Below are 72089 nucleotides of genomic sequence, written 5' to 3' on the forward strand. Positions count from 1 at the left end.
CTAACCAGCCGCCTCTAAACTCTCAAACTCTCTCGAACAATCGCTAACCCTAATCGCATCTTACCACCACCTCCACCTTGAAACCCACCGGAATCCATGGCTTCTCAGGCTATGGGAGTCTTATACTCACCTTCTCTTGCTCCCATGCGCCTGATACCTGAAGATTCGAGGCCTGGCCTCAAAGGTCTTCCCCTAGACCTCTGTCGATTCAAGGTTCCACGACCATCTAAGGCTTTACTCCGACGTACCATGGTGGTTTGAGCCTGATTCCGACCTTCTCCGACTCAGATCGGTGACCTTGTCAAAGCCTTTATCATTCAAGGGTTTTCTTGAAACCCTAACTCTTCTAGGTTTTCTTAGATTTTCTTAGATCTATTGTGTATCCATGCTCAACTTGAGTTTTCAAACGATTTCCCTAACTTTTCTTTCAAAAATTACTTTCAAAATCGCTTCTTTTCGATTTTGGGTTTTCTGAAAATGTTTAAAGTGTTTCTATGACTTTTCTTTTCCTTTTCTTTTGTGTGTTTTTGTCTTTGTTGTGTTCTTATGTTTTCTCTACCACGTATGCTCTTCTACTGTATTTTTTATACCCTGTTCTTGTATATTCTTCTAGTGTGTTTCTATAGTATGTGCTTGTATGCTCTTCTACTATGTTCTGTTATTTTCTTCTACTATGTTCTGATAGGCTTCGCCTATTGTATCCTTCTACCATGTTCTTAAGCTCTTACTATTTTACCTTGTTTAAAAGACCTGCTTAAGCATGTTTCTTCTACTATCAGTTGTTCTCTCATTATGCTACTGTGTTTGCATGTTTTCTCATGGGTTTCTGAAAGAAACCTCTGAGTCTATTTCAACTACTGGCCTCCTCATCTTTGTATTTGATTCAACGTGGAAACCCTAGAATTTGGGGATTCTGCCGAGGTCTGATTATGTGAACTAGGGTTTTAGTTTTTAGAACCCTTAACTCTTTCAGATTGATTCTGAGTCTCTGAACTGAGTATGGACATCTTTGTTTTCATACAATGTTGAACCTTTTGCTAAACTCTTCTACACTGGAGTTTGTACTGATTTTACAATGGCATAACAAGTTTCTTTCATGTTTAACGTGTTTGTATGCTTTTTATATGTGATGAATCTTTCTTCCCAAAGGTTTTCAAACTAGTGATTGATTCAGAATTTCTTTTTAAAAGGTATTGTCTGTTGATTTTCCTTAAGTTAAAACCTTTTCCATCTTTCTGACTTGGTTCATTCATAACAAATCTCTGACCTTTGATTTCTTGGTTGTTAATTAATTTTCTTTCCTTAAATGGTACAACCATATATTTCAAAGACCTTGTCCTTAAATAACCTTTATGTATTTGCCCCTAATTTGCTAATTTGCACAAAGGGTTTGATGAATTTCTTTCCTTAATTGATTTATACCCGTGAATCCGAATCCCATAATTAAGGGAAGCCTTGTGTAATTGAATGACAATCAGTTTTCAAACTATTTTCTTACCTTATTTATGGTTGCTTTCTACACTGTAAAAGGCACGACCCTTTTTCACAAACAGATATACTACAGACTTCACAATTCACAATCTCTTCTGAACTCACACTCATAGTATTCTGTCTTCCTTTTTGCACTTTATCTTTTGCAAGTCTACTGCTTTTTCTACTTATTTCTTCGAAACTAGTATGTCCTGATTTAAGTTTCAGCTTCACCCACATTGTGTTTACTTACAGCTTTCTGCATCTATGTCTACTTTACTACTTCTGCAGAGTTAAACACTTAAACTAGCACGTTGATTTTTTCCCTTTCCCCCTTTCAGAATTCTGCATTTACACTCTCTCTTATTTCCTAAGTTTTGTCCCCCTCTTGTGAGCCTTGCCTTGGGACCTTGAGTTCCCTCGAAACTTGGACACCTGAGTGCTGGCCCTTCCACACTGCACTTTGGCTTAATATGGTGATACATTTGGGTGTGAGCATTGCCCGGAGTTCCTATGCAACTCTTAGGGAACTCTGACACACCCAAGTGGGAGAAAGGCTTTGAAACATGATCTTTGGAGTTGGTTTACTTCACATTTCTGACAGGAAGTCTGAATCAAGCTCTTCTTAGTTGTAATTTTCAACTTCTGATGTATTTGTTTTTACTTTATTTTCTTTCTGGATGGTAATAACTTTGAAAGAAACTCTCGGGGATGGTTAGTGAAAAGGAAGGGTTAATTGTGTATGCAAAAAAGGGGTAGATAACCTGTCTATAGGAGTTTATGAATTCTGCATTCTCATATAGATAACCTGTCTATAGGAATCTTGCATTCTCATATAGATATCATGTTTATAAGAATTTCTGCATTTTCATATAAATACCATGTATATAAGAATTTCCGCATTCTCATATAAATACCATGTCTATAAGAATTTCTGCATGTCACATAAATATCCTGCCTATAGAAATTCTGCACTTTCATGTGTAGATACTATGCCTATAAGGAATTCTGCATTCATATGGATATCCTGCCTATAATAAAATTTCTGCATCTCTCATATAGATACCATGCTCATAGTTAACTAGAAATCTGAATCCTGCATATGCATCTGTCACCGGGCAAACTTGTTATAGGGCTTAAATAACTAATTGAATTTAGATATCATGTTCATAGGATTAAACAAAGTACAGTATTTAGATGCCATGCCTATGGGATTTCTGCACTCTTGCTATGTCTGTAAAAATGTTTAAAATCGACAACGCATAGAAAGCATGCCTATAGGAGCTTTAATCAAATCTGAACCGCTTCACTCACTTATAAGTCTAAAACCAGTAGTAATGTCGCATGATCTTTTATCAAAACTCGTCTTTCCTAAATAACTGACAACCTTTTTTCTAAATACAATATACTTCATCTTTTCTGAAATCAGTTGACATCATGCCTATAGGTCTTCGTCTAACACTTAGGCAAGCCATAGGATAGTTTATAAACTGAATTAGATTTTTATATGCTACAACCATCAGACAGGCCTGGCTCGGGCTTCTTATCTGAAATATGCAATAAATCAGTCTGCCCCAACTGTTAAGTTTAATTGACCCTAATCAGTACGTGTAAGACATGCTAAACTATATGCTTTTCTTTGGTTTAAGGAGGTCTGTTTCATACTTATTTGTTTATGTGCTTCCCCATACTTTTTATATATATGCTTTTGCTTGTCGCTTTAGTATTTTTACCTTTGAAACCATAAATAAGCCCAACATACCTCCCTTTTAGGATTAGTAGTCCTAAATGCCTCCGGGACCGATAGAATTGGGGTGGGTAATAGCATGCAATAAGTAAATGAGACCATTTCGCGCTTTAATACCTCAACGGAGTAGGGAAGGGTATATATGGATATGATGACCACGTGGTAACATCTCGTGTAGCCCCTCATTGAGGAGTGATTACCGGTTGTTATGTGGGGTGATCCATATTATTAATGAAACTAAGACCCTCATTCCTTTTGTTTTCTTTGCTTCTTTAATAAATTTTTTTTTACCATTTCTTTTAATCAACTCCTTTTAGTTCGTTTTTCTTACTTTTGCTTATTTGTAACTATTACGTGAAAATCCCCACTTATTTGAAGTCTTTATTTGCCTATGTGTTATTTGCACTTAAGTAACAACAATAATATCTTGGCCGGGAACCACACTAGTGGATCTTGAGGGGTGCCTAACACCTTCCCCTTGAGATAATTTCAAGCCCTTACCCAATCTCTGGTTGTTCATATCAAACCTTCCTTAGTGTCCTAATGCACTCAAATCATTAGGTGGCGACTCTTCAATTCAAACGCAATTCCCGAAAGGGAACGAGTTGTCCTCCCAAATATCATGAACCCGATTTTGCGATAAAAAGGGGGCACGACAGCGTGGCGACTCTGCTGGGGATATCTTTTAGGCTTATACCATTTCAAGCTATTACTGTGACTTTACATTTCTTATGTGCCTTATTTGTTTCATACCTTTAAGTATTTAATACCCTCTTCTACTGCAAAAACTGACTCGTCTTTTGTTTCTTTGCCCTGTTTCTTTTACTACTTTCCTTTACTGCACTCCTTTATTAATGTTTTAAATTATTGTAATTATTACTTTATGAACATGCAAATACGTGACAACTTGTTTTAATTATTGCGTAAGCATGTTTTCAACATCATATTCCACTCGTGCCAAACAAATACCATAGCAACGCTTATAATGAGCGGTTGCGCTCTTCCGATATTATCACCCTCTAAATTCGGCAAAGGCGTATCTGCGGTAAAACCAGTCAATCAATGGTGTAGTCGACGGTTCCGTGCCTTTCTCTCTCGAGTTGTCCGCTCAAGGGTACCAGTCTTGTCCGCATAATGACTCTTTAAGATAACCTTGTCCAAAGTCCACTGGGTTTTCCAAAAACCCAAATAGACACTACCACGTTCTGTGCATTTATTTGGAGAACTAAATGATTTTATGCCAATTACTGGTATTTAATAGTTGAGTCTGGTGGGGGTAAGGGCCTAACCCTTTTGTCTTGTAGAAACATGAGGCACGAAGTCCCCAGATTCAGCATGGTCACAAGAATCCACCCAAGGTTGCTAAGTTGGTGGGAGGATCTTCATTCCAGTGATCAGACTCTTGTCCGGAAATACCTAGGAAATCTACCTTCCCTCTTGGAGGTCCCACCCAACAACAAAATCATAGAAGTTATTACTCTATTCTAGGACTATGATAGGTCTGTGTTTCGCTTCGGGGAGATTGAGATGACACCCCTACTAGAGGAAATAGGAGGATTGGCTCGTATACCATGGGAGACCCCGGGTTTGTTAATGCCAAAAAATCGCAAGGGTAGGGGTTTCCTCAAAATGATGGGCCTAAAGAAAAATCCATACTTGACATGTTTGAAGGTGTCTTACATTCCCTTTGATTATTTGTACGAGAGGTACGGTCACAGCAAATCCTACCGTACTTATCCGGATGAGTTTTCCCTTACATCATTATAGCATATTCACCGAAGGGTCCTTGTTTTTATGTTCTGCTTCTTGGGGATGATAGTGTTTCCAGTGAAGAAGGCAAGGATACACACCAGGATAGCCATGGTCACCAAAACATTGATAGAGGGAATTGGTGGACAACCATTTAGCATAGTGCCCATGATCATCGCGGAGATATACCGAGCCTTGGAAAAGTGTCAACAAGGAGCCCCACACTTCGAGGGCTGCAACTTGCTACTCCAACTCTAGCTCATAGAGCATCTTCAAAGGGGCGAATATCGGTAAGAGATTCAGCGTAGAGACTGGGATGATCATATAGCCTTCCATCATCCAAGGCGAATGAACTATATGCCCAACATGTTTGCTCAGCCAGAAGATGCCAAGGGATGGGTGGAGCTGTTGAAAATCTGACTGAGGATCAAGTACAATGGATGTTCGAGTGGTTCCCTACTGAAGATTTCATCGCCCGATCCAGGGACGCACCATTTCTGATACTGATCGGTTTGAGAGGAACCTACCCTTATATCCCTCTCCGGGTTATGAGACAGGCTGGTAGGAAGCAGGTTATACCAAGAGTCGACAAGATGAGTCACTTCTGGCCTGAGTTCCAAGCTGATGAAGTCCTTATAAGTGTCAAGCTCAACATATGTGGCATTGCAAGTTCATCATGGGAAGAGATACTATCAAACAGAAAGATACCATGTTGGCTGCACCCCACACTATTCAGGATGGCTGGAGGATAATCACAATGGTCTGGGCTAACCTGGGTTTGTTCGAGGTCACAGAATCATCGATGAAAGGGATGAAGCACAGGTCAAATACAACCAACTGCGTAAGAGGATTCGGGAATGTGAAAGCGAGCACCGTGAGATTTATGAAGCCCACCAAAAACTGATTGAAGAGTGGAAAGACATGGTTGTCAGTGCCAACAAGCTACTAGGATACCTGGAACGAGGTTTAGTGGAGCTAGAAGGGAAGTTTCTCAAGAGGATCGAGGACTGCTAGAATGTTGAAGGAAACGAGGGTGGAAACCTGGCCAGAGCCTACCTGTTGTTGGGACTTCGCGAGCTGGTGAAGCTGTTTGGTGGGGCCAAAGATGTCGAGTCTGGGGAAGGTCCTTTTGGGACCAAATAGATAGGAGTTTTCTTTTGCTTTATAAAATGTAATAAGGCCAATGCCACTAGTGACATTTTATTTCTTGTTATTTAGTGTCGATTTGCGACTCGTCTACTTTTTATCAATAAAATGAGGCATTTAGCATTCTAAGTTCTCCAAATCAACTTATCGCTAGTCCTACCTCGAGCATAAAGAGGTTCCTAAATAGGACGCGATTTAAATTTTTGCGCTATGTGTTTAAATATCTCAACATTTTCTTATAATCCTCACTGACTTGTTACCTTTTTGTTTTTACTTTTTGTTTATTTACTCCCCTTCCCAAAGGTTAGTTTGTGCACTCTTGGCATCGTCATCATATTCCACCTAAGGGCACTTCACCCACTCCTCCTCCTAGTCCTATCAGAAGCAGGAACAAAGGAAAGATGGAAGATTTGAACAACACCAAAAAGGAAAACTCAACTAAACAGGTAGAGGTCACTCAAGGTGCTCAGGTCTCCAAAGAAAGTGAGTTCCAACTCGAGCAGAAACTGTTGAAATTTCAGGAGGAACTTACCAGGTTCGGAATCTGGTAAACTTGTCATTTTCCCTCACCACTCCAGATATCAATTTTCCAAACGCTCAGAACCCCACGCCTCCACAAAACATCCCAAAACCATAAAAGCATCTCTCTCATCACCACCACTGTAATACATGCCATACATCTAGCAATACTCCACTGCTCATCCCAGAACCTCTGAATTCCACAAATGATCATTTCCACGCCTACCATAACACCCCCATCTATGTGGAAACCATGTCACACTCCACCCAACCTTTCTCAAGCACACCCGAATCTGATGATAAAGACTTACTCATCAGAAACCTGGCTGCGGAACTCAAGAAATTGACTAGTCGAATTTAGGGTGTTGAAGAAAGCAAGGGGATTAAAGGGTTGAACTACGAAGATCTTTGCATACAATCGGATGTCGAACTGCCCGAGGGGTACAAACCTCCTAAGTTCGAGATGTTTGATGGTATAGGGGATCCGAGAGTCCACTTAAGAACATACTGCGACAAGCTGGTCAGAGTAGGGAACGACAAAAGGATTCGCATGAAGCTTTTAACGAGGAGTCTGAAGGGAGATGCTCTGTCTTGGTACATTAGCCAAAACCCGAAGAAATGGTCGAACTGGGTGAGTATGGCATCCGACTTTATGGACAGGTTCAAGTTCAACACAGAAAATGCGCCAGATGTGTTCTACATCTAGAATTTAAAGAAGAAGCCCATAGAAACATTCTGCGAGTACGCTACTCGTTGGAGATCAGAAGCTGCTAAGGTCAGACCAGCTTTAGAAGAAGAACAGATAAACAAGTTTTTTGTCCGGGCTTAAGACCCGCAATACTATGAAAGGCTGATGTTGATTGAGAGCCAGAAATTTTCTGACATTATCAAGTTAGGGGAAAGGATTGAAGAAGGCATCAAAAGTGGTATGGTTACGAATTTTGAAGCCTTACAAGCTACCAATAAGGCTTTACAGTCTAGTGGTACGTCCAAGAAAAGAGACGTGGGTACTATAATGGTTGCACAAAGAGCCAAATCTCCTATCAAATACCATGCCTATCCAACACCTCCACTCATATATTAGCATACCCCGAATTACTAAGCACCCTCACCCTCTTACCAAACTCCACCACCTACTTACCAATTACCCCCACCTCCTACATATCAACCTACTTCACCCAGATATTCCCGTCCCACACATGTCTACCAAGCCTACAATGCTCAGCCATCCCACTATCGATCACCTCACACACGTCAAAACATTCCTTGACCTTTACCAAATTTCAACCGTAGACCCCCCAAACAGTATACCGCCATTGCTGAACCGATTGACTAGCTATATGAAAGGCTCAAAGCTACTGGTTATGTCACCCCTATCCCTGCTATGACCCCTGAAAACCCTTCTCAGTGGGTCAATCCAAATAAATTATGTGCATACCATTCCGGCATGAAGGGACATACCATTGATGAATGCCGCTCTCTAAAAGATAAGATCCAGACTCTGATCGATAACAAGATCATTGTAGCCAAAGATCCTACTTTGAATGTTCACAACAACCCCCTGCCAGACCATAAGGGTGGAGGTGTTCACATGATTAAAGTAGAGGATGATTGGGATCCCAAAGGATCGATTGGTTTAAAGAGAAAGTGACAAACCAAAGAAGCCAATAGTCACCCTCAATCCAATTGTAGTCTAGACTCAGCCTCCTGGGGATGCCGAGGTAAACATGTTTGTACCACTTGAGTTTAAAGCACCACTCCCCATAAAGACGCCAACACAAATTGAGGTTGAGTTTGGGTCTCCAGCAAACGCACCCGCACCATTTGAAGTTGCAGTTTTACCCTCCAAAATACATGCTCCGTTCGGAGTAAAGGTGACCATCCCAGTAACATGTCGGCCATAACACCGTTCCATACAAATGCCATACCTTGGGATTACACAACCGAGGTGAGAAGGAAAGGGAAAGCTAAATTCGGGGAAACAGTTGTGGCATAGGGTATGATAAGAACCGACATGGTTTATACTCCAGAGCATTTAGCTAAGTCAAGTGAGCAGGCCTCTGGTCGACCGACCATCACTAAAACCGGGCTCGATGATCTCTGGAAAGATAACACGCCAAGGATTACTCAGTTATTGATCAGCTGAACAAAACACCGGCACAGATTTCTATCCTAGCTTTGCTTCAAAGTTTCGATGCACATAAGAATGCCTTGTTGAAGGTGCTGAGTGAGGCATATGTACCAAGCAACATCACTGGAGGAGAAATGGAAAACATAGTAGGGTAGGTATTGGAAAGCCACAAGATCACTTTTCATGAAGATGAGATGCCATCAGAAGGGTTGAGTCACAACAAAGAATTGCACATCACCATACAATGCGAAGATTATTTTATCACTAGGGTCCTGATTGATGGAGGGTCCAACCTCAATATTTCTCCATTGGTAACACTCAGAACATTGGGAAAGGGGCTGCATGAGATCAAGGATTGGGCCATCAATGTCAAAGCTTTCGACGGTTCCCAAAGATCCACCATTGGGGAAATCAGCCTATGTTTGAAAATGGGACCTACTTGGTTCGACGTTGGTTTTCAAGTTATAGACGTGACGGAATCTTACAATATGCTATTGGGACAACCGTGGATTCATGCCGTTGGGGCCGTAGCGTCAGCACTGCATCCGGCGATGAAAGTTGAATGGAACCACCATGAGGTGATCATTCACGGCGATGGTAGCAATCCCATATACAGTCGCCAAACCATCCCAGCAATCGGAGGAAGGAGAAAGATAGGCGGGGACAACAAAATTGAAAGCATATTGAATTAGAGCGAATATGAGCCTGGTAAGGGACTTGGCAAGAACCTCCAAGGAATCACCAAGCCTATCAAACTAAAGAAATATGGCACCACTTTCGATCTGGGATAAGAGTATACTTGGGAGGAGCTCAACAACTGGTCGCCACCATGGCGCGGTCCATACTATCTGTTGGAGCAGTCAATACCACATCTGGAGCAGACTTTCCGACCGGACGATGTCATCTATGGGTCGGAAGAAAAGAAAGCACTAGCAGCAGTGAGGAATTTGTTCTTAGAAGATGATGACATGGATTGATGTGTCATTTTCGAAGAGGAGGGAGAGGAAGGCCATTCCATACAGGCCATAAGCCGAGGAGCATGCCTCAACAATTGGACCATCAGAACCACCAGAGCTCGGAAAGCCTCGGGGTAGCAAGGCTGAACAAAGCATCATGCACTATCTTTTATTTTTACTAGTTGACTTTCTTTTCGCATTTTGAATTTTTGCAATAAGATCTTCCAATGTTCAAAATAGTTATGAAATTTATCAAAGCATTTCGGTTTCCTTACAAATCTTACTCTTATTATTTTCTCTTATTACTTTATTTATGCAGCATTACTATTACCTACCTTGATGAACCAATGACTGTGACATGCAACGAGACAACGCAACAAACAGACATAGATTCAGAGGAAGATGATATACCAGAAGAGATTGTTAAAGGGGTTGAAAATTTTGAGAACAGACCCAAGTCCAACCTGGACAAGACAAAGATTGTTAACCTAGGAGATGCAGAAAATATCAAAGAAACTCGGATCAACGTTCATTTGTCACCATTAGTAAAGGAAGAATACACAGAATTTCTGAAGGAATATGAGGACATATTCGCCTGGTCATATGATGACATGACTGGTTTAAGTACATCTATTGTGGCGAACAAACTACCAACTGATCCAACATGTCCACCGGTGAAATAGAAGCTCAGAAAGTTTAAACCCAATATGAGTCTAAAATCCTCAGGGTAGTAGAATATCCACCATGGCTAGCCAACATTGTGCCGGTGCCAAAGAAGGATGGGAAGGTCAGAGTCTGTGTCGACTATCGGGATCTCAATCGGGCCAGTCTAAAAGACGACTTCCCTTTGCCGAACATAGACATCCTGATCAATATGAGTTGCAATCATTTGTAGATTGTTTCGTTGGATATCATCAGATCTGGATGGATAAAGAAGATGCTGAGAAAAGGCTTTCATTACGCCATAGGGGATGTACTGCTACAAGATGATGCCATTCAAGTTAAAGAATGTAGGGGCCACCTACATGAGGGCCATGACTACTATCTTCCATGATATGATACATAAGGAGATTGAGGTGTATGTAGATGATGTCATCATAAAGTCGAATAAAGCCACTGACAACATGGAAGATTTGAGGAAGTTCTTTAACAGACTGAGAAGGTACAACCTGAAACTGAATCCCGCGAAATGTGCATTTGGGGTTCCAGTCGGAAAACTACTTGGGTTTATCTAACACAAGAATTCTACAGCCTACAGACCTCAGATGAACGGATCCGTAGAGGCTGCCAACAAGAATATCAAGAATATACTAAGGAAAATGATAGAGAAGCATAAGTTGTGGCATAAGAAGGTATCATTTGCTTTATTGGGGTACCGCACCATAGTCCGCACATCGACAGGAGCAACACCCTATATGCTGGTTTACGTTACAGATGCAGTCATTCCCGCCGAGGTGGAAATTCCTTCCTTAAGGATCATACAGGAAGCAGAGATCGACGACGCAGAATAGGTGAAGAGTCGTTACGGGCAACTAGCTCTTATAGAAGGAAAGAGAATGAATGCAGTTTGCCATGGTCAGCCCTATTAGAACAGAATGTCCAAAGCCTTCAATAAGAGAGTCAAGCCGAGATAATTCACACCGGGGAAGCTGGTGTTAAAGAAAATTTTTCCGCATCAAGATTAAAGACAAAGGGAAATTCTCTCCCAACTGGCAGGGTCCATACATGGTTCACCGGGTTCTAATAGGAGGAGCCCTCATACTCGCAGAAATGGATAGAGAAGTTTGGCCAAAGACGATCAATTCAGATGCAGTCAAGCGATATTATGTGTAATCTTTATGCTTTCCTTATGTAATTTGAACTATGCCTGACCTGATTCCCGTTTAAGAGGGGATACGTAGGTAGCCATATGGGTTCGGTCACAATTCAATAAAAATTTTCATTTCCCCCGCTATTGGAAACTGGGGGCAGAATTTTGAGGACGACCCTCAAAATTCTGAAGTCGATTCCAGCCATTTATCATTAAAAACCGTCCAGCAGCCCAGTAAACTGGGGCAGAATTTTGAAGAGGACCCTCAAAATTTCTGAGCAAGAGAAGATGCAATGTCTTGAACCACATCGTAGTCGTCGGTATATCTAAAGAAAACTATTCATAATTATGTACTTACGTTATGCTTTTGCTAAATCATGCATGTTTATTACTAAAATTGCCTTGTTTAGCAATGCTACCCCAATGATATGTACAGTATTGTCAGATCAAAGCCGAACAGGTCAAGCAAAGCCAGTGGGGATACGAACTAACTTTCCCCCCTTTACAAACTCACGATTTTTCTTTGGATGCATGCACTTGAGTTGCAAAATCATCAAATATACTATATGCTCACTCACAAAGTTCAGGAATACAACTCTCCAAATTGTTGCACTTGCTCGCAACTGCTATCCGCACAATAGTTCCCCCAGTAGGCATAATATCCCCAGCAATCACGATACCGCAATCCGCTCTCAGCTAAGAAAACTCTATTCCCATTTTCCATTTTTACTTCCTGCATAAGGCTACCATTCTGCCTTCCGAGACTAAGCTCTGTCTCCATCTGCATTCTCTGCATTACATAAGGCTCATTTTGATTCGAGACTAAGCTCTGTCTCCATCTGCATTCTCTACATTGCATAAGGCTACCATTTTGCCTTCCGAGGTTAAGCTCTACCTCCATCTGCATTTTTTGCATTGCATAAGGCTACTATTCTGCCTTCCGAGGTTAAGCTCTACCTTCATCTGCATTTTCTGCATTGCATAAGGCTACCATTCTGCCTTCCGAGGTTAAGCTCTACCTCCATCTGCACTTTTTGCATTGCATAAGGCGTGCCTTCCGAGGTTAAGCTCTACCTCCATCTGCATTCTTGCATTGCATAAGGCTACCATTCTGCCTTACGAGGTTAAGCTCTACCTCCTTCTATATTCTTGCATTGCATAAGTCTACCATTCTGCCTTCTGAGGTTATGCTCTACCTCCATCTGCATGGCTGAAAGATCGCCACCTCTACATTTGCATGGCTGAAAGATCGCCACTTCATTTACATCTTGCATGGCTGAAAGATTGCCACTTCATTTACATCTTGCATCGGCTGAAAGATCGCCACTTCATTTGTACCTTGCATCGGTTGAGAGATCGGCAATTCATTTATACTTTGCATCGGCTGAAATATCGCCACTTCATGGCTGAAAGATCGCCAATTCATCTTGCATGGATGAAAGATCGCCACTTCATTTACATCTTGCATAGGCTGAAAGATCGCCACTTCACTTACATCTTGCATCGTCTGAAAGATCACCACTTCACTTACATCTTGCATCGGCTGAAATATCGCCACCTTCTGTATCTCATGGGCTGAATGATCGCCAATCTGTCCAAAGGCATCATAGTTTGGAGGCACCATCTTCATAGCCCGAGAACGCCATGCCATGGCCTGCAGACCCTTTTTATCTTTTTCATATCATTATTCAAAGGCATCATAGTTTGGAGGCATCATTCTCATAGCCAGAGAACATCATTTCATGGCCTGCGAATCCTTATTATACGCTTCATGGCCCATGACATCATGGTCTGAGGACATCGTCCTAATCGTCCAAAGACAACATTCATGGTCCGACGGGAACTTGCATCACGTTTAAAATTTTCGCACAGTATACACTTGTATTGTTTATTTGCAGGTAAGCCGGCGAGCAACGGCCATCTCAGCAGGAGCAATTCCGCTCCAGCTCTCGCAACCCTATCAGATTTTAACCGTCCATCCCAACCCAAGTAGCGCGTCCGTCTTGGAAAACCTCCATCGACATATTCCGCCGACAGATCATGAACTACATATGGCCTGATTCCTGTAAGACAAAGGATATGTAGGCAGCTCAGGAGCTAGAGCTCGATCAAATTCTTCAAACCATTCTGTTCGATCAAAATTGGCCATTATATCTTTACCCGATAACTCTTCCATACTTCCCGGGTAAAGAGGGGTAGCTATTGATACCCAATTTTTTCTTGTATATTTTTATATGCAAAATAATTTCAAAATAGCATGCATATGCATATATAAGTATGTCCAAGTGTTTTAGTATTTTTCCTAATTTTTAAAAAGATTGTTTAATCAATTTATTGCCCTATTTTAACAGTACAAAAACCAATAATTGTTCCTCGAATTATCATTTTGGTGATTAACTTATTTTATTGTCATATTTATACCAAAATATAGCTAAGGTAATTTTTACACATTTTTACAAATTTATTTAGTATTTTAAAGTTAAATTCCAGTATTTTTAATTTAATATTTACATATTATTAACCGATTTAGTACCTTTAATTTGTTTCCAGAAATCATTTTACTATTTTTATACAATAAAAAGGGAAAAGTGGCTATTTAAAATTTATCCCTAACTATTTCGATTTTAGCCAAATCAGCCTCCCCAATTAACCCAATTTCAAACCCCAAATTGACCGGCCCAGTTTCAATTTAACCCGACCCTAACCCGATTATTTTTACCCGCCCGGACTTCCCTTTTGATCTAGGTCGTTGATCATTTTGATCAACGGCCACAATTCCCCTTTCCTTTTTTTAATTCACAAACACCCCCAACCCTAATTCAGTTCATGTAACTAGCCGCCTCTGAACTCTCAAACTCTCTTGAACATTCCCTAACCCTAATCGCATCTTACCACCACCTCCACCTTGAAACCCACCGGAATCCATGGCTTCTCAGGCTATGGGAGTCTTATACTCACCTTCTCTTGCTCCCACACGCCTAATACCTAAAGATTCGAGGCCTGACCTCGAAGGTCAGCCCCTAGAACCCTTATTATGTGAACCCTAGTATTTGATTCAAGGTGGAAACCCTAGAATTTGGGGATTCTACCGAGGTCTGATTATGTGAACTAGGGTTTTATTTTTTAGAACCCTTAACTCTTTCAGATTGATTCTGAGTCTCTGAACTGAGTTTGGACATTTTGTTTTCATACAATGTTGAACCTTTTGCTAAACTCTCCTACACTGGAGTTTCTACTGATTTTACAATGGCATAACAAGTTTCTTTCATGTTTAACGTGTCTGTATGCTTTTTATATGTGATGAATCTTTCTTCCAAAAGGTTTTCAAACTAGTGATTGATTCAAAATTCCTTTTTAACAGGTCTAATTGATTGTCTGCTGATTTTCCTTAAGTTAAAACCTTTTCCATCTTTCTGGCTTTGTTCATTCATAACAAATCTCTGACCTCTGATTTCTTGGCTGTTAATTGATTTTCTTTCCTTAAATGGTACTACCATATATTTCAAAGGTCTTGTCCTTAAATAACCTTTATGTATTTGCCCCTAAGTTGCTACTTTGCACAAAGGGTTTGATGAATTTCTTTCCTTAATTGATTTATACCCGTGAATCTGAATCCCTTAATTAAGGGAAGCCTTGTGTAATTATTTGACAATCAGTTTTCAAACTATTTTCTTACCTTATTTCTGCCTGCTTTCTACACTATAAAAGGCACGACACTTTTTCATAAACAGATATACTACAGACTTCACAATTCACATTCTCTTCTGAACTCACACTCGTAGTATTCTGTCTTCCTATTTGCACTTTGGCTTTTGCAAGTCTACTACTTTTTCTACTTATTTCTTCAAAACTGGTATGTCCTGATTTAAGTTTCAGCATTACCCACAATGTGTTTACTTATAGCATTCTGCATCTATGTCTACTTTACTACTTCTGCAGAGTTATACACTTAAACTAGCATGTTGATTTCCTTTTGCTTGTTTCTGCTATGAATCCCATTCCTTATATCCTTATGTGTGTTGTTCCCCTTTCCGTTTCCCCCTTTCAGAATTTTGCATTTACACTCTCCCTTAGTTCCTAAGTTCTTCCCCCCCTCTTGTGGTCCTTGCCTTGGGACCTTGAGTTCCCTCTGAACTTGGACACCATAGGGTTGGCCCTTCCACACTGCACTTTGGCTTAATATGGTGATACATTTGGGTGTGAGCACTGCCCGAAGTTCTTATGAAACTCTTAGGGAACTCTGACACACCCAAGTGGGAGAAAGGCTTTGAAACATGATCTTTGGAGTTGGTTTACTTCACATTTCAGACAGGAAGTCTTAATCAGGCTCTTCTTGATTGTAATTTTCAACTTCTGATGTATTGTTTTTTACTTTATTTTCTTTCTGGACTGTAATAACTTTGTAATAAACTCTCGGGGATGGTTATTGAAAAGGGAGGGTTAATTGTGTAGGCAAAAAAAGGGATGGTTATAAGATTTCTGCATTCTCATATAAATACCATGTCTATAAGAATTTCCGCATATCACATAGATATCCTGCCTAAAGGAATTCTGCACTTTCATGTGTAGATACTATGCCTATAAGGAATTCTGTATTCATATGGATATCTTGCCTATAGCTAAATTTCCACATCTCTCATATAGATACCATGCTCATAGTTAACTGGAAATCCGAATCATGCATATGCATCTGTTACTAGGCAAACCTGTTATAGGTCTTACATTACTGACTGCATCTAGATATCATGTTCATAAGCTTAAACGAAGTACTACATTTAGATGCCATGCTTATAGGATTTATGCACTCTTGCTATGTTTGTAAAAATGTTTAAAATCGACAACGCATAGAAAGTATGCTTATAGGAGCTTTAATCGAATCTGAACCGCTTCACTCGCTTATAAGTCTAAAACCTGTAGCAATGACGCATGATCTTTTGTCAAAACTCGTCTTTCCTGAATCACTGACAACCTTTTTTCTAAAATCAGTATACTTCATCTTTTCTGAAATCAGTAGACATCATGCCTATAGGTCTTCGTCTAACACTTAGGCAAGCCATAGGATAGTTTATAAACTGAATTTGATTTTTATATGCCACAACCATCAGGCAGGCCTGACTCGGGATTCTTATCTGAAATATGCAATAAATCAGTCTGCCCCAACTGTTAAGTTTAACCAGACCCTAAGTAGTACGTGTAAGACATGCTAAACTATATGCTTTTCTTTGGTTTAAGGAGGTCTGTTTCATACTTATTTGTTTATGTGCTTCCCCATACTTTTTATATATATGCTTTTGCTTGTCGCTTTAGTATTTTGACATTTGAAACCATAAATATGCCCAACATACCTCCCCTTTAGGATTAGTAGTCCTAAATGCCTTCGGGACCGATAGAATTGGGGTGGGTAATAGCATGCAATAAGTAAACGAGACTATTTCGCGCTTTAATACCTCAACGGGGTGGGAAGGGTAGATATGGATATGATGACCACGCGGTAACATCTCGTGTAGCCCCTCATTGAGAAGTTATTACGAGATGTTGTGTGGGGTAATCCATATTATTAATAAACCTAGGACCCGCCTTCCTTTTATTTTCTTTGTTTCTTTTAAATTTTTTTTTTTACCATTTCTTTTAATCAACTCCTTTTAGTTCCTTATTCTTACTTTTGTTTATTTGTAACCATTATGTGAAACTCCCCTCTTATTTGAAGTCTTTATTTGCCTATGTATTATTTGTACTTAAGTCACAACAATAATAGCTTGACCGGGAACCACACTAGTGGATCTTTAGGGGTTCCTAACACCTTCCCTTTGAGATAATTTCGAGTCCTTACGCAATCTCTGGTTGTTTAAACCAAACCTTCCTTAGTGTCCTAATGCACTCAAATCATTAGGTGGCGACTCTTCAATTCAAACCCAATCCCCGAAAGGGAACGAGTTGTCCTCCCAAATGTCATGAACCCGATTTCGCGAGAAAAAGGGGGCGCAACACTCGGGCGGGCTCAATGAGCAGATTATACCCATCGCGGTAAAAATGATTTGGCGAGCTGGTAAGTCATAATGATTGAGGCGGAGTGGTCAACATGGATTTTTGCAGGCCACAAATTTTTGATACTGCACTACCCATGATTCAGAATGATGTCGTGCTATCTTGCGTCATTATGACACGTATTCCTAAGGCATTGCTTCTTTTTGCGTGTGACTCCTTGTTGGATCTGTCGCTTGGATTTTGGTGCCAGATAATGACGAGGAGACTTTTTGCTTCCGACTCTTAAATCCTTATAAATAGAGGTACGAGGATGTGATTTAAAAGTTTACAGAATTCCAGTATCGAAAACCTATATTTTCCTCTTTCCCCTATCGCTGTGCAACTTTCTTTAATGTTCTAGCGATCTCCACCGTTTTTAATTCTTCTTTGTTCGGTTCCTCCTTTTTTTGAAGAAATATCTCTAATGTTCCTTCTGAATCTAGCGAGGGGAGTGATGTGCTTCCTTTGTTGATTGTTTTTCCTCCTCATGCGGGAAATTTCTCTACCACCGCCGCCGAGGATGAAGGCCTCCATACGATGGAGGAGATAGTTCCTCGAATTCCTGATGTTAGGTTTTATTTCTCGAAGTCACATGAAGCCAACTGTGGAACTTTTAATTGTTGGTGAAAAGGGATGATTTGATAGAGCTCAATGCTAAATATGGCATTCCTAACCACGTCGAGTTGATCCCTGCTGGGTGGGATGAGGTGAAGTTTCATCGCCTTGGATACTGCGCTTTTAATGTCTACCCCATCCATATTGGCTATACTTTTCCTATCCTTCCACTGGTGGAGGATTTCTACTGCCACTATGGCATTTGTCCGGCTCAGCTTGCACCATATGTTTACAAACTTCTGAGGATGCTTACCAAGTTCGCGGAGCTGGTCGGGGTCGAGCTCATGCTTCGCCATGTGGTGCACATGTTCGCCCCCATCTTTTATAAGGGTACAATGTTGAATCTTCACCACAAAGGAGGCAACATTTTGGTGGTGAAGATGGACGATGAGGCCAATCGCCTGTTCTGAATCAACTATTTCTATATGAAAATCGAGGATGTGGTGGCTGATGTGGACGGTATTCTTGAGGCTTGGAATAACACTCGTAAGCCTGTGACTTCTTTATTTTGGTCCATCTGATTTCTTATCGTGTTTGTCCGTGCCTCTAACTTTTCACCCATTTTTGTGCTTGTACACGCTCACCTCTTTCTCTGGTCGACGATATTTCCGATTGGGTGGGTCGGCTTCTTCCTCACATTGCGGGGATACGTGAGTGGTCGAGCTTCATCAAAAGGTTTGGCCCTCATCCTCCCCCGACTGGTATGTTATCTTTATTATTAGCTCCTCAGTCAGTTTCCTCTTTGAGTTCTTTTAGAATAACTTTTGCTCTTTTTTGTATTCTCCATAACTTCAACCTGTAAGTTTTCGACGAGATTGAAAGCCCCAGCCCCCGCGTTCATAAAGAGGAAAACTGTCAAGGGCTCTGATTTTGCTCCTTCTTTAGTAATGCCATCTTTGACTCGCGCTCTGGTTCCTTCTTCGGTTATTGCTGCCGCTGCTTGTGCGTTGGCTCCTTCTGTTGGTACGTCTCGGTCTATTCCTCCTTTGATCGCCTCATTATACTGTCTCATAGATGAAGATGAGGAGGAATCAACAACCGGAGAAGAAGATTTAATGCCCCATAAGAGGAGGCACATGGATACTAATGACGGGGTCACCCATGCCATCGATGTGGAGGGGCTAATTTTTAACTGCGCAAGACGACGACTATCATTATCGCCCTATCCTTTTTTATATCCTTGATTTTGTTTCTGACTTATTTGCTTTTTCTTTTTCTGGTAGTAGACGACGACATTAGAGATTGAAAGTGTTCCAAGTGAGGAGAAGAGCAGGGCGATCTTTATGAGATTGCAAAACAAATACTTTGAGCATCGACACAAGAATTGGGAACTTTATAGGCGGCTTAATGAGGGGGCGACATACAGGCCCATCAAGACGAGTTAAAGGAGAAGGATGATGAGTTGGTCAAATCCATCGAGAAGTGTATCGTCCTTGAGGGACGTTGCAAAGTAAGGAGAAGGAGATTGAAATTAGCAAGGGCGTGGAGGCCCAGTGTAGTGGTCTTGAAGCACAAGTCGTTTAGTGCATAGACAATTGGAAGACTGTCGTCTTCAGTTGCAAGGACTAGTGGGTGAAGTTTTTGCGAAACAAAACGAGCATGATAAGGCGGAATCTCTCCGTGTAGATGTTTAGAGGAGATTGGAGGTACTTGAGCTGGCGAACAACGCCCTTCGGGTTGAGAGGGAGAATGACCGTTCCACAGTGAAAGCTATAGAGGAGCAACTGGAGGTGAAGGTTGGAGAGCTGGAGAAAGATAACGCCTCCCTTCGTGGTCAGGTGGTCGCGTTGTAGGTTGAGATGGCTCAATTGCTTGCACAACATTTTTCTTCCAATACTTCAGAATTTCCCAACGTTCCTCAAGCATCGTATGAGGAGTGGATTCACGCGGAGGCCGTATTTGATGTATATTGAGATTTGTACCAGGCGGGATCCGTCTCTGAGGCTGTTCTCGAGGATGTTTGTGTTAAAGCCCGTGAAGCTTGAGTCACTTGCAGGTATGATCCCACTGCTCCTGAGGGAGATGAAGATGGAGATGATAAAGCCGTCAATCATCTAGAGTAGGATGCTTGGTATGATACCGCTTATCTCGATGGCATGGGTGGTGTACGTGGGGGTGATCAAGGTGGAGATGACGTCGGTAATCGGGACGGTGGAGGCACAAGAGGCCCTGATGGCGGTGACAAGTAGTTTTTCTTTTCTTCTCTTTTTTTTGTTAACTTTTGTTTTGTAGTTGGTGGTGTCTTCATGAGCCTATTTAAAGAATGTTTCAAGTATGGAATTCCATATTTATTTTTTGTATCTTCTTCTCTTCCTGTGGTTTATTTTTGTGTTTGTATATTTTTAAGCTTGTTGTTTGGTCGTGATCACTTATTGTTGAGTTACGACCAAAGGTTGATAGACGTTTATTCGAGCAAGGTCAAATATGGTATTTTGCCAAGACTGTAGCCGAGGGCCGGTACGTGTTAGTTCAAACTAGGTCGTCTATAGCCTGAATTTAGTTATGGACGTGGGTCAGTGGGTGTTAGTTCGAATGAGGTCGAACATAACCTGAATTCAATTTCAACCGAGGGCCGGTAGGTGTTATTTCGAACGGGGTCAAACGAAACCTGAATTCGATTTCAGCCGAGGGCCGGTAGGTGTTAGTTCAAACAGGGTCGAACGTAACTTGAATTTGATTTCGGCCGAGGGCCGTAGGTGTTAGTTCGGATAAGGCTGAACATAACCTAAATATAGAAAGATCTGCCGATAAACTTTAAGCATTGTTGCTTTGGTCATGCACTCGGATAAATAACAATAAGCTTCAACCATTGTTGTTTTGGTCATACATTTGGAGAAATTTACAAAGTTTTTATCATTGGCTAGCGTTCCAGTCCTAGTCTAGTCTATCTAGTTCCTTCATTGGTTGGCCTGGAGAGTGCTTAAGAGGTTGAGCAATGAACTGTACCCGTGTTTTCATACTTCAACTTGAAGTGTTCCCTTCGCTGCCTCGTTAAAAACCTCCTTGAGAAAACCAAATTGGGACAAAACTCAAGTGAGGGAAAAAAGAACGATTTGAATGATGCTTTACCTCTTAAAAGTTGAAGTACTTGAGGTGGGTAATACTCCAGTTGTTTGGTAGTAGCTTTCCTTTCATTGTTTCCAGTTGGAATGACCCTTTATTGGCTTCTGTCGTGATTTTGTACGGGCTATCCCAATTGATTCCTGGTTTGCCTTCCCGTGGGTCTTTGCTTGCTTGTGTTTTAGCTTAAAGCATGTAGTCCCCAACTTTGAGCGTGTCACGAACCTAGTTCTCCCTCCGTGAACTATCGTGATGGAACCTAGTCTCTACAACTAGGTAAGCCTAATAAATTGCGGAAAAAGAAAAAAAATACAAAACTAGCAAATTACGAGTAAGAACATAAATAAAGAGTTTAAAAATGCCGATCGACATATACAATAGATACTGATAATACTGAAACAAATTCCCAAAACACGAAATCTCATGAAATCACAAGCTATAGAACCTACATAGTGTTCTAACTCCACAATGTCTAATCAAATGAAATACAGGAAGTCTAAGCTGAAAGGAAGAAGAAAGAGGGACTTCTAGGTCTGCGGACGCGGCAGATATACCTCGAAGTCTCTGGTGTCGCCCGCCGCACTGATAGAACGGTCGTCTTCACACTGCACCAACTATGGTTTAAACTCTAAAGCTTAAGCTCTTATTTAGGGAATAAGTGTCCCAAAACACTCCGTAACTCAAAACGAATCTTCCTGGCAACTCACAATAGCAGAAACAAACACGGGGAAAGCAGTTAATAAGGGATCGGGGCGTTAATTCTTAAAACGACCGGTCGAGTCATTACATCCTCCCCCTCTTAAAACATTCATTCATCCTTGGACAAGCATAGAGACATACCTGAAGTGGTGAAAAGATGAGGGTAACGGTTGCACATATCCTGCTCGGTCTCCCAAGTTGCCTCCTTGACCGGCTGACCCTGCCACTGAACCTTCACTGATGCAATGTTCTCTGACCTCAGCTTTCGAGCATGCCTGTCCAATATCGCCACTGGCTCCTCAACATAAGATAGATCCTTGTCCAACTAGACTGAACTGAAACCCAACACGTGTGATGGATCACCATAATACTTCCAGAGCATTAAAATATGAAATACCGGATGAACGTCTGCCAAGATGGGAGGTAAGGCAAACTCATAAGCAACCTCCCCAACACATCGCAATACTTCAAGAGGATCAATAAACCTCTGACTCAACTTCTCCTTCTTCCCAAATTTCATAACGTCTTTCATAGGCGTGACTCGAAGCAAGACCTGCTCTCCAACCATATAGGAAACATCACGAACCTTCCGACCGCATAACTCTTCTGTCTGGACTGGGGTGTGCGAAGTCTATCCTGGATCACCTTAACCTTCTCCAAGGCATCCTGAACCAAGTCTGTGCCCAATAATCTAGCCTTACCTGGCTCAAACCAACCCACCGAGGATCTACACCGCCTACCATACAAAGCCTTATACGGTGCCATCTGAATACTAGACTGATAACTGTTGTTGTAGGCAAACTCCGCCAATGGCAAGAACTAATCCCATGAACCTCCAAACTCCATCATGCACGCACAGAGCATAACCTCAAGAATCTGAATAGTGCGCTCAAATTGTCCATCCATCTGGGATGAAATGCCATGCTCAACTTCATCCGAGTACCCAACTCACGTTGTACAGTCCTCCAGGATCGTGACGTGAACTTAGTACCTCTATCTGAAATGATGGAAACTGGAATACCATGCAGATGAACAACCTCCAGGATATAAATCTCCGACAACCGCTCCAAAGAATAGGTAGTATACATAGGAATGAAATGCACAGACTTGGTCAGCCGATCCATAATCACCCAAATAGCATCGAACTTCCTCAAAGTCCGTGAGAGTCCAACTACGAAGTCCATGGTGATCCGCTCCCACTTCCACTCCAGAATCTCTATCTGCTGAAGCAAACCACCCGGTCTCTAGTGCTCATACTTTACATGCTGGCAATTGAGGCACCGAGATACAAACCCAACTATATATTTCTTCATTTGCCTCCGCCAATAGTGCTATCTCATATCCCGATACATCTTCGCGGCACCCGGATGGATGGAATATCGCAAACTATAGGCCTCTTCTAGAATCAACTCACGTAGCCCATTAACATTGGGTACACATATCCGACGCTACAACCTCAATACCCCGTCATCACCAATGGCTACATCTCTGGAATCAACATGCAGAAACTTGTCCTTGAGGACGAGCAGATGTGGGTCATCATTCTGATGCTCTCTGATACGATCAAATAAGGAAGACCAAGAAATCACACAAGCTAGAACCCGACTAGGCTCTAAAAGATCCAATCTCACAAACTGGTTGGCTAAGGCTTGAACATCCATCTCCATGGGCCTTTCCTCTGCTAGTAAATAAGCCAAACTCCCAAAAATCTCCGCCCAGTGACTCAAAGCATCGGCCACCACATTGGCCTTGCTCGGGTGATAAAAGATAGTGATATCATAGTACTTCAACAACTCTAACCACCTCCTCTGGTGCAAATTAATGTCCTTCTGCTTGAACAGATGCTGAAAACTTCGATGATCAGTATAGATCTCACAAGGAACACCGTACAAATAATAACGCCAGATCTTCAAGGTGTGAACAATAGAAGCTAACTCGAGATCATGGACAGGATAATTCTTCTCATATACCTTCAAATGTCTGGACGCGTAGGCAATCACCCTACAATCATGCATCAATACCGCTCTAAGGACAATCCTTGAAGCATCATAATAGACACCATAAGACCTCGAACCTATGGGTAATATCAATACTAGGGCTATAGTAAAAGTTGTCTTGAGCTTTTGGAAGCTCTCCTCACACTCTTCTGTCCACTAGAACGGAGCACCCTTTTGGGTTAGCCTGGTCATAGGTGCTGCAATAGATGAAAATCCCTCAACATATCGACGGTAATAACCTGCCAAGCCAAGAAAACTATAGATCTTTGTAGCTGAGGATGGTCTGGGACAACTCTACAATAAACAGGTGAATCTCTCATGAACTATAGAAACCAAGGCTGGTGCATGCCTAGCCAAGTCAGAGAAATGAACATCATACTACGAAACAGTCATAGTACCCTAGCGCAAATGCTCAAACTCTGTGCGCCATATGTCCTTAAGGCTCTAAGGAATATACTCACTTAAAAACATATCTGAGAACTGGGTCTAAGTGAGGGAAGCTGCCTCAGCTGGGCTGTCCAACTCATAAGTACACCACCACTGGTAGGCTGCTCCTCGAAGTTGGAAGGCAGTGAAATAATGCCCACTCGATCCTGATAAACCCATAGTGCGGAGGATATGGTAGCACTCCTCCAGAAATCCCAGAGCATCATCTGATGCTAGACCACTGAATATAGGAGGCTTGTACTGTTTGAACCTCTCAAGCCTTCGCTGCTCATCCTCTGAAGTTGCTGCCCGATCCTCGGGCTGAACTAGTGCTACAGTATAACCTATGGGATCTGATCAACCTTGACCCGCTACTCAGGAGAGCAGACGGCGGTAGTTTGTGCTCCTCTACCGGCCTTAGATGTGGCTACAGTAAGGGGAATCAACCCTGCCTGAGCTAGAGTTGTGTACATGCTCACGAACTGTGCAAGGGTCTCCTGAAGAGCTGGAATAGCAGTAGCAGTAGGCATATCAGGTGCCTGAACTCCGGCTGGAGCTGTTGGTGGCTCCTCTATGGTAGCTTGTGCGGGTGCTCTAGCTGCACCACGTGCGCGCCCTCTTCTTCTACCCCGGCCCCGACCTCTGAGGGCTCTCACAGGGGCGCGGGTGCCTGTTCATCTCCGGTAGCACGTGTCCTCACCATCTATGAGAGAATAAAAGATAAAAGTTTAGAATTTTGATATCAGAAATATCGCATGACAAGGAAATTAGATGAAATGGAATTTTCCTAACAGTTACATAGCCTCTCGTAGATAAGTACAGACATCTACGTACTGATCCGCGAGACTCCAATAACCCGGCTTGTGAATTTATGACTCCTATGTACCTAGAGTTCTGATACCAACTTGTCACGACCCTCGTTCTCCCTCCTTGAACTATCTTGACGGCACCTAGTCTCTACGACTAGGTAAGCCTAATAAATTGCGGAAAAAGCAAAAAAAATACGAAACTAGCAAGTTACGAGTAAGAACATAAATAAAGAGTTTTAAAATGCCGCTCGGCATATACAATAGTTGCTCACAATACTGAAACAAATTCCCAAAACCTAGAATCTTATGAAATCACAAACTATAGAAACTACATAGTGTTGTAACTCCAGAATATCTAATCAAAAGAAATACAGGAAGTCTAAGTTGGAGGGAAGAATAGAGAGAGACTTCTAGGTCTGCGGACGCGGCAGATATACCTCAAAGTCTCTGGTGTCACCCACCTCATTGATAGAACGGCTGAGCAGAAGAACCTAGATCTGCACACGAAAACATGTGCAGGAAAGAGCATGAGTACACCACAGCAGTACCCAGTAAGTGTCAAGCTTAACCTCGATCGACTAGTGACTAGGAAGGTCAGGGCCCTACTGGTTATATATATATATAACAAGGTAAAACAGTATGAAATGTGACAGTATAACTAAAAACACTAACGGTCGATCAAGAGTAAAATCACAGACAAAATATACTCAGTACACAGAGATATCAACAGGGGATCTTCCAAGATATCATCCTATAGTCCCAAACATAAATGTACAGAGGATCTCCTGGAATATCTTATCGTAGTCCGAATCATAAATAGCAGGGAAAACTCCCGGAATACCAAATCGTAGTCCCAAAGTAAATATTCAGTACAGGGAAATCTTCTGGGTGCCGTTATGTAGTCCCAAATGTAAACATGTAGGGGGATCTTCCGCAATACCAATCCATAATCCCAAAGTAAACATACAGGTGGATCTCCCGGGGAATATCCCGTAGTCCCAAAGCAAACACATAACAGTCTCAAGAAAGAATCTACCGTTATATTCGAGAATAAACAGGAATTCTACCCTAAACATGCTGCACAGAATACAAGTAGGCAGCTAAAGCAGGTAAGACATTTAAATCACATAAGCATGCTTTTCCTAAGCTAAACAGGAGGTTTCAAGTACAAGTATTGCTCAATTACAAGAAAACCGCAGATATTTACTTAAAGAAAAAGGGATTTTTTAACAATTAGCACGTGTACACACTCGTCACCTCACGTACACGACAGTCATATAACAACAGTACCAAATCCTAAGGGGAGTTTCCCCATGCAAGGTTAGGCAAGCCACTTACCTCAAACCAGCTCAAAATCAATCCGAAACCATGCTCCTGCCACGAGTATCCAAACCCTTGATTTTTATATTTCTACCTAGCGGTTTCCGCTTCTGCAATCATGGGACCGCACTTGTGGTCCCGCTTTTGTGGCTAGAGACTCGCGAGATTTCATTAAATGGCTAGAATCCGCACTTGCGACCCTATACTCGCAAATGTGGTTCCGCTTCTTCGGTCCTTGAGCCACATATACGACTAGCTTCACTTGTGCTTTAGGCCTCTCTTGCGGTTCCCAAACCGATTCTACGGCATCGGCTAAAAGATCGTCACTTCATTTATACCTTGCATCGGCTGAAAGATCGCCACTTCATGGCTAAAAGATCGCCACATCATGGCTAAAAGATCGTCACTTCATCTTGCATGGCTGAAAGATCGCCACATCATTTACATCTTGCATCGGCTGAAAGATTGCCACTTCACTTACATCTTGCATCGGCTGAAAGATCGCCACTTCACTTACAACTTGCATCGGCTGAAAGATCGCCACCTTCTGCATCTCATGGGCTGAAAGATCGCCAATCTTTCCAAAGGCATCATTGTTCGGAGGCACCATCCTCATAGCCCGAGAACGCCATGCCATGGCTTGAGGACCCCTTTTATCTTTTGCATATCATTATTCAAAGGCATCATAGTTCGGAGGCATCATTCCCATAGCCCGAGAACATCATTTCTCGGCCTGCGAATCCTTATTATACGCTTCTTGGCCCAAGACGTCATGGTCTGAGGACGTCATCCTAATCGTCCAAAGACAACATTCATGGTCCGACGGGAACTTGCATCACGTTTAAAAATTTCCCACAATAAACACTTGTATTGCTTATTTGCAGGTAAACCGGCGAGCAATGGTCGTCTCAACAGGAGCAATCCCGCTCCAGTTCTCGCAACCGTGTCAAATTTTAACTGTCCATCCCAACCCAAATAGCGCATCCGAATGGAAAACCTCCATTTGGCATATTCCATCGACGGATCTTGAACTACATATGGCCTGATTCCTGTAAGACCAAGGATATGTAGGCAGCTCAGGAGCCAGACCTCGGTCAAATTCTTCAAACCATTCCGTTCGGTCAAAATTGGCCTTCATATCTTTACCCGATAACTCTTCCATCCTTCCCGGGTAAAGAGGGGCAGCTGTTGATACCCAATTTTTCCCTGTATATTTTTATATCCAAAATACTTTCAAAATAGCATGCATATGCATATATAAGTATGTCCAAGTGTTTTAGTATTTTTCCTAATTTTTAAAACAAATTTTTAATCAATTTATTGCACTATTTTAACAGTACAAAAACCAATAATTGTTCCTCGAATTATCATTTTGGTGATTAACTTATTTTATTCTCATATTTATTCAAAAATATAGCTCTTACACTATGTTCTAATATGTTTCGCCTACTGTATCCTTCTACCATGTTCTTAAGCTCTTACTATTTTACCTTGTTTAAAAGACCTGCTTAAGAATGTTTCTTCTACTATCAGTTGTTCTCTCATTATGCTACTGTGTTTGCATGTTTTTCTCATGGGTTTCTGAAAGAAACCTCTGAGTCTGTTTCAACTACTGGCCTCCTCATCTCTGTATTTGATTCAAGGTGGAAACCCTAGAATTTGGGGATTGTGCCGAGGTCTGATTATGTGAACTAGGGTTTTATTTTTTAGAACCCTTAAATATTTCAGATTGATTCTGAGTCTCTGAAATGAGTTTGGACATCTTTGTTTTCATACAATATTGAACCTTTTGCTAAACTCTTCTATACTGGAGTTTCTACTGATTTTACAATGGCATAACAAGTTTCTTTCATGTTTAACGTGTCTGTATGCTTTTTATATGTGATGAATCTTTCTTCCAAAAGGTTTTCAAAACTAGTGATTGATTCAGAATTCCTTTTTAACATGTCTAATTGATTGTCTGCTGATTTTCCTTAAGTTAAAACCTTTTCCATCTTTCTGACTTGGTTCATTCATAACAAATCTCTGACCTCTGATTTCGTGGCTGTTAATTGATTTTCTTTCCTTAAACGGAACAACCATATATTTCAAAGACATTGTCCTTAAATAACCTTTATGTATTTTCCACTAATTTTCTACTTTGCACAAAGGGTTTGATGAATTTCTTTCCTTAATCGATTTATACCCATGAATCTGAATCCCTTAATTAAGGGAAGCCTTCTGTAATTGATTGACAATCAGTTTTCAAACTATTTTCTTACCTTAATTCTGCCTACTTTCTACACTATAAAAGGCATTACCCTTTTTCACAAACAGATATACTACAGACTTCACAATTCACAATCTCTTCTAAACTCACACTCATAGTATTCTGTCTTCCTATTTGCACTTTGGCTTTTGCAAATCTACTGCTTTTTCTACTTATTTCTTCAAAACTAGTATGTCCTGATTTAAATTTCAGCATCACCCACAATGTGTTTACTTACAGCTTTCTGCATCTATGTCTACTTTACTACTTCTGCAGAGTTAAACACTTAAACTAGCATATTGATTTCGTTTTGCTTGTTTCTGCTATGAACCCCATTCCCTATATCCCTATGTGTGATGTTTCCCTTTCCCTTTCCCCCTTTCAGAATTCTGCATTTACACTCTCTCTCAGTTCCTAAGTTCTGCCCCACTCTTGTGAGCCTTGCCTTGGGACCTAAACTTGGACACCTGAGGGTTGTCCCTTCCACACTGCACTTTTGCTCAATATAGTGATACATTTGGGTGTGAGCACTGCCCGGAGTTCTTATGAAACTCTTAGGGAACTCTGACACACCCAAGTAGGAGAATGGATTTGAAACATGATCTTTGGAGTTGGTTTACTTCACATTTAAGACAGGAAGTCTGAATCAGGCTCTTCTTGGTTGTAATTTTCAATTTCTGATGTATTGTTTTTACTTTATTTTCTTTCTGGACTATAATAACTTTGTAATAAACTCTCAGGGATGGTTAGTAAAAATGGAGGGTTAATTGTGTATGCAAAAAAGGGGTAGATAACCTGCCTATAGGAGTTTATGAATTCTGCATTCTCATATAGATAACCTGCCTATAGGAATCTTGCATTCTCATATAGATATCATGTTTATAAGAATTTCTGCATTCTCATATAAATACCATGTCTATAAGACTTTCTGCATATCATATAGATATCCTGCTTATAGAAATTCTGCACTTTCATGTGTAAATATTATGCCTATAAGGAATTCTGCATTCATATGGATATCCTGCCTACAGTTAAATTTTTACATCTCTCATATAGATACCATGCTCATATTTAATTGGAAATCCAAATCCTGCATATGCATCTGTCACTAGGCAAACCTGTTATAGGGTTTAAATAACTAACTGCATCTAGATATCATGTTTATAGGCTTAAACGAAGTACTACATTTAGATGTCATGCCTATAGGATTTATGCACTCTTGTTATGTCTGTAAAAGTGTTTAAAATCGAAAACGCATAGTAAGCATGCCTATAGGAACTTTAATCGAATTTGAATCGCTTCACTCGATTATAAGTCTAAAACCAGTAGCAAGGACACATGATCTTTTGTCAAAACTCGTCTTTACTGAATAACTGAGAACCTTTTTTCTAAAATTAGTATACTTCATATTTTCTAAAATCAGTAGACATCATGCCTATAGGTCTTTGTCTCACACTTAAGCAAGCCATAGGATAGTTTATAAACTGAATCTGATTTTTATATGCTACAACCATCAGCCAGGCCTGACTCGGGCTTCTTATCTAAAATATGCAATAAATCAGTTTGCCCTAACTGTTAAGTTTAATCAGACCCTAATCAGTACGTGTAAGACATGCTAAACTATATGCTTTTCTTTGGTTTCAGGAGGTCAGTTTGAGCCTTATTTGTTTATGTGCTTCCCCGTAATTGCTATATATATGCTTTTGCTTGTCGCTTTAGTATTTTTCCCTTTGAAACCATAAATAAGCCCAGCATACCTCCCTTTTAGGATTAGTAGTCCTAAATGCCTCCAGAACCGATAGAATTGGGGCGGGTAATAGCATGCAATAAGTAAACGAGACCATTTGGCACTTTAATACCTCAATGGGGTGGGGAGGGTAGATATGGATATGATGACCACGCGGTAACATCTCGTGTAGCCCCTCATTGAGGAGTGATTACCGGATGTTGTGTGGGGTGATCCATATTATTAATGAACCTAGGACCCCCCCTCCCTTTACTTTTGTTTTCTTTTTTCTTTTAAATGTTTTTTTACCATTTCTTTTAATCAACTCCTTTTAGTTCATTTTTCTTACTTTTGTTTATTTGTAACCATTACGTGAAAATCCCCTCTTACTTGAAGTCTTTATTTGCCTATGTGTTATTTGCACTTAAGTCACAACAATAATATCTTGGCCGGGAACCACACTAGTGGATCTTGAGGGGTGTGTAACACCTTCCCCTTGAGATAATTTCGAGCCCTTACCCAATCTCTGGTTGTTCAAATCAAACCTTCCTTAGTGTCCTAATGCACTCAAATCATTAGGTGGCGACTCTTCAATTCAAACCCAATTCCCGAAAGGGAATGAGTTGTCCTCCTAAATGTCATGAACCCGATTTCTTGAGAAAAAAGGGGCGCGATAGTGTGGCGACTCTGCTGGGATATCTTTTAGGCTTATACTATTTCAAGCTATTACTGTGACTTTAAATTTCTTATGTGCCTTATTTGTTTCATACCTTTAAGTATTTAATTCCCTCTTCTACTACAAAAATTGACTCGTCTCTTGTTTTTTTCCCTTGTTTTTTTACTGCTTTCCTTTACTGCACTCCTTTATTACAGTTTTAAATTATTGTAATTATTACTTTATGAATGTGTAAATACGTGACAACTTGTTTTAATTATTGTGTAAGCATGTTTTCAACATCATATTCCACTCGTGCCAAACAAATACAATAGCAACGCTTATAATGAGTGGTTGCGCTCTTCCGATATTATCACCCTCTAAATTAAGCAAAGGCATATTTGCGGTAAAACCAGTCGATCAACGGTGTAGTCGACGGTTCCGTGCCTTTCCCTCTGGAGTTGTCCGCTCAAGGGTACCAGTATAAAGCCCCCCATAGAAACCTTACTCTATTTAATTATGCATGCATCATGGTCAAACTTAGCCGAGTCAGTTATGTTGTCCGAATAATGACTCTTTAAGATAGCCTTGTCCAAAGTCCACTGGGTTTTCCAAAAACCCAAACGAATACTACCACGTTCTGTGCATTTATTTGGAGAAATAAATGTTTTTATGCCAATTAGTGGTATTTAATATTCGAGTCTGGTGGGGGTAAGGTCCTAACCCTTTTGTCTTGCAGAAACATGAGGCACGAAGTCCCCAGATTCGGCATGGTCACAAACATCCACCCAAGGTTGCTAAGCTGGTGGGAGGATCTTCATTCCAGTGATCAGAATCTTGTCCGGAAATACCTAATAAATCTACCTTCCCTCCTGGAGGTCCAACCCAACAACAAAATCATAGAAGTTGCTACTCTGTTCTGGGACTGTGAAATATCTGTGTTTCGCTTCGGGGAGATTGAGATGACACCCCTGCTAGAGGAAATGGGAGGATTGGCTGGTATACCATGGGAGACCCCGGGTTTGTTAATGCCGGAAAATCGCAAGGGTAGAGGTTTTCTCAAAATGATGGGCCTAAAGAAGAATCTAGACTTGACATGTTTGAAGGAGTCCTACATTCCCTTTGATTATTTATACGAGAGGTACGGTCACAGCAAATCCTACAGTACTTATCCGGAAGAGTTTGCCCTTACATCGTTATAGCATATTCACCGAATGGTCCTTGTTTTTATGTTCTGCTTCTTAGGGATGATAGTGTTTCCAATGAAGAAGGCAAGGATCCACACCAGGCTAGCCATGGTCACCAAAACTTTGATAGAGGGAATTGGTGGACAACCATTTAGCATAGTGCCCATGATCATCGCAGAGATATACCGAGCCTTGGAAAAGTGTCAACAAGGAGTTCCACACTTCGAGGGCTGCAACTTGCTACTCCACTCTAGCTCATGGAGCATCTTCAAATGGGCGAATATCGGCAATAGATTCAGCGTAGAGACTGGGATGATCATATAGCCTTCCATCAACCAAGGTGAATGAACTATATGCCCAACATGTTTGCTCATCCAGAAGATGCCAAGGGTTGGGTGGAGCTATTTGAAAATCTGACTGAGGATCAAGTACAATGGATGTTCGAGTGGTTTCCTACTGAAGAGTTCATCGCCCGATCCAGGGACGCACCATTTCTGATACTGATCAGTTTGAGAGGAACCTACCCTTATGTCCCTCTCCGAGTTATGAGACAAGCTGGTAGGAAGCAGGTTATACCAAGGGTCGACAAGATGAGTCACTTCAGGGCTGAGTTCCAAGCTGATGACAGTCCTTATAAGTGCCAAGCTCAACATATGTGGCATTACAAGATCATCATGGGAAGAGATACTATCGAACCAGATAGATACCATGCTGGCTGCACCCCATACTATTCAGGATGGCTGGAGGATAATCACAATGGTCTGGGCCAACCTGCATTTTTTTGAGGTCATAGAATCATCGATGAAAGGGCTGAAGCACAGGCCAAATACAACCAACTGTGCAAGAGGATTCGGGAATGTGAAAGCGAGCACCGTGAGATTCAAGAAGCCCACCAAAAACTGATTGAAGAGTGGAAAGACATGGCTGTCAGTGCCAACAAGCGATTAGGATACCTGGAACGAGGTTTAGTGGAGCTGGAAAGGAAGTTTCTCAAGAGGATCGAGGACTGCCAAAATGCTGAAGGAAACGAGGGTGGACACCTGGCCAGAGCCTACCTGCTACTAGGACTTCGCGAGCTGGTGAAGCTGTTTGATGGGGCCAAAGATGCCGAGTCTGGGGAAGGTCCTTTTGGGACCAAATAGATAGGATTTTTCTTTTGCTTTATAAAATATAATAAGGCCAATGGCCACTAGTGACATTTTATTCTTTGTTATTTAGTGTCGATTTGGGACTCTTCTACTTTTTATCAATAAAATGAGACATTTAGCATTATAAGTTCTCCAAATCAACTTGTCGCTAGGCCTACCTCGAGCATAAAGAGGTTCCCAAATAGGACGCGATTTAAATTCTTGCACTATGTGTTTAAATATCACAACATTTTCTTATAATCCTCACTGACTTGTTACCTTTTTGTTTTTACTTTTTGTTTATTTACTCCCCTCCCCAACGGTTAGTTCGTGCACTCTGGCATCATCATCATATTTCCACAAGATCTAAGGGCACTTCACCCACTCCTCCTAGTCCTATCAGAAGCAGGAACAAAGGAAAGATGGAAGATTTGAACAACATCAGAAAGGAAAACTCAACTAAACAGGTAGAGGTCACTCAAGTTGCTCAGGTTTCCAAAGAAAGTGCTTTCCAACTCGAGCAGAAACTGTTGAAATTTCAGGAGGAACTTACCAGGTTCGGAATCTGGTAAACTTGTCATTTTCCCTCACCACTCCAGATACCAATTTTCCAAACGCTCAGAACCTCACGCCTCCACAAAACATCCCAAAACCACAAAACCATACCGCTCATCACCACCACTGCAATACATGCCATACATCCAGCAATACTCCACTGCTTATCTCAGAACCTCTGAATTCCACAAATGATCATTTCCACGCCCACCATAACACCCCCATCTATGTGGAAACCATTCCACACTCGACCTAACCTTTCTCAAGCACACCCGAATCTGATGATAAATACTTACTCATCAGAAAGCTGGCTGCAGAACTCAAGAAATTGACTAGTCGAATTCAGGGTGTCGAAGGAAGCAAGGGGATTGAAGGGTTGAACTACGAAGATCTTTGCATACAACCGGATGTTGAACTACCCGAGGGGTACAAACCTCCTAAGTTCGAGATGTTTGATTGTATAGGGGATCCGAGAGTCCATTTGAAAACATACTGCGACAAGCTGGTCGGAGTAGGGAAAGACGAAAGGATTCGCATGAAGCTTTTCATGAAGAGTTTGAAGGTAGATGCTCTGTCTTGGTACATTAGCCAAGACCCTAAGAAATGGTCGAACTGGGTGAGTATGGCATCTGACTTTATGGACAGGTTCAGGTTCAATACAGAATATACGCCAGATATGTTCTACATCTAGAATTTAAAGAAGAAGCCCACAAAAACATTCTGCGAGTACGCTACTCGTTGGAGATCAGAAGCTGCTAAGGTCAGACCAGCTTTAGAAGAAGAACAGATGAACAAGTTTTTCGTCCGGGCTCAAGACCGGCAATACTATGAAAGGCTAATGTTGATTGAGAGCCAAAAATTTTCCGACATTATCAAGTTAGGGGAAAGGATTGAAGAAGGCATCGAAAGTGGTATGGTTACGAATTTCGAAGCTTTACAAGCTACCAATAAGGCTTTACAATCTGGTGGTACGTCCAAGAAAAGGGACGTGGGTGCCGTAATAGTTGCACAAAGAGCCAAATCCCCTATCAAATACCAAGCCTATCTGATACCTCCACTCACATATCAACCTACCCTGAATTACCAAGCACCCTCACCCTGTTACCAAACTCCACCACCTACTTACCAATCAACCCCACCTCCTACATATCAACCTACTTTACCTAGATATTCCCAACCCGCACATGTCTACCAAGACTATAATGCTCAGCCATCCCACTATCGATAACCTCCCACACATCAAAACTTTCCTAGACCTCGACCAAATTTCGACCGCAGACCCCCCAAACAGTATACCGCCATTGCTGAACCGATTGACCCGCTGTACGAACGACTCAAAGATGCTGGTTATGTCACCCCTATCCCTGATATAACCCCTAAAAACCCTTCTCAGTGGGTCAATCCAAATAAATCCTGTGCATACCATTCCGGCATGAAGGGACATACCATTGATGAATGCCGCTCTCTGAAAGATAAGATCCAGACTCTGATCGATAACAAGATCATTGTATCCAAAATGCCTACTTTGAATGTTCGCAACAACCCCCTGCCGGACCATAAAGGTGGAGGTGTTCACATGATTGAAGTAGATGATGATTGGGATCCCAAAGGATCAATCAGTTTAATCACAGAAGGTGACGAACCAAATAAGCCAATAGTCACCCTCAATCTGACTATAGTCCAGACTCAGCCTTTTGGGGATGCTGAGGTAAACATGTCTATACCACTTTAGTTTGAAGCACCACTTCCCACAAATACGCCAACACCAATTGAGGTCGAGTTTGGGTCTCCAGCAAACGCATCTGCACCATTTGAAGTTGCGGTTTACCCTCCAAAATACATGCTCCATTCGGAGTAAAGGTGCCCATCCCAGTAACAATGTCGGCCATAACACCGTTCCATACAAATTACACAACTGAGGTGAGAAAGAAAGGGAAAGCTAAATTCGGGGAAACAGTTGCGGCACAGGGTATGACAAGAACCGACAGGGTTTATACTCTGGAGCATTTAGCTGAGTCGAGTAAGCAGGCCTCTGATCAACCGATCATCACTAAAACCGGGCCTGATGATCTCTGGAGAAAGATACAAGCCAAGGAATACTCAGTCATTGATCAGATGAACAAAACACCGACACAGATTTCTATCCTAGCTTTACTACAAAGTTCCGATGCACATAAGAATGTCTTGTTGAAGGTGCTGAGTGAGGCATACGTACCAAGCAACATCACCAGAGGAGAAATGGAAAACATGGTAGGGCAAGTATTGGAAAGCCACAATATTACTTTTCATGAAGATGAGCTACCACCAAAAGGTTTGAGTCACAACATAGAATTGCACATCACCGTACAATGCGAAGATTATTTTATCACTACAAATATCCTCTCTTTTTCCCCATCTCCCTTATAACATTGGGAAAGGGGCTGCATGAAATCAATGATGAGGCCATCAACGTCAAAGCTTTCGACGGTTCCCAAAGATCCACCATTGGGGAAATCATCCTATGTTTGCAAATGGGACCAACTTGGTTCGACGTTGATTTTCAAGTTATAGATGTGCCAGCATCTTACAATCTGCTGTTGGGACGGCTGTGGATTCATGCCGATGGGGCCGTAGTGTCAACACTACATCAGGCGGTGAAATTTGAATGGAACCATCAAGAGGTGATCATTCACGACGACGGTAGCAATCCCATATACAGTCGCCAAACCATCCCAACGATCGGAGGAAGGAGAAAGATAGGCGGGGAAACCTATCACCACATCGAGCGAGTCAACGCCGTTGACAAAGACAAATGGTGGGACAATAAAATTGAAAGCATATTGAAGTGGAGCGGATATGAGCCTGGAAAGGGACTTTGAAAGAACCTCCAAGGAATCGCCAAGCCTATCAACATTCGGTCTGGGATACGAGTATACTTGGGAGGATCTCAACAACTGGTCGCCACCATGGGGCGGTCCATACTACCTACTAGAGTAGCTAATACCACATCGAGAGCAGACTTTCCGACCAACCGATGTCATCTATGGGTCGGAAGAATTGGAAGCACTGGCAGTAGTGAGGAATTTGTTCATAGAAGATGATGACATGGATTGTTGTGTCATTTTCGGGGAGGAGGGGAAGGAATGCCCTTATGCAGGCCATAAGCCGAGGAGCATGCCTCAATAATTGGACTATCAGAACCACCAGAGCCTGGACGAGACTGAGATTGTTAACTTGGGAGATGCAGAAAATATCAAAGAAACTCGGATCAACGTTCATTTGTCACCGTCATAAAAGGAAGAATACACAGAATTTCTGAAGGAATATAAGGACATATTCGCCTGGTCATATGATGACATGACTAGTTTAAGTACATCTATTATGGCACACAAACTACCAACTGATCTGACATGTCCACCGGTGTCGACTACCGGGATCTCAATCGGGCCAGTCCAAAGGACGACTTCCCCTTGCCGAACATACACATCCTGATCGACATGAGTTGCAATCATTTGTAGATTGTTTCGCTGGATATCATCAGATCTGGATGGACGAAGAAGATGTTGAGAAAAGGTTTTCATTATGCCGTGGGGGATGTACTGCTACAAGATGATGCCATTCGGGTTAAAGAATGCAGGGGCCACCTACATGAGGGCCATGACTATTATCTTCCATGATATGATACACAAGGAGATATAGGTGTATGTAGATAATGTCATCATAAAGTCCAAGAAAGCCACTGACCACATGGAAGATTTGAGGAAGTTCTTCAACAGACTGAGAAGGTACAACCTGAAATTAAATCCCGCGAAATGTGCATTTGGGGTTCCTGTCGGAAAACTACTTGGGTTTATCAAACACAAGAATTCTACAGCCTACAAACCTCAGATGAACGGAGCAGTAGATGCCGCCAACAAGAATATCAAGAAGATACTAAGGAAAATGATAGAGAAGCATAAGTTGTGGCACGAGAAGGTATCATTTGATTTATTGGGGTACCGCACCACTGTCCGCACATCGACAAGAGCAACCCCCTATATGCTGGTTTACGGTACAGAGGCAGTTATTCCCGCCGAGGTGGAAATTCCTTCCTTAAGGATCATACAGGAAGCAAAGCTCGATGACACAGAATGGGTGAAGAGTCGTTACGATCAACTAGCTCTTATAGACCAAAAGAGAATGAATGCAGTTTGGCACGGTCAGCTCTATCAGAACAGAATGTCCAGAGCCTTCAACAAGAGAGTCAAGCCGAGACAATTCACATGGGGGCAGCTGGTGTTAAAGAAAATTTTTCCGCATCAAGATGAAGCCAAAGGGAAATTCTCTCCCAACTGGCAGGGTCTGTAGATGGTTCACCGGGCTCTAACAAGAGCAGCCCTCACACTCGCAGAAATGGACAGAGAAGTTTGGCCAAAGCCGATCATTTCAGATGCAGTCAAGCGATATTATGTGTAATCTTTATGCTTTCCTTATGTAATTTGAACTACGCCTAACTTGATTCCCGTTTAAGAGGAGATACGTAGGCAGCCATATGGGTTCGATCACAATTCAATAAAAATTTCCATTTCCCGCACTATTAGAAACTGGGGCAGAATTTTGAGGAGGACCCTCAAAATTCCGAAGTCGATTCCAGCCATTTATCATTAACAGCCATCAGGAGTAGCAGCCCAGTAAACTGGGGCAGAATTTTGAAGAGGACCCTCAAAATTCCGGAGCAAGAGAAGTTGCAATGTCTTGAACCACGTTGCAGTCGTCGGTTTCTCTAAAGAAAACTATTCTTAATTATGTACTTACGTTATGCTTTTACTAAATCATGCATGTTTATTACTAAAATTACCTTGTTTAGCAACGCTACCCTAATGATATGTATAGTATCGCCAGATCAAAGCCGAGCAGGTCAAGCAAAGCCAGTGGGAATACGAACTAACTTTTCCCCCTTTACAAACTCATGATTTTTCTTTGGATGCAGGCACTTGAGTTGCAAAATCATCAAATATACTATATGCTCACTCACAAAGTTCAGGAATACAACTCTCCGAACCGTTGCACTTTCTCGCAAATGCTATCCGCATAACAGTGTCCCCCAGCAAGCACAATATCCCCAGTAATCACGATGCCGTAATCCGCTATCAGCTAAGAAAACTCTATTGCCATTTGCCATTTTTACTTCCTTCTTAAGGCTACCATTCTGCCTTCCGAGACTAAGCTTTGTCTCCATCTGCATTTTCTGCATTGCATAAGGCTACCATTCTGCCTTACGAGACTAAGCTCTATCTCTACCTGCATTCTCTGCATTGCATAAAGCTACCATTCTGCCTTCTGAGGTTAAGCTCTACCTCCATCTGCATTTTCTGCATTGCATAAGGCTACCATTCTGCCTTCCGAGGTTAAGCTCTACCTCCATCTGCATTTTATGCATTGCATAATGCTACTATTTTGCCTTCGGAGGTTAAGCTCTACCTCCATCTGCATTTTTTGCATTGCATAAGGCGACCATTTTGCCTTCCAAGGTTAAACTCTACATCCATCTGCATTCTTGCATTGCATAAGGCTACCATTCTGCCTTCCGAGGTTAAGCTCTACCTCCATTTGCATTCTTGCATTGCATAAGGCTACCATTCTGCCTTCTAAGGTTAAGCTCTACCTCCATCTGCATGGTTGAAAGATCGCCACCTCTACATTTGCATGGCTAAAAGATCACCACTTCATTTACATCTTGCATCGGCTGAAAGATCGCCACTTCATTTATACCTTGCATCGGCTGAAAGATCGCCACTTCATTTATACCTTACATCGGCTGAAAGATCACCACTTCATGGCTGAAAGATTGACATTTCATGGCTGAAAGATCGCCACTTCATCTTGCATTGCTGAAAGATCGCCACTTCATTTACATCTTGCATCGGCTGAAACATCGCCACTTCACTTACATCTTGCATCGGCTGAAAGATCGCCATCTTCTGCATCTCATGGGCTAAAAGATCGCCAATCTGTCTAAAGGCGTCATTGTTCGGAGGCACCATCTTTATAGCCCGAGAACGCCATGCCATGGCATAAGGACCCCTTTTATCTTTTGCATATCATTATTCAAAGGAATCATAGTTCGGAGGCATCATTCTCATAGCTCGAGAACATCATTTCATGGCCTGCGAATCCTTATTATACGCTTCATGGACCAGGACGTCATGGTTTGAGGACGTCATCCTAATCGTCCAAAGACAACATTCAAGGTCCGACGGGAACTTGCATCACATTTAAAATTTTCGCACAGTATACACTTGTATTGCTTATTTGCAGGTAAACCGGCGAGCAACGGCCGTCTCAGCAGGATCAATCCTGCTCCAGTTCTCGCAACCCTATTAGATTTTAACTGTCCATCCCAACCCAAGTAGCGCGTCCGTCTTGGAAAACCTCCATCGGCATATTTCGACGGATCCTGAACTACATATGGCCTGATTCCTGTAAGACCAAGGATATGTAGGTAGCTTAGGAGCCAAGGCTCGGTCAAATTCTTCAAACCATTCCGTTCGGTCAAAATTAGCCATCATATCTTTACCTGATAACTCTTTCATCATTCCCGGGTAAAGAGGGGCAACTGTTGATACTCAATTTTTCCCTGTATATTCTTATATGAAAAATATTTTTAAAATAGCATGCATATGCATATATAAGTATGTCCAAGTATTTTAGTATTTTTCCTAATATTTAAAAAGATTTTTTTATCAATTTATTGCCCTATTTTAACAGTACAAAACCAATAATTGTTCCCTGAATTATTATTTTGGTGATTAACTTATTTTATTCTTGTATTTATACCAAAATATAGCTAATGTAATTTTTACACATTTTTACAAATTTATTTAGCATTTTAAAGTTAAATTGCATATAATTGCAATTTTAGCCTATTTTAAGATCTAATTGTGTTTATAATTACAAATTTGATTCCAGTATTTTTAATTTAATATTTACATATTATTAATCGATTTAGTACCTTTAATTTGTTTCTGGAAATTATTTTACTATTTTTTATAAAATAAAAAGGGAAAAGTGGCTATTTAAAATTTAGCCCTAACTATTTCGATTTTAGCCAAATCAGCCTCCCCAATTAACCCAATTTCAAACCCCAAATTGACCGGCCCAGTTTCAATTTAACTCGACCCTAACCCGATTATTTTTACCCGCCTGGACTTCCCTTTTGATCCAGGCCATTGATCATTTTGATCAACGGCCACAATTCCCCCTTTCCTTTTTTAATTCACAAACACCCGCAACCCTAATTCAGTTCACCTAACTAGCCACCTCTGAACTCTGAAACTCTCTCAAACATTCTCTAACCCTAATCGCATCTTACCACCACCTCCACCTTGAAACCCACCGGAATCCATGGCTTCTCAGGCCGTGGGAGTCTTATACTTACCTTCTCTTGCTCCCACACGCCTGATACCTGAAGATTCAAGGCCTAACCTTGAAGTTCTGCCCCTATATCTCTGTCGATTCAAAGTTTCACGGCCATCTCTGGCTTTACTCCGACGTACCATGGTGGTTTGAGCATGATTCCGACCTTCTCCGACTTAGATCAGTGACCTTGTCAAAATCTTTATCATTCTAGGGTTCTCCTGAAACCCTAACTCTTCTAGGTTTTCTTTGATTTTCTTAGATCTATTGTGTATCCATGCTTTACTTGAGTTTTCAAACGATTTCCCCAACTTTTCTTTCAAAAACTTTCAAAATCGCTTCTTTTTTATTTAGGGTTTTCTGAAAATTCTTAAAGTGTTTCTCTGACTTTTCTTTTGTGTGTATTTGTCTTTGTTGTGTTCTTATATTTTCTTCAACCACGTATGCTCTTCTACTGTATTTTTTATACCTCGTTCTTGTATATTCGTCTACTGTGTTTCTATAGTATGTGCTTGTATGCTCTTCTACTATGTTTTGCTATTTTCTTCCACTATGTTCTGATATGCTTCGCCTACTATATCCTTCTACCATGTTCTTAAGCTCTTACTATTTTACCTTCTTTAAAAGACCGGCTTAAGCATGTTTCTTCTACTATCAGTTGTTCTCTGATTATGCTACTGTGTTTCCATGTTTTTCTCATGGGTTTCTCAAAGAAACCTCTGAGTCTATTTCAACTACTGGCCTCCTCATCTCTGTATTTGATTCAAGGTGGAAAGTCTAGAATTTGGGGATTCTGCCGAGGTCTGATTATGTGAACTAGGGTTTTATTTTTTAGAACCCTTAACTCTTTCAGATTGATTCTGAGTCTCTGAACTGAGTTTGGACATCTTTGTTTTCATACAATGTTGAACCTTTTGCTAAACTCTTCTACACTGGAGTTTCTACTGATTTTACAATGGCATAACAAGTTTCTTTCATGTTTAACATGTCTGTATGATTTTTATATGTGATGAATCTTTCTTCCAAAAGGTTTTCAAACTAGTGATTGATTCAAAATTCCTTTTTAACAGGTCTAATTGATTTTCTGTTGATTTTCCTTAAGTTAAAACCTTTTCTATCTTTCTGAGTTGGTTCATTCATAAAAGTTCTCTGACCTCTGATTTCTTGGTTGTTAATTGATTTTCTTTCCTTAAATGGTACAAGCATATATTTCAAAGACCTTGTCCTTAAATAATCTTTATGTATTTGCCCCTTATTTGCTACTTTGCACAAAGGGTTTGATGAATTTCTTTCCTTAATTGATTTATACCCGTGAATCTGAAACCCTCAATTAAGAGAAGCCTTGTGTAATTGATTGACAATCAGTTTCAAAATATTTTCTTACCTTATTTCTGTCTGCTTTCTACACTATAAAAGGAACGACCCTTTTTCACAAATAGATATACTACAGACTTCACAATTCATAATCTCTTCTGAACTCACACTCATAGTATTATGTCTTCCTATTTGCACTTTGGCTTTTGCAAGTCTATTGCTTTTTCTACTTATTTCTTCGAAACTGGTATGTCCTGATTTAAGTTTCAGCATCACCCACAATGTGTTTACTTACAGCTTTCTGCATCAATGTCTACTTTACTACTTTTGCAGATTTAAACACTTAAACTAGCATGTTGATTTCCTTTTGCTTGTTTCTGCTATGAGTCCCATTCCCTATGTCCCTATGTGTGTTGTTCCCCTTTCCCTTTCCCCCTTTCAGAATTCTGCATTTACACTCTCTCTTAGTTCCTAAGTTTTGCCCCCCTCATGTGAGCCTTGCCTTGGGACCTTGAGTTCCCTCTGAACTTGGATACCTGAGTGCTGGCCCTTCCACACTGCACTTTGGCTTAATATGGTGATACATTTGGGTGTGAGCATTGCCCGAAGTTCTTATGAAACTCTTAGGGAACTCTAACACACCCAAGTGGGAGAAAGACTTTGAAACATGATCTTTGGAGTTGGTTTACTTCACATTTCAGACATGAAGTCTTAATCAAGCTCTTCTTATTGTAATTTTCAACTTCTGATGTATTTGTTTTTACTTTATTTTCTTTCTGGACTGTAATAACTTTGTAATAAACTCTCGGGATGTTTAGTAAAAAGGGAGGGTTAATTGTGTATGCAAAAAAGGGTAGATAACCTGCCTATAGGAGTCTATGAATTATGCATTCTCATATAGAAAACCTGCCTATAGGAATCTTGCATTCTCATATAGATATCATGTTTATAAGAATTTCTGCATTCTCTTATAAATACCATGTCTATAAGAATTTCTGCATGTCACATAGATATCTTGCCTATAGAAATTCTGCACTTTCATGTGTAGATACTATGCCTATAAGGAATTCTGCATTCATATGGATATCCTTCCTATAGTTAAATTTCTGCATCTCTCATATAGATACCATGCTCATAGTTACCTAGAAATCTGAATCCTGCATATGCATCTGTCACTGGGCAAACTTGTTATAGGGCTTAAATAACTAACTGCATCTAGATATCATGTTCATAGGCTTAAACGAAGTACTGCATTTAGATTCCATGCCTATAGGATTTCTTCACTCTCGCTATGTCAGTAAAAATGTTTAAAATCGACAACGCATAGAAAGCATGCCTATAGGTGCTTTAATCGAATCTAAACCGCTTCACTCGCTTATAAGTCTAAAACCAGTAGCAATGACGCATGATCTTTTGTCAAAACTCGTCTTTCCTGAATAACTGACAACCTTTTTTTCTAAATATAATATACTTCATCTTTTCTGAAATCAGTAGACATCATGCCTATAAGTCTTCGTCTAACACTTAGGCAAGCCATAGGATAGCTTATAAACTGAATTAGATTTTTATATGCTACAACCATCAGACAGGCCTGACTCGGGCTTCTTATCTGAAATATACAATAAATCAGCCTGCCCCAACTGTTAAGTTCAATCAGACCCTAATCAGTACGTGTAAGACATGCTAAACTATATGCTTTTCTTTGGTTTAAGGAGGTCTGTTTGAGCCTTATTTGTTTATGTGCTTTTTCTTTGGTTTAAGGAGGTCTGTTTGAGCCTTATTTGTTTATGTGCTTCCCCATACTTTCTATATATATGCTTTTGCTTGTCGCTTTAGTATTTTTACCTTTGAAACCATAAATAAGCCCAACATACCTCCCTTTTAGGATTAGTAGTCCTAAATGCCTCCGGGACCGATAGAATTGGGGTGGGTAATAGCATGCAATAAGTAAACGAGACCATTTCGCGCTTTAATACCTCAACGGGGTGGGAAGGGTAGATATGGATATGATTAACACGCGGTAACATCTCGTGTATCCCCTCATTGAGGAGTGAATACCGGTTGTTATGTGGGGTGATCCATATTATTAATGAACCTAGGACCCCTATTCCTTTTGTTTTCTTTGTTTCTTTAAAAAAAAAATTTACCATTTCTTTTAATCAACTCCTTTTAGTTCGTTTTTCTTACCTTTGCTTATTTGTAACCATTACGTGAAAATCCCCTCTTATTTGAAGTCTTTATTTGCCTATGTGTTATTTGCACTTAAGTCACAACAATAGTATCTTGGCCGGGAACCACACTAGTGAATCTTGAGGGGTGCCTAACACCTTCCCCTTGAGATAATTTTGAGCCCTTACTCAATCTCTGGTTGTTCAAATCAAACCTTCCTTAGTGTCCTTATGCACTCAAATCATTAGGTGGCGACTCTTCAATTCAAACCCAGTTCCCGAAAGGGAACGAGTTGTCCTCCCAAATGTCATGAATCTGATTCGCAAGAAAAAGGGGGCGCGACAGCGTGGCGACTCTTCTAGGGATATCTTTTATGCTTCTACCATTTCAAGCTATTACTGTGACTTTACATTTCTTATGTGCCTTATTTGTTTCATACCTTTAAGTATTTAATACCCTCTTCTACTACAAAAACTGACTCGTTTTTTGTTTCTTTGCCTTGTTTCTTTTACTGCTTTCCTTTGCTGCACTCCTTTATTAATGTTTTAAATTATGGTAATTAATACTTTATGAACATGCAATTACGTGACAACTTGTTTCAATTATTGCGTAAGCATGTTTTCAACATCATATTCCACTCGTGCCAAACAAATACCATAGCAATGCTTATAATGAGTGGTTGCGCTCTTCCGATATTATCACCCTCTAAATTCGGCAAAAGCGTATCTGCGGTAAAACCAGTCGATCAACGGTGTAGTCGACGGCTATGTGCCTTTCTCTCTCAAGTTGTCCGCATCACGGTCAAACTTAGCCGAGTCAGTTATGTTGTCCGCATAATGACTCTTTAAGATAGCCTTATCCAAAGTCCACTGGGTTTTCCAAAAACCCAAATGGACACTACCACGTTCTGTGCATTTATTTGGAGAACTAATGATTTTATGCCAATTAGTGGTATCTAATAGTCGAGTCTGGTGGGGGTAAGGGCCTAACCCTTTTGTCTTGCAGAAATATGAGGCACGAAGTCCCCAGATTCGGCATGGTCACAAACATCCACCCAAGGTTGCTAAGCTGGTGGGAGGATCTTCATTCCAGTAATCAGACTCTTGTCCGGAAATACCTAGGAAATCTACCTTCCCTCCTGGAGGTCCAACCCAACAACAAAATCATAGAAGTTGTTACTCTGTTCTAGGACTATGATAGGTCTGTGTTTTGCTTTGGGGAGATTGAGATGACACCCCTGCTAGAGGAAATAGGAGGATTGGTTGGTATACCATGGGAGACCCTGGGTTTGTTAACGCCAGAAAATCGCAAGTGTAGGGGTTTCCTCAAAATGATGGGACTAAAGAAGAATTCAAACTTGACATGTTTGAAGGAGTCTTATATTCCTTTTGATTATTTGTACGAGAGGTACGGTCACAGCAAATCCTACCGTACTTATCCGGATGAGTGTGCCCTTACATCGTTATGGAATATTCGCTGAAGGGTCCTTGTCTTTATGTTCTGCTTCTTGGGGATGATAGTGTTTCCAATGAAGAAGGCAAGGATCTACACCAAGCTAGCCATGGTCACCAAAACTTTAATAGAGGGAATTGGTGGACAACCATTTAGCATAGTGCCCATGATCATCGCAGAGATATACCGAGCCTTGGAAAAGTGTCAACAAAGAGCTCCACACTTCGAGGGCTGCAACTTGCTACTCCAAATCTAGCTCATGGAGCGTCTTCAAAGGGGCGAATATCGGCAAGATATTCAACATAGAGACTGGGACGATCATATAACCTTCCATTAACCAAGGCGAATGAACTACATGCCCAACATGTTTGCTCAGCCAGAAGATGCCAAGGGATGGGTGGAGCTGTTTGAAAATCTGACTGGGGATCAAATACAATGGATGTTCGAGTGGTTCCCTACTGAAAAGTTCATCGTCTGATCCAGGGACGCACCATTTCTGATACTGATCAGTTTAAGAGGAACCTACCCTTATGTCCCTCTCCGGGTTATGAGACAGGCTGGTAGGAAGAAAGTTATACCAAGGGTCGACAAGATGAGTCACTTGTGGGCTGAGTTCCAAGTTGATGACAGTCCTTATAAGTGCCAATCTCAACATATGTGGCATTGCAAGATAATCATGGGAAGAGTTACTATCGAACCAGACAGATACCATGTTGGCTGCACCCCACACTATTCAGGATGGCTGGAGGATAATCACAATGGTCTGGGCCAACCTGGGTTTGTTCGAGGTCACAAAATCATCGATGAAAGGGCTGAAGCACAGGTCAAATACAACCAACTGCGCAAGAGGATTCGGGAATGTGAAAACGAGCACCGTGAGAATCAAGAAGCCCACCAAAAACTGATTGAACTGTGGAAAGACATGGCTGTCAGTGCCAACAAGCGACTAGGATACCTAGAACGAGGTTTAGTGGAGCTAGAAAGGAAGTTTCTCAAGAGGATCGAGGACTGCCAGAATGTTGAAGGAAACGAGGGTGGACACCTAGCCAGAGTCTACCTGCTGCTAGGACTTCGTGAGCTGATGAAGTTGTTCGATGGGGCCAAAGATGCCGAGTCTGGGGAAGTTCCTTCTAGGAACAAATAGATAGGAGTTTTCTTTTGCTTTATGAAATGTAATAAGGCCAATGGCCACCAGTGACATTTTATTCCTTGTTACTTAGTGTCGATTTGGGACTGTCTACTTTGTATCAATAAAATGAGGCATTTAGCATTCTAAGTTCTCCAAATCAACTTGTCGCTAGGCCTACCTCGGGCATAAAGAGGTTCCCAAATAGGACGCGATTTACATTCTTGCAATTTACTCCCCTCCCCAAAGGTTAGTTCGTGCACTCTGGCATCATCATTATATTCCACAAGATCTAAGGGCCCTCAACCCACTCCTCCTCCAAGTCCTATCAGAAGCAGGAATAAAGGAAAGATGGAAGATTTGAACAACACCAGAAAGGAAAACTCAACTGAACAGGTAGAGGTCACTCATGGTGCTCAGGTCTCAAAAGAAAGTGCCTCCCAACTCGAGCAGAAACCGTTGAAATTTCATGAGGAACTTGACCAGGTTCGGAATCTGGAAAACTTGTCATTTTCCTTCACCACCCAGATATCAATTTTCCAAACGCTCAGAACCCCACGCCTCCACAAAACATCCCAAAACCACAAAACCATCCCACTCATCACCACCACTGCAATACATGCCATACATCCAACAATACTCCACTACTCATCGCAGAACCTCTAAATTCCACAAATGATCATTTCCACGCCCACCATAACACCCCCATCTATGTGGAAACCATGCCACACTCCACCCAACCTATCTCAAGCACACCCGAATCTAATGATAAAGACTTACTCATAAGAAACCTGGCTGTGAAACTCAAGAAATTGACTAGTCGAAATCAGGGTGTCGAAGGAAGCAAGGGGATTGAAGAGTTAAACTACGAAGATCTTTGCATACAATCGGATGTGGAACTTCCCGAGGGGTACAAACCTCCTAAGTTCGAGATGTTTGATGGTATAGGGGATCCGAGAGTCCACTTGAGAACATACTGCGACAAGCTGGTCAGAGTAGGGAAAGACGAAAGGATTCGCATGAAGCTTTTCATGAGGAGTCTGAAGGGAGATGCTCTATCTTGGTACATTAGCCAAGACCCGAAGAAATGGTCGAACTGGGTGAGTATGGCATCCGTCTTTATGGACAGGTTCAGGTTCAACACAGAAAATGCGCCCGATGTGTTCTACATCCAGAATTTAAAGAAGAAGCCCACAGAAACATTCTGCGAGTACTCTACTCGTGGGAGATCAGAAGCTACTAAGGTCAGACCAGCTTTAGAAGAAGAACAGATGAACAAGTTTTTCGTCCGGGCTCAGGACCCGCAATACTATGAAAGGCTGATATTGATTGAGAGCCAGAAATTTTCTGACATTATCAAGTTAGGGGAAAGGATTGAAAAAGGCATCAAAAGTGGTATGGTTACGAATTTTGAAGCCTTACAAGCTACCAATAAGGTTATACAGTCTAGTGGTACGTACAAGAAAAGGGACGTGGGTGCTGTAATGGTTGCACAAAGAGCCAAATCCCCTATCAAATACCAAGCCTATCTGATACCTCCACTCACATATTAGCATACCCCGAATTACCAAGCACCCTCACCCCCTTACCAAACTTCACCACCTACTTACCAATCACCTCCACCTCCTACATATCAACCTACTTCACCAAGATATTTCCGTCCCGCACATGTCTACCAAGCCTACAATGCTTAGCCATCCCACTATCGATCACCTCCCACACGTCAAAACTTTCCTTGACCTTGACCAAATTTCGACCGCAGACCCCCCAAACAGTATATCGTCATTGCTGAACCGATTGAACAGCTATATGAAAGGCTCAAAGTTGTTGGTTATGTCACCCCTATCCCTGCTACAACCCCTAAAAACCCTTCTCAGTAGGTCAATCCAAATAAATCATGTGCATTCCATTCCGGCATGAAGGTACATACCATTGATGAATTCCGCTCTCTAAAAGATAGTATCCAAACTCTGATCGATAACAAGATCATTGTAGCCAAAGAGCCTACTTCGAATGTTCGCAACAACCCCCTGCCGGACCATAAGGGTGGAGGTGTTCACATGATTAAAGTAGAGGATGATTGGGATCCCAAAGAATCGATCGTTAATCATAGAAGGTGACAAACCAAAGAAGCCAATACTCACCCTCAATCCAATTGTACTCCAGACTCAGCTTCCTGGGGATGCCGAGGTAAACATGTCTGTACCACTTGAGTTTGAAGCACCACTCCCCATAAATATGCCAACACCAATTGAGGTCGAGTTTGGGTCTCCAGCAAACGCACCCGCACCGTTTGAAGTTGCGGTTTTACCCTCCAAAATACATGCTCCGTTCGAAGTAAAGGTGCCCATCCCAGTAACAATGTCGGCCATAACACCGTTCCATACAAATGACATACCTTGGGATTACACAGCCGAGGCGAGAAGGAAAGGGAAAGATAAATTAGGGAAACAATTACGGCACAGGGTATGATAAGAACCGACAGGGTTTATACTCCGGAGCATTTAGCTGAGTCGAGTAAGCAGGCCTCTGGTCGACCGACCATCACTGAAATCGAGCCCGATGATCTCTGCAAAGATACACGCCAAGGATTACTTAGTCATTGATCAGCTGAACAAAACACCGGCACAGATTTCTATCCTAGCTTTGCTGCAAAGTTTCGATGCACATAAGAATGCCTTGTTGAAGGTGCTGAGTGAGGCATATGTACCAAGGAACATCACCGGAGGAGAAATGGCAAACATGGTAGGGTAGGTATTGGAAAGCCACAAGATCACTTTTCATGAAGATGAGCTGCCATCAGAAGGGTTGAGTCACAACAAAGAATTGCACATCACCGTACAATTGCGAAGATTATTTTATCACTAGGGTCCTGATTGATGGAGGGTCCAGCCTCAATATTTCTCCATTGGTAACACTCAGAATATTGGGAAAGGGGCTGCATGAGATCAAGGACTGGGCCATCAACGTCAAAGCATTCGACGGTTCCCAAAGATCCACCATTAGGGAAATCAGCCTATGTTTGCAAATGGGACCTACTTGGTTCGACGTTGATTTTCAATTTATAGACGTGACGGCATCTTACAATCTGCTATTGGGACGACCGTGGATTCATGCCATTGGGGCCGTAGCGTCAGCACTGCATCTGGCGGTGAAATTTAAATGGAACCACCAAGAGGTGATCATTCACGGCGACGGTAGCAATCCCATATACAGTCGCCAAACCATCCCAGCGATCGGAGGAAAGAGAAAGATAGGCGGGGAAACCTATCACCACATCGAGCGAGTCAACGTTGTTGACAAAGACAAATGGTGGGACAACAAAATTGAAAGCATATTGAACTGGAGCGAATATGAGCCTGGCAAGGGACTTGGCAAGAACCTCCAAGGAATCACTAAGCCTATCAAACTAAAGAAACATGGCACCACTTTCGATCTGGGATACGAGTATACTTGGGAGGAGCTCAACAATTGGTCGCCACCATGGCGCGGTCCATACTACCTGCTAGAGCAGCCAATACCACATCTGGAGCAGACTTTTCGACCAGCCGATGTCATCTATGGGTCGGAAGAAGAGGAAGCACTGGCATCAGTGAGGAATTTATTCCTAGAAGATGATGACATGGATTGTTGTGTCATTTTCAAGAAGGAGGGGGAGGAAGGCCCTTCCATACAGGCCATAAGCCGAGGAGCATGCCTCAACAATTGGACCATCAGAACCACTAGATCCCGGAAAGCCTCGGGGTAGCAAGGTTGAACAAAGCATCATGCAATATCTTTTATTTTACTAGTTGACTTTCTTTTCGCATTTTGAATTTTCGCAATAAGATCTTCCAATGTTCAAAACAGTTATGAAATTTATCAAAGCATTTCGGTTTCCTTACAAATCTTACTCTTATTATTTTCTCTCATTACTTTATTTATACAGCATTACTATTACCTATCTTGATGAACCAATGACTATGACATTCAACGAGACAACGCAACAAACGGACATAGATTCAGAGGAAGATGATATACTGGAAGAGATTGTTAAAGAGGTTGAAAATTTTGAGAACATACCCAAGTCCAACCTGGACAAGACAGAGATTGTTAACCTAGGAGATGCAGAAAATATCAAAGAAACTCGGATTAACGTTCATTTGTCACCATTAGAAAAGGAAGAATACACAAAATTTCTGAAGGAATATGAGGACATATTCGCCTGGTCATATGATGACATGATTGGTTTAAGTACATCTATTGTGGCGCACAAACTACCAACTGATCCGACTTGTCCACCAGTGAAATAGAAGCTCAGAAAGTTTAAACCCGATATGAGTCTGAAATCCTCAGGGTAGTAGAATATCTATCATGTCTAGCCAACATTGTGTCGGTGCCGAAGAAGGATGGGAAGGTCAGAATCTGTGTCGACTACCGGGATCTCAATCGAGCCAATCTAAAGGACGACTTCCCCTTGCCGAACATACACATCCTGATCAACATGATTTGCAATCATTTGTAGATTGTTTCGTTAGATATCATCAGATCTGGATGGACAAAGAAGATGCTGAGAAAAGGCTTTCATTACGCCGTGGGGGATGTACTTCTACAAGATGATACCATTCGGGTTAAAGAATGTAGGGTCCACCTACATGAGGGCCATGACTACTATCTTCCATGATATGATACATAAGGAGATTGAGGTATATGTAGATGATGTCATCATAAAGTCCAAGAAAGCCATTGACCACATGGAAGATTTGAGGGAGTTCTTCACGTTTAAAATTTTCGCATAGTATACACTTGTATTGCTTATTTGCAAGTAAACCGGCGAGCAACGGCCGTCACAGCAGGAGCAATCCCACTCCAGTTCTCGCAACCCTATCAGATTTTAACTGTCCATCCCAACCGAAGTAGCGTGTCCGTCTTGGAAAACCTCCATCGGCATATTCTGCAGATAGATCCTGAACTAAATATGGCTTGATTCCTGTAAGACCAACGATATGTAGGCAGCTCAGGATCCAGAGCTCGGTCAAATTCTTCAAACCATTCTATTCAATCAAAATTGGTCATCATATCTTTACCCGATAACTCTTCCATCCATCCCGGGTAAAGAGGGGTAGCTATTGATACCCAATTTTTCCTTTTATATTTTTATATGCAAAATACTTTCAAAATATCATGCATATGCATATATAAGTATGTCCAAGTGTTTTAGTATTTTTCCTAATTTTTAAAAAGAATTTTTAATCAATTTATTGCCCTATTTTAACAGTAAAAAAACCAATAATTGTTCCTCGAATTATCATTTTGGTGATTAACTTATTTTATTGTCATATTTATTCCAAAATATAGCTAAGGTAATTTTTACACATTTTTACAAATTTATTTAGTATTTTAAAGTTAAATTCTAGTATTTTTAATTTAATATTTACATATTATTAATCGATTTAGTACCTTTAATTTGTTTCCAGAAATCATTTTACTATTTTTTATAAAATAAAAAGGGAAAAGTGGCTATTTAAAATTTAGCCCTAACTATTTCGATTTTAGCCAAATCAGCCTCCCCAATTAACCCAATTTCAAACCCCAAATTGACCGGCCCAGTTTCAATTTAACCCGACCCTAACCCAATTATTTTTACCCGCCCGGCCTTCCCTTTTGATCCAGGCCGTTGATCATTTTGATCAACAACCACAATTCCCCCTTTCCTTTTTTAATTCACAAACACCCCCAACCCTAATTCAGTTCGCCTAACTAGCCGCCTCTGAACTCTCAAACTCTCTCGAACATTCCCTAACCCTAATCGCATCTTACCACCACCTCCACCTTGAAACCCACCAGAATCCATGGCTTCTCAGGCTATGGGAGTCTTATACTCACCTTCTCTTGCTCCCACACGCCTGATACCTGAAGGTTCAAGGCCTAACCTCGAAGGTCTGCCCCTAGACCTCTGTCGATTCAAGGTTCCACGGCCATCTCCGGCTTTACTCCGACGTACCATGGTGGATTGAGCATGATTCCGACCTTCTCCGACTCAGATCGGTGACCTTGTCAAAGCCTTTATCATTCTAGGGTTCTCCTGAAACCCTAACTCTTCTAGGTTTTCTTCGATTTTCTTAGATCTATTGTGTATCCATGCTCTACTTGAGTTTTCAAACGATTTCCCCAACTTTTCTTTCAAAAACTTTCAAAATCGCTTCTTTTCGATTTAGGGTTTTCTGAAAATGCTTAAGGTGTTTCTCTGACTTTTCTTTTGTGTGTATTTGTCTTTACTGTGTTCTTATGTTTTCTTCAACCACGTATGCTCTTCTACTGTATTTTCTATACCTCGTTCTTGTATATTCGTCTACTGTGTTTCTATAGTATGTGCTTGTATGCTCTTCTACTATGTTCTGCTATTTTCTTCCACTATGTTCTGATATGCTTCGCCTACTGTATCCTTCTACCATGTTCTTAAGCTCTTACTATTTTACCTTGTTTAAAAGACCTGCTTAAGCATGTTTCTTCTACTATCAGTTGTTCTCTCATTATGCTACTGTGTTTCCATGTTTTTTCTCATGGGTTTCTCAAAGAAACCTCTGAGTCTGTTTCAACTACTGGCCTCCTCATTTCTGTATTTGATTCAAGGTGGAAACTCTAGAATTTGGGGATTCTGCCGAGGTCTGATTATGTGAACTAGGGTTTTATTTTTTAGAACCCTTAACTCTTTCAGATTGATTCTGAGTCTCTGAATTGAGTTTGGACATCTTTGTTTTCATACAATGTTGAACCTTTTGCTAAACTCTTCTACATTGGAGTTTCTACTGATTTTACAATGGCATAACAATTTTCTTTCATGTTTAACGTGTCTGTATACTTTTTATATGTGATGAATCTTTCTTCCAAAAGGTTTTCAAACTAGTGATTGATTCAGAATTACTTTTTAACAGATCTAATTGATTGTCTGCTGATTTTCCTTAAGTTAAAACCTTTTCCATCTTTCTGACTTGGTTCATTCATAACAAATCTCTGACCTCTGATTTCTTGGCTGTTAATTGATTTTCTTTCCTTAAATGGTACAACCATATATTTCAAAAACCATATCCTTAAATAACCTTTATGTATTTGCCCCTAATTTGCTACTTTGCACAAAGGGTTTGATGAATTTCTTTCCTTAATTGATTTATACCCGTGAATCTGGATCCCTTAATTAAGGGAAGCCTTGTGTAATTGATTGACAATCAGTTTTCAAACTATTTTCTTAGCTTATTTCTGCTTGCTTTCTACACTATAAAAGGCACGACCCTTTTTCACAAACAGATATACTACAGACTTCACAATTCACATTCTCTTTTGAACTCACACTCATAGTATTATGTATTCCTATTTTCACTTTGGCTTTTCCAAGTCTACTGCTTTTTCTACTTATTTCTCCAAAACTGGTATGTCTGATTTAAGTTTCAGCATCACCCACAATGTGTTTACATATAGCATTTTGTATCTATGTCTACTTTAGTACTTCTGCAGAGTTAAACACTTAAACTAGCATGTTGATTTCCTTTTGATTATTTATGCTATGAATCCATTCCCTATATCCCTATGTGTGTTGTTCCCCTATCCGTTTCCCCCTTTCAGAATTCTGCATTTACACTCTCTCTTAGTTCCTAAGTTCTGCCCCCCTCTTGTGATCCTGACCTTGGGACCTTGAGTTCCTTCTGAACTTGGATACCTGAGGGCTGGCCCTTCCACACTGCACTTTGGCTTAATATGGTGATACATTTGGGTGTGAGTACTGCCCGGAGTTCTTATGAAACTCTTAGGGAACTCTGACACACCCAAGTGGGAGAAAGGCTTTGAAACATGATCTTTGGAGTTGGTTTACTTCACATTTCAGACAGGAAGTCTGAATCAGGCTCTTCTTGTTTGTAATTTTAAACTTCTGATGTATTTTTTTTACTTTATTTTCTTTTTGGACGGTAATAACTTTGTAATAAACTCTTGGGGATGGTTAGTAAGAAGGGAGGGTTAATTATGTATGCAAAAAAGGGGTAGATAACCTGCCTATAGAAGTTTATGAATTCTGCATTCTCATATAGATAACCTGCCTATAGGAATCTTGCATTCTCATATAGATATCATGTCTATAAGAATTTCTGCATTCTCATATAAATACCATGTCTATAAGAATTTCCGCATTTCACATAGATATTCTGCCTATAGGAATTCTACACTTTTATGTGTAGATACTATGCCTATAAGGAATTCTGCATTCATATGGATATCCTGCCTATAGTTAAATTTCTACATATCTCATATAGATACCATGCTCATAGTTAACTGGAAATCTGAATCATTCATATGCATATGTTACTAGGCAAACCTATTATAGGGCTTAAATAACTAACTGTATCTAGATATCATGTTCATAGGCTTAAACGAAGTACTGCATTTAGTTGCCATGCTTATAGGATTTCTGCACTCTTGCTATGTCTATAAAAATGTTTAAAATCGACAACGCATAGAAAGCATGCCTATAGGAGCTGTAATCGAATCTGAATTGCTTCACTCGCTTATAAGTCTAATACCAGTAGCAATGACGCATGATCTTTTGTCAGAACTCGTCTTTCCTGAACAACTGACAACCTTTTTTTCTAAAATCAGTATACTTCATCTTTTCTGAAATCAGTAGACATCATGCCTATAGGTCTTCATCTAACACTTAGGCAAGCCATAGGATAGTTTATAAACTGAATCAGATTTTTGTATGCTACAACCATCAGGCAGACCTAACTCAGGCTTCTTATCTGAAATATGCAATAAATAAGTAAACGAGACCATTTCGCGCTTTAATACCTCAACGGGGTGGGAAGGGTAGACATGGATATGATGAACACGCGGTAACATCTCGTGTATCCCCTCATTGAGGAGTGAATACCGGTTGTTATGTGGGGTGATCCATATTATTAATGAACCTAGGACCCCTATTCCTTTTGTTTTCTTTGTTTCTTTAAAAAAAAATTTACCATTTCTTTTAATCAACTCCTTTTAGTTCCTTATTCTTACTTTTGTTTATTTGTAACCATTACGTGAAAATCCCCTCTTATTTGAAGTCTTTATTTGCCTATGTATTATTTGCACTTAAGTCACAACAATAATAGCTTGGCCGGGAACCACACTAGTGGATCTTGAGGGTTCACTAACACCTTCCCTTTGAGATAATTTCGAGTCCTTACCCAATCATTGGTTGTTCAAATCAAACCTTCCTTAGTGTCCAAATGCACTCAAATCATTAGGTGGCGACTCTTCAATTCAAACCCAATTCCCGAAAGGGAACGAGTTGTCCTCCCAAATGTCATGAACCCGATTTCGCGAGAAAAAGGGGGTGCCACACTCGGGCGGGCTCGATGAGCAAATTATACCCATCGCGTTAAAAATGATTTGGCGAGCTGGTAAGTCATACAAATTGAGGCGGAGTGGCCAACGTGGAGTTTTGCAGGCCACAAATTTTTGATACAGCACTATCCATGATTCAGAATGATGTATTGCTATCTTGCGTCATTATGACATGCATTCCTAAGGCATTGCTTCTTTTTGCGTGTGACTCCTTATTGGATCTGTCGCTTGGATTTTGGTGCCAGATAATGATGAGGAGACTTTTCGCTTCCGACTCTTGAATCCTTATAAATAGAGGTACGAGGATGAGATTTCAAAGTTTACAGAATTCCAATATCGAAACCCTATATTTTCCTCTTTCCCCCATCACTGTGCAACTTTTTTTCATGTTCTAGCGATCTCCGCCATTTTTAATTCTTCTTTGTTCGGTTCCTCCTTTTTTTTTTGTAGAAATATGTCTAATGTTCCTTCTGAATCTAGCAAGGGGAGTGATGTGCTTCCTTTGTCGATGGTTTTTCCTCCTCATGCGGGAAATTTCTCTACCACCGCCGCCGAGGATGAAGGCCTCCATACGATGGAGGAAATAGTTCCTCGAATTCCTGAAGTTAGGTTTGATTTCTCGAAGTCACGTGAAGCCAACTGTGGAACTTTTTATTGTTGGTGAAAAGGGATGATTTGATAGAGCTCAAAGCTAAATATGGCATTCCTAACCACGTCTAATTGAACCCTGCTGGGTGGGATGAGGTGAAGTTTCATCGCCTTGGATACTGCGCTTTCTATGTCTACCCCCTCCATGTTGGCTATACTTTTCCTATCCTTCCACTGGTGCGGGATTTCTACTGCCACTATGGCATTTGTCCGGCTCAGCTTGCACCATATGTTTACAAATTTCTGAGGATGCTTACCAAGTTCATGGAGCTGGTCGGGGTCGAACTCATGCTTCGCCATGTGGCGCACATGTTCGTCCCCATCTTTTATAAGGGGACAATGTTGAATCTTCACCACAGAGGAGGCAACCTTTTGGTGGTGAAGATGGACTATGAGGCCAATCACCATTTCTGAATCAACTATTTCTTTGTGAAAACCGAGGATGTGGTGGCTGATGTGGACGGTATTCCTGATGCTTGGAAAAACACTCGTAAGCCTGTGACTTCTTTATTTGGGACCATCTGATTTCTTATCGTGTTTGTCTGTGCCTCTAACTTTTCGCCCATTTTTGTGCTGCTACATGCTCACCTCTTTCTCTGGTCGATGATATTTCCGATTGGGTGGGTCGGCTTCTTCCTCACATTGCGGGGATACGTGAGTGGTCGAGCTTCATCAAAAGGTTTGTCCCTCATCCTCCCCCAATTGGTATGTTATCTTTATTATTAGCTCCTCGGTCAGTTTCCTCTTTGAGTTCTTTTAGACTAACTTTTTCTCTTTTCTGTATTCTCCATAACTTCAATTAGTAAGTTTTCGACGAGATTGAAAGCCCCAGCCCCCGCGTTCAGAAAGTGGAAAACTGTCAAGGGCTCTGATTTCGCTCCTTCTTCAGTAATGCCATCTTTGACTCGCGCTCTGGTTCCTCCTTCGATTATTGCCGCCGCTGCTCGTGCGTTGGCTCCTTCTGTTGGTACGTCTCGGTCTATTTCTCCTTTGATCGCCTCATTATACTGTCTCATAGATGAATATGAGGAGGAATCAACAACCGAAGAAGAAGATTTAATGCCCCATAAGAGGAGGCACGTGGATATTAATGACAGGGTCACCCGCGCCGTCGATGTGGAGGGGCTAATTTTTTACTGCGCAAGACGGCGACTATCATTATCGCCCTCTTCTTTTTTATATTCTTGTTTTTTTTTCTGACTTATTTCCTTTTTATTTTTCTGGTAGTAGACGACGACATTGGAGATTGAAAGTGTTCGAAGGGAGGAGAAGCGCAGGGCGATCTTTATGAGATTGCAAAACAAATACTTTAAGCATCGACACAAGAATTGGGAACTTCATAGGCGACTTAATGAGAGGGCGACATGCAGGCCCATCCAGACAAGTTAAAGGAGAAGGATGATGAGTTGGTCAAATCCATCGAGAAGTGCAGCGTCCTTGAGGGACGTTGCAAAGTAAGGAGAAGGAGATTGAAATTAGCAAGGGCGTGGAGGCCCAGTGCAGTGGTCTTCACGCACAAGTCATTGAGTGTATAGACAATTAGAAGACTGTCGTCTTCAGTTGCAAGGACTTATGGGTGAAGTTTTTGCGAAACAAAACGAGCATGAGAAGGCGGAATCTCTCCGTGTAGATGTTTAGAGGAGATTGGAGGTACTTGAGCAGGCGAACAACGCCCTTCGGGTTGAGCGGGAGAATGACCGTTCCGCAGCAAAAGCTATAGAGGAGCAACTGGAGGGGAAGGTCGTAGAGCTGGAGAAAGATAACGCCTCCCTTCGTGGTCAGGTGGTCGCATTGGAGGTTGACAAGGCTCAATTGCTTGCACAACCTTTTTCTTCCAATACTTCAAAATTTCCCAACGTTCCTCGAGCATCGTATGAGGAGTGGATTCACACGGAGGCCCTATTGGATGTATATTGAGATTTGTACAAGGCGGGATCCATATCTCAGGCTGCTCTCGAGGATGTTTGTGTTAAAGTCCGTGAAGCTCGAGTCACTTATAGGTATGATCTCGCTGCTCCTGAGGGAGATGAAGATGGAGATGATGAAGCCGTCGATCGTCTAGAGCGGGATGCTTGGTATGATACCGCTTATCTCGATGGCGTGGGTGGTGTATGTGGGGGTTATCAAGGTGGAGATGACGTCGGTAATCGGGACGGTAGAGGCACAAGAGACCCTGATGGCGGTGACCAGTAGTTTTTCTTTTCTTCTCTTTTTTTGTTAACTTTTGTTTTGTAGTTGGTGGTGTCTTCATGAGCCTTTTTAAAGAATGTTTCAAGTATGGAATTCCATATTTATTTTTTTTATCTTCTTCTCTTCCTGCGGTTTATTTTTGTGTTTGTATATTTTTAAGTTTGTCGTTTGGTCATGATCACTTAATGTTGAGTTACGACCAAAGGATGATAGACGTTTATTCGAGCAAGGTCAAACATGGTATTTTGCCAAGACTGCGGCCGAGGGCCGGTATGTGTTAGTTCAAACTAGGTCGTCTATAGCCTGAATTTAGTTATGGCTGTGGGTCAGTGTGTGTTAGTTCGAACAAGGTCGAACATAACCTGAATTCAATTTCAGTCGAGGGCCGGTAGGTGTTAGTTCGAACGGGGTCGAACGAAACCTGAATTCGATTTCAGCCGAGGGCCGGTAAGTGTTAGTTCAAACAACGTCGAACGTAACTTAAATTTGATTTCAGCCGAGGGTCGTAGGTGTTAGTTCGGATAAGGCTGAGCATAACCTAAATTTAGAAAGATCTGCCGATAAACTTTAAGCATTGTTGCTTTGGTCATGCACTCGGATAAATAACAATAAGCTTCAACCATTGATGCTTTGGTCATACATTTGGAGAAATTTACAAATTTTTTATCATTGGCTAGCGTTCCAGTCCTAGTCCAGTCTATCTAGTTCCTTCATTGTTTGGCCTGGAGAGTTCTTAAGAGGTTGTGCAATGAACTGTACCCATCTTTTCATACTTCGACTTGAAGTGTTCCCTTCGCTACCTCGTTAAAAACCTCCTTGAGAAAACACAATTGGGACAAAACTCAAGTGAGGGAAAAAAGAACGATTTGAAGGATTCTTTACTTCTTAAAAGTTGAAGTACTTGAGGTGGGTAATACTCCAGTTGTTTGGTAGTAGCTTTCCTTTCATTGTTTCCAGTTGGAATGACCCTTTATTGGCTTTTGTCGTGATTTTGTACGGGCTGTCCCAATTGATTCCTAGTTTGCCTTCCCATGGGTCTATGCTTGCTTGTAGTTTAGCTTAAAGCATGTAGTCCCCAACTTTGAGCGTGTCACGAACCTAGTTCTCCCTCCGTGAACTATTGTGATAGAACCTAGTCTCTACAACTAGGTAAGCCGAATAAATTGCGGAAAAAGAAAAAAAATACAAACTGGCAAATTACGAGTAAGAACATAAATAAAGAGTTTAAAAATGTCGCTCGACATATACAATAGATGCTGATAATACCGAAACAAATTCCCAAAACCCGAAATCTCATGAAATCACAAGCTATAGAACCTACATAGTGTTCTAACTCCACAATGTCTAATCAAAAGAAATACAGGAAGTCTAAGCTGAAAGGAAGAATAGAGAGGGACTTCTAGGTCTACGGACGCGGCAGATATACCTCGAAGTCTCTGGTGTCGCCTGCCGCACTGATAGAACGATCGTCTTCACACTGCACCAACTACGGTCTAAATTCTAAAGCTTAAGCTCTTATTGAGGGAATAAGTATCCCAAAACACTCCGTAACTCAAAACGAATCTTCTCGGCAACTCACAATAGCAGAAACAAACACGGGGAAAGCAGTTAATAAGTGATTGGGGCGTTAATTCTTAAAACGACCGGTCGGGCCGTTACATCCTCCCCCTCTTAAAACATTTGTTCATCCTTGAACAAGTATAGAGACATACCTGAAGTGGTTAAAAGATGAGGGTAACGGCTACACATATCCTGCTCGGTCTCCCAAGTTGCCTCCTCGACCGGCTGAACCCGCCACTGAACCTTCACTGATGCAATGTTCTCTGACCTCAACTTTCGAGCATGCATGTCCAATATCGCCACTGGATCCTCAACATAAGATAGATCCTTGTCCAACTAGACTGAACTAAAATCCAACACGTGTGATGGATTACCGTAATACTTCCAGAGCATCGAAACATGAAATACCGGATGAACGCCTGCCAAGATGGGAGGTAAGGCAAAGACATAAGCAACCTCCCCAACACATCGCAATACCTCAAAAGGATCAATAAACCTCGGACTCAACTTCCCCTTCTTCCCAAATCTCATAACGCCTTTCATAGGCGAAACTCGAATCAAGACCCGCTCTCCAACCATATAGGAAACATCACGAACCTTCCTATCTGCATAACTCTTCTGTCTGGACTGTGCTGTGCGAAGTCTATCCTGAATCACCTTAACCTTCTCCAAGGCGTCCTGAACCAAGTCTGTGCCCAATAATCTAGCCTCACCCGACTCAAACCAACCCACCGAGGATCTATACTGCCTACCATACAAAGCCTCATACTGTGCCATCTGAATACTGGACTGATTACTTTTGTTGTAGGCAAACTCTGCCAATGGCAAGAACTGATCCCATGAACCTCCAAACTCTATCACGCATGCACATAGCATATCCTCAATAATCTTAATAGTGCACTCAGATTGTCCATCCATCTAGGGATGAAATGCCATGCTCAACTTCATCCAAGTACCCAACTCACGTTGTACGGTCCTCCAAGATCGTGACGTGAACTGAGTACCTCTATCTGAAATGCTGGAAACTGGAATACCATGCAGACGAACAACCTCCCCAATATAAATCTCCGATAACTGCTCCAAAGAATAGGTAGTATACACAGGAATGAAATTCACGGACTTGGTCAGCCGATCCATAATCACCTAAATAGCATTGAACTTCCTCAAAGTCCGTGAGAGTCCAACTATGAAGTCCATGGTGATCCGCTCCCACTTCCACTCCAGAATCTATATCTGCTGAAGCAAACCACCCGGTCTCTAGTGCTCATACTTTACATGCTGGCAATTGAGGCACCGAGCCACAAACCCAACTATATCTTTCTTCATTTGCCTCCGCCAATAGTGCTATCTCATATCCTGGTACATCTTCGCGGCACCCGGATGGATGGAATACCGCAAACTATAGGCCTCTTCTAGAATTAACTCACGTAGCCCATCAACATTGGGTACACATATCCGACCCTACATCCTCAATACCCCGTCATCACAAATGGTCACATCTCTGGAATCAACATGCAGAACCTTATCCTTGAGGACGAACAGATGTGGGTCATCATTCTGATGCTCTCTGATACGATCAAACAAGGAAGACCAAGAAATCACACAAGCTAGAACCTGACTAGGCTCTAAAAGATCCAATCTCACAAACTGGCTAGCTAAGGCTTGAACATCCATCGCCATGGGCCTCTCCGTTGCTAGTAAATAAGCCAAACTCCCAAAAATCTCCGCCCGGTGACTCAAAGCATCGGCCACCACATTGGCCTTGCCCGGGTGATAAAAGATAGTGATATCATAGTACTTCAACAGCTCTAACCACCTCCTCTGGTGCAAATTAATGTCCTTCTGCTTGAACAGATGCTGCAAACTCTGGTGATCAGTATAGATCTCACAAGGAACACCATACAAATAATAACGCCAGATCTTCAAGGTGTGAACAATAGAAGCTAACTTGAGATCATGGACAGGATAATTCTTCTCATATACCTTCAACTGTCTGGACGGGTAGGAAATTACCCTACCGTCCTACATCAATACCGCTCCAATGACAATCATCGAGGCATCATAATAGACACCATAAGACCTCGAACCTATGGGCAATATCAATACTAGGGCTATAGTCAAAACTGTCTTTAGCTTTTGGAAGCTCTCCTCACACTCTTCTGTCCACTAGAACGGAGCACCCTTCTGGGTTAGCCTGGTCATAGGTGCTTCAATAGATGAAAATCCCTCAACATATCGACGGTAATAACCTGCCATGCCAAGAAAACTGCAAATCTCTGTAGCTGAGGATGGTCTGGGACAATTCTACACTGCTTCCACTTTCTTCGGATCCACCTTGATCCCTTCACTCGATACCACATGACCTATGAATGCCACGGAATCCAACTCAAGTGATGCTCATGATCTTCCCGACTCCAGGAGTATACCAGAATATCATCAATAAAGACAATGATGAACGAATCAAGATATGGCCGGAACACACTGTGCATCAAATGCATCAAGGCTGCTGGGGCATTGATCAGCCCAAATGACGTAACAAGGAACTCGTAATGACCATACCAAGTCCTGAAAGCAGTCTTTGGGATATCTGGCTCTCGGATCTTCAACTGATGGTAACTTGAATGCAAGTCAATCTTAGAAAACACTCGTGCACCCTATAACTGGTCAAACAAATCATCAATATGAGGCAAAGGATATTGGTTCTTCACTGTAACTTTGTTCAACTGGTGATAATCAATGCACATATGCATAGAACCATCCTTTTTCTTCACAAACAAGATAGGAGCACCCTAAGGTGATACATTGGGCCGAATAAAACTCTTATCAAGCAATTCCTGTAACTAATCCTTCAACTCCTTCAACCCAGGAGGAGCCATAAGATAAGGAGTAATGGAAATGGGTTGAGTGCCCGGCAACAAATCAATGCGGAAATCAATATCTCTGTCGGGTGGCATACCTGGAAGATCAGCTGGGAACACATCAGGGAAATCTTGTACTACTGGGACTGAATCAACTATAGGGGTATTAATACTAACATCTCTCACATAAGCTAGATACGTGTCACACCCCTTCTCAACCATTCGCTGAGCTTTAAGAAATGAAATGACTCTACTGGGAGTGTGATCTAAGGTACCCCTCCACTCTACTCGCGGTACACCTGGCATAGCAAGCATCACAGTTTTGGCGTGAAAATCAAGATTAGTATAATGGGGCAACAACCAGTCCATCCCCAAGATAACATCAAAATCAACCATGTTGAGTAATAATAAATCGGCTCTGGACTCAAAACCACTAAGAACAATAAAAAACAATCGATAAACGCGGTCCACAACAAGAGAATCTCCCACACGAGTAGAAACATAAACAGGGGAACTCAAAGAATCCCGAGATATGGCCAAAGGCGGGGCAAAATAAGAGGGAACATAAGAATAAGTGGATCCTGGATCGAATAAAACCGATGCAGCCCTATGACAAACTATGACAATACCTGTGATGGCAAAATCGGAAACGACAACCTCAATACGGGCAGGAAGGGCATAGTATCTGGCCTAGCCTCCCCCTCTAGGGTGACCTCTACCTCCTCGACCTCCACCTCTAGCTGGCTGGGCAAGTGGGGTAGCAACTGGTGCTGTAATCATAGCTTGGGAACTCTGCGGGGCACCCTATGGCTGAGAAGTCTGTGGAGGTGCACCCCTCATAAGTCTGGATAATCCCTCAACATATGGCTTGTGTCGCCACACTCACAAAAAGCTCTGTGAGGGCATGGCAGTTGTGACTGGCTCGGGCCAGGTCCGTTGGACTAAACACTGCACCCCATGTAGGAGGCGTACTAGATACTAGAGGTGCATAATAAGGCTCATGAGGTCTAGGAGGAGCTGGAATACCACTGGCTGTAAAAAAGCTGAATGAACGGGGTGAATCATATAACCCCTACCATGACAGACTACAGCTGGGGCATGGACACCAGAATAATGGCCCCACTCTCGAGACCTCTTGGCCTCCCTCTCCTCTCTATCCCGAGCATGCATACCCTCTACTCTCCTAGCAATGCTCACCACCTGTTGATAAGAAATATCAATCTCCAACTCCCAAGCCATGCTAGACCTGATGCTGGGGCTCACAATAAACAGGTATAATCTATCACGAACTATAGAAACCAAGGCTGGTTCATGCCTAGCCAAGTCAGTGAAACGGACATCATACTCCGAAACAGTCATAGTACCCTGGAGCAAATACTCAAACTCTGTGCACCATGCGTCCTTAAGGCTCTAAGGAACATACTCACTTAAAAACATATATGAGAACTAGGTCTAAGTAAGGGAAGCTGCCTCAGCTGGGCTGTCCAACTCATAAGTACACCACCACTGGTAGGCTGCTCCTCGAAGCTAGAAGGCAGTAAAAGAAAGCCCACTCGATCCTGATAAACCCATAGTGCGGAGGATACGGTAGCACTCCTCCAGAAATCCCAGAGCATCATCTGATGCTAGACCACATAATACAAGAGGCTTGTACTTCTTGAACCTCTCAAGCCTCCGCTCCTCATCCTCTGAAGTCGTTGCCCTATCCTCGGGCTGAACTAGGGCTACAGGCAATACCAGTATAACCTCTGGGATCTGATCAACCTTGACCCGCTGCTTAGGAGTGCAGACGGCGGTAGTTTTTGCTCCTCCATCGGCCTGGGATATGGCTATAGCAAGGGGAATCAACCTTGCCTGAGCTAGAGTTGTGTACATGCTCACGAACTATGCAAGGGTCTCCTGAAGAGCTGGAATAGTAGTAGCAATAGGCGTATCAGGTGCCTGAACTCCGGCTGGAGCTGTTGGTGGATCCTTTGTGGTAGCTTGTTCGGGTGCTCTGGCTGCACCACGTGTGCGTCCTCTTCCTCTACCCCGGCCCCGACTTCTGATGGCTCTCACAAGGGGCGCGGGTGCCTGGTCAACTCCGGTAGCACGTGTCCTCACCATCTGTGAGAGAATAGAAGATAGAAGTTTAGAATTTCGATATTAGAAATATCTCATGATAAGGAAATTAGATGAAATGGAATTTTCCTAACAGTTACATAGCCTCTCGTAGATAAGTACAGACGTCTACGTACCGATCCGCGAGACATTAATAACCCGGCTTGTAAATTTATGACTCCTATGTACCTAGAGCTCTGATACCAACTTGTCACGACCCTAGTTCTCCCTCCTTGAACTATCTTGACGGCACCTAGTCTCTACGACTAGGTAAGCCTAATAAATTGCGGAAAAAGGAAAAGAAATACGAAACTAGCAAGTTACGAGTAAGAACATAAATAAAGAGTTTAAAAATGCCGCTCAACATATACAATAGTTGCTCACAATACTGAAACAAATTCCCAAAAACCTGGAATCTTATGAAATCACAAGCTATAGAAACTACATAGTATTGTAACTCCAGAATATCTAATCAAAAGAAATACATGAAGTCTAAGCTGAAGGGAAGAATTGAGAGAGACTTCTAGGTCTGTGGACGTGGCAGATATACCTCAAAGTCTCTGGTGTCACCCACCTCATTGATAGAACGGCTGAGCATAAGAACCTAGATCTGCACACGAAAACATGTGCAGGAAAGGGCATGAGTACACCATAGCGGTACCCAGTAAGTGTCAATCCTAACCTCGGTCGACTAGTGACTAGGAAGGTCAGGGCCCTACTGGTTTTATATATATATATATATATATATATATATATATATATATATATATATATATATATAACAAGGTAAAACAGTATGAAGTGTGACAGTATAACTAAAAACACTAACGGTCGATCAAGAGTAAAATCACAGACAGAATATACCCAGTACACAGAGATAGCAACAAGGGATATTCCAAGATATCATCCTGTAGTTCCAAACATAAACGTACAGAGGATCTCTCGGGATATCGTACCGTAGTTCGAATCATAAATAGCAGGGAAAACTCCTGGAATACCAATTTGTAGTCCCAAAGTAAAAATTCAGTACAGGGAAATCTTTTGGGTGCCGTTATGTAGTCCCAAATGTAAATGTGTAGGGGGATCTTCCGCAATACCAATCCATAGTCCCAAAGTAAACATACAGGGGGATCTCCCGGGGAATCATCATGTAGTCCCAAAGCAAACACATAACAGTCTCAAGAAAGAATCTACGGTTATATTCGAGAATAAATAGGAATTCTACCCTAAACATGTTGCAAATACAAGTAGGCAGCTAAAGTAGGTAAGACATTTAAATCACATAAGCATGCTTTTCCTAAGCTAAATAGGAGGTTTCAAGTACAAGTATTCCTCAATTACAAGAAAACCACAGATATTTACTTAAAGGAAATGGGATTTTTTAACAATTAGCATGTGTACACACTCGTCACCTCAAGTACACGACACTCATATAACAACAGTACCAAATCCTAAGGGGAGTTTCCCCATGCAAGGTTAGGCAAGCCACTTACCTCGAACCTACTCAAAATCAATCCGAAACCATGCTCCTGCCACGAGTATCCAAACCCTCGATTTTTATATTTCTACCTAGCGGTTTCCGCTTCTGCAATCATGGGACCGCACCTGTGGTCCTGCTTTTGTGGCTAGAGACTCGCGAGATTTCATTAAACGGCCAGAATCCGCACCTGCGACCCTATACTCGCAAATGTGGTTCCACTTCTGCGGTCTTTGAGCCACATATACGACCAGCTTCACTTGTGTTTTAGGCCTCTCCTGTGGTTCCCAAACTGCTTCTACGGTGCCGCACCTGCAGTCCAAGCTCCACAGATGCAAAACCAACAGGTTTAGCAACTTTAGCAATTTCCTTAGTCCAAATTCACTTCCGTTAAGCATTTGAAACTCACCCGAGGCCCCCAAGACCTTAACCAAACATACCAACCAATCCTAAAACATTGTACGAACTTAGTCCAACTCTCAAATCACATCAAACAATGCTAAATCCACGAATTTCCCTCCAATCCAAGCCTAATGAACTTTAAACCTCAAGAATTCTATGACCGATGCCGAAACCGACCAAACCATGCCTGATTGACCCCAAATTTTGCACACAATCACATTCAACACTACAGAACTATTCCAACTTTCGGAATTAAATTCCAACCCCGATATCAAAATCTCACTATTGATCTGGAAACTTCAAAAATTCAACTTTCGGCATTTCAAGCCTAAATAAACTACGGACCTCCAAAACACAATCCGAACATGCCCTGAAGCTCAAAATCACCCAAGGGAGCTAACGAAATTAATAGAATTCCATTCCGAGGTCGTCTTCACATTGCTCCGACTATGGTCTAAATTCTAAAGCTTAAGCTTTCATTTAGGGACTAAGTGTCCCAAAACACTCCGAAACTCAAACTGAATCTTTTCGGCAACTCAAAATAGCAGAAACAAAGACAGGGAAAGAAGTTAATAGGGGATCAGGGCGTTAATTCTTAAAATGACCGGCCAGGTCGTAACAAAGCAGCCTGACCTTTGACTTCTTATTATAATAGTGTTCTGCTTGTTGTTTTTTAGGGAGTATCCTTATGTAGGCCATGTTTATTAGTTCTTTGACTTCGTCGAGCTCCTGCTTTCTGCTTTCGTCAATCCCTGGTCTGCTCTCATGGGAGCACCTTAGGCTAGCCTCTCCGACCTTCACTTGTATTATTGCATCAGTCCCATAGACCAAAGAGTAGAGTGTCTCTCATGTGCTCATCTTCTGAATTATTCGATAGGCCTATAGTACTTCTAGTAATATTTTCTGCCACAGTCCCTTGGCTTCTTCAAACTTTTTCTTCATAATGTTCAGTATCTAGTTATTTGAGGATTCTGCTTATCGGTTTCCCCCGGAGTGATATGGCATCGAGAGTATTCTTTTGATATGCCATTTCTCAAAAAACTCGGCGGTTTTCCTCCTCGTGAACTGGGGCCCTTTATCGCAACTGATCTTTTTGGGAAGGCCGAACCAGCATATGATGTTTCTCCATATAAAGGCGAACACCTCCTATTCATGTACTTGGACGAATGCTCCTACTTCCACCTACTTAGAAAAATAGTCAATTAAAACCAGAAGGAATTGTATGTTACCTCACCCAACCGGGAGGGGGCCCATGATGTTCGTTCTCAATTTGATGAACATCCAAGGTGAGGTGACCGAGTGGAGGTGTTCGCCTGCTTGATGAATCATCAGAACGTACATCTGGAATTGCTCACACTTTTTCACAAAAGTCTACGGCCTCCTTTTTCATGGCGGCCCAGTAGTATCCTGCCCGTGTGAGGCAACTGACCAGAGCCCGATTACCATAATGAACTCCACAATGGCCCTTGTGGACCTCTTCAAGGATGCACCATGTCTGATTTGGGCCTAGGTATTTTGCTGGATAGCCGCCGTAAGTCATCTTATATAGAACTTTGTGGATGATACTGTACCTATCCACTTGCATTCTTAGTTTCTCAGCTTCTTTTTTATTATCTTGGATTGCATCGTCCTACAAATATGTAACAATATGATTGCACCAGTCCTTACTGTTCTTACCTCGATTTGATCAAGAGATAAATTAAAGAGGTAGACTACGTTCTTGTCTCCAGTTGCGATGCTTTTTGTGGCTGCAGCCAGTTTGGCAAGGCTGTCCACCTCAACGTTCTGTACTCGAGGAATTTGTCGAAATGGCATTCGTCGAACTCCGATAGTAGCTTGCAGATTTCATTATGATATTTTTGCAATCTCTATTTTTTGATTTGGTAAGTACCTATGACTTGGCTGACTACGAGTTGGGAATTATAGCGTAGTTTTATCCGTCTTACCCCGTACTTGAGTGCTAGTCTCAAACCTGCACTTACAGCCTCATACTCTACCCCATTATTAGTCATATCCAGGCACCTTATGGACTGGTGAATTGCTTTACATATTGGGACTTCGAATACGAGTCCTAGTCCAGCCCCTAACGCATTGGACACGCCATTAGTGCACAGGACCCAGAGGTCTTGTGTTTGGGGGGAAGTTTGAGTGGCTTCTCTTTCAACTTCGGGCATTACCTTTGCGCTGAAGTCGGCAACAAAGTCAGTGAGCACTTGTGACTTTATCATTGTTCGCGGCTGGTACATGATATCGTGCTTGCTTAGCTCAATGACCCATTTGGCCAGCGTTCCCGATAGCTCAAGTTTATGCAGAAGGCTTCTCTAGGGGAAAGTCGTAACGACCGAGATGGGGTGGCATTGAAAATACGGTCTAAGCTTTCACAAAGCTACAACTAAGGCCACGATAATCTTTTCAAGGTGAAGATACCTCATCTCGCCGTCGACTAATGTTTTGCAAATATAATAGGTGGGGATTCTGTACCTTTGTTTTCTCTAACCAGGACTGCGCTTACAGCTACTTTGGATAAAGCAAGGTAAATGAGGATACGTTCTTCTAGCTCTGGTTTTGGAAGAAGTGGTGGCGACGACATATTTGCATTTAATTCCTTCTGGGATTGGACACACTCCATAGTCCATTGGAGGTTGTTATCCTTCTTGAGTACGGTAAAGAATTTCTGACATTTATTTGATGATCGTGAAATGAACCTTGATAGGGAGGCTATCCAGCCAGTCAACCTTGAACCTGCCTTTTGGTAGTCAGGTGTTCTGGTATCCCCTTGATGACTGTGATTTGGTTAGTATTGATCTCGATCCCTCTCTGTGATACCAGGAATCCTAGAAACTTTCCCGAGGCCACGTCAAACACACTTTTCAGGGTTCAGCTTCATTTTGTAGCTCATAAGTATGTCGAAAGTTTATCTCAAATGGTCGATGTGATCTTGTTTCCTTTTGGACTTGACCAATATGTCATCTGTGTAGACTTCCATTGTCTTACCGAGTTGGTCCTTGAACATCTTCGTCACCAACCTTTGGTAGGTTGCCCCCTCATTCTTTAATCCAAAGGGCATGACCCTATAGCAGTACATCCCTTGATGGGTGATGAATGTGGTTTTTTCCTGATCTTCTTCTTCCATGAGGATTGGATTATAACCTGAATAAGCATCCAAAAAGCTTAGTAGTTCGTGCCCGGTTGTTGCATCGATGAGTTGGTCTATATAGGGTAATGGGAACAAATCCTTTGGGCACGCTTTGTTTAAATCTGTGAAATCCACGCACATCCACCATTTCCCATTATTCTTCTTAACCATAACCACATTGGCAACCCACTAGGGGTACTTAGATTCCCTAATGGGGCCATTTTCCAACAGTTTTTCTACCTCTTCACGTACCGCGTCACTGATTACGGAGTTAAACTTACGCTCGACCTACCTCACTGGGGCTGGAATAGGTCGATGTTTAGTTTGTGCGTGGAGATTTCCTTTGGGTTACCCGGCATATCTGCATGGCTGTAAGCAAACAAATCTCTGTTAGTTGTTAAGAATTGATGGAATTTACTTGGTTCTTGAAGTTTGCAGCCAATGTAAGCTTTCTTGTTGTGGTCGTTGAGGTCTGATTAAACAAGGTTGAGGTCTTCAATGGTTGATCTTGTAGCTTCAGCCATATCGGGGTCTCTGATGATGTCCTCGCTATCGTCACATATAGACCTCGACCCTGTTGATCGCTATGCCTCTTTTTCTTTGTCCTTCATTTGTTGAGTGTTTGTGTTGTCTAGGGCAATGTAGTAGCATTCTCGAGATGTAAGTTGTTCCCCCATATGATAAATATTCCTCATGGGGTCTAGAACTTGATGACCTAGTATAAGCTGGAAGGGACGACCCTCATGGTGTGCATCCATGGTCATCCTATAGGGCGTTGTACGTTGTGTCTTGGTCCATGATGTGGAACGTGGTTTCCAGAGTGATTCCACCAGCCAGAACGGGGAGTGTGATTTCACAAAATGTCCTCTTGACTGCATTGATAAAACTAGTTAGCATGATGCAACATATCTTATCTTTGAGTCTCATTTGTGGAAGTACTCGAGGATGGA

This window comes from Nicotiana tabacum, chromosome 8, assembly GCF_000715075.1.
Source record: "Nicotiana tabacum cultivar K326 chromosome 8, ASM71507v2, whole genome shotgun sequence".
Classification (NCBI taxonomy): domain Eukaryota; kingdom Viridiplantae; phylum Streptophyta; class Magnoliopsida; order Solanales; family Solanaceae; genus Nicotiana; species Nicotiana tabacum.